Below are 71,837 nucleotides of genomic sequence, written 5' to 3'. Positions count from 1 at the left end.
GTGCTCGGATCTGAGAGTGTCTTCCCTGTGCAAAACTGGGTTCCCTCAGGGCTAGAGGACACAAATTCTGCATGGCTGATGTAGCTGCACCTCCTCAAAGGTGTTGCTTGATCTGCCCATCCCCAGCAGAGCTCATTCCATGGGTGGATCTCTGCTGAGGACAGGGGTGTGCTGTGGACAGAGGGGGTGCTCTGCATCCATAGAATGCTACTCAAAATCGGGAGGTAATTACCCTTAACTCAATTTTAAAAATATATAACCTTCACTTGGGGAGGATTTATAGCTTTGTGGTGTTGTCTGGTTTGTCTGTAGCTTGTGAAATATGGGACAGCATCATGAAATAGATCAAATTGATCATCTCTCCATGGCCCTGCAATAGCCTGCAGGGGCTGTCGGATTTAACTGTAACAACAGGCGCTCATTGTGGGTGCAGCAACTGCTGGGTAGGGTGGGTGAACTTCAACAGCCATAAATTTGCTGACAGTCTGTCTTGCTTTCTGTCTGTAGTCGGTCCAGGTCATCTGCCTGTAAATCCTTGGAGATGGGCATGTTTGGAGAGCAAAGGACTACATTTGTTGTGATACTTTGCACGGAGCTAATCAACTATTTTGGATAAAGGTTACAAATAGATACTCTTATAGTGCTTGCAGTAGTTGTAATTGCATTTCTTGTAAATTAACTCAGTTATTTATATTATTATCTGTTATCTGTTTCACTTTGTAGAGTCACTGCCTTTGATGGTGATCAGAACACTTCCTTACAATGAGTTACTGGAATCTGGATAAGAAAAACTGTATGCAGTACTGCAGACATTTCCTAGCGGACAACGGCATATTCCACGGTAAGGTACAGCTTATCCTGGATTTTTGGCTGCTTGTGTTTCCTGCTGTCAGATGCAACTGGAAGTTGTGTATTTCGGAGAGGGTGCAAGCAAAAGCTGGGCTGGCCATAGCGGAGGGGGCACGGGTGCAGACACAGACACGGGCGGCTGCCGGCGGTGCGGCGCGGGGGGCGCCAGGGGGCGCTCCGGGATCGCAGCCCCTCGGTGCTGCAGGTGCTCGGCCCCACTGGGGCGGTCGCAGGAGTCTCCTCTTCCAAGGGGGTCCCCTCCTCCGCTCACACCGGGGGCCGCAGGGTCCCCACTCTAATGAAAGCATCAAAGCCTGGGGAAGAGAAGAGTGGCAGCTGGAGCACAAGCAGTAGTGAAGTTGCTTTGAGTTTAGGTAGCGATTGCATTTTGCAGTGAAATGAATTGTGTTCACATGGTCTGGCACTGCCTTACACTTAAGTGATTCCTCCTGAGGCACTTTAAGAACTGCTTCAGCTCCTGCTCTGCAGGTGTGCATCCTTTGTGCTCCTAGCGAGGAGGAACTGAAAGTGTCAGGAAGAACTTTACTTCCAAGCGTTGATCAGAAGTTTGTGCAAAATATATGCCTAAAGATGATCTGTAATTACTCCCCTATTGACTCCGTCTCTTGCCATTACATATTACGTGCCGTGATCACTCAGTTGTTGAAGTAGCCTTCCAATAACAAAGTCAGGGAAATACTCTTATGACATTTTGGTATAAAATACTTCCTTTTCAGGACCTATTTTTGAGAGCGTGTGCATGTGTTCCGCATGCAGGTTTCTCTCCCCTTGCTGGGTAGCTTTACACTTGGGCATGGGGTAAGAAGCAGTGCTGAGCCCAGCCTGTGCTCCTGCAGTGGGTGAGGGACCACCAGGATTTGGGAGCCGTCCCTGCCTGGAATAGGCTCCTGTAGGTTCAGTCTGACAATACAGCTGGACCCCAAACTAGCGGGGGAGTGATTTCCTAATGCTGTTTGAGAGGCCCAGGTTTTGTATTCCTTACTCCCGTTGTGCTCAGTGATTAAAAATGTCACTTTAGGGCAGATTTATGGCGCTATTAATAACAGCAGGATGGAATGCCTATAAATTAAAGACAGAAATACTCATGTTTTTCAAAAGCAAAGGTTGTTTTTTTTTCCTAGTGAACATACGTCTCCACTGTCACTGTGTTTGTCAGGATGCTGGGCAGTTTACAGCACACAGAACCATGATGCAACCTGCTATAAGCTGTGTCGGCATTTTTGTCACTGAGGTTATGTCACCACTGATGCAGCTAATGGGAGAATTAATAATTTGTCCATTTGTGCATCTTCTTAACGAAAGCCTATCCAGATGTAACCTCACTTTATTATGTAGTGCTTTTTTCTTACCCATGGGCACTGCTAGTTCTATTTGGAGCACCAGAAGAATGTTAAAAACTTCTTCTGACAGTGACATTGTCATATTAATTCATCTGTGTGTTACATTTGGAACATGCATTACAGGGAAAATGGTTCACAAATTTGTCATTGGTGACCCTGTCATCTCCAGGCACAACTGGAGATTCATTCCTGAGATTTATCAGACCACTTGTGTAGTCTCACTGATTTTGGTGGATTTGTGTTCCTTCTGAGTTCACTCTGATGTTGTGAAAGGAGAGGGTTGTGTCCGAGATGTCTTCCCCCAGGTCTCCTTTAGCTGAGTCAGGCCACTCTTGCAGTGTTTTGGTGAACGCTCGCTGATCACACTTCTCTCTAGGCAATTATCTGCTCTCTAGCATGAGTGTATAACTGGAGCAGCTACATTTTGGATATGTATTTGCAGTTTTGCTATTCCAGATCAAGTGAAAGGAAAATCTGGTCCATGCTCTCTGACTGGAAGTAGTGCTTTATCGTACAGAGCTTGATGTTGTTATCCTGCTGATGGCACGAAGACTGGATAATGATCCGTTAGCACAAAGTCCAGTAATCCATGAGCAGCAAATGAGTGATGAGTCTGCAAAGTGGTAATTGTCTAAGGCAGAAGAAATAATTAGCAGGAATCCTAGACCAGAAAGATTCTGTGGCATAATTTATTTGTCTTTCATTCATGACCAGACAGGTTTAATTCTTTTTCCCTGACAGAATCCTTCAGGGCTTCCCATTTGTCTCTTCAACCTCAGCAAGACTCTGCATTGACAGTAACTTTCACTCTGATTACATGGAGGGAGCTGAAGTCCCCACTGGCCAGTGACGGAGGTGGCAGTTCTCAGCAGTGTGATGTGAGGAGACGTGTTCGTGTCCCAGGGGATGAGCACGTTGCTCCTGACACTTGAGGGAAGTTTGTTTCCCATGGGACTGTGCTGATATGGATAAAAGGGGTGATGGAGCATTGATGTGGTGGTGGAGCAAAAGGGGTGATGTCTATCCTGTAGGTCCTGACAATGGGCAGTGGGATGGCTGAGGATGAGTGGGCCAGGTGCTCACCCCTGTTCCTGATGGCAGCCTCGCGGTTAGGATTGACCCACGTCAATCTTACCTCTATCTGAGACCATATTTTCCCCTGCAGATTTAAGGAAATTGTGCTTGTTTAAAACTTTTTACATCACTGGGAAATTAGGAAATAAAAGCTAATGTGAACTCTGTGGCAAGGGTGCTGTCTGTTAGCAGGGCATGTACTGTGATCCAGCCCTTTCTGATTTGCTGACATTTCCGTGTGTGGGCTGTATGTTTCCAGCTCTAGTGTCTATTAATTTGAATTTACCCAGTGTTTTCATTATTTTTTGGTAGTTATTACTATTATAGTTTCATATTCTAATGTTGAGAGCATGGCTCTTCAGGGAGCAAGCACACAGAGCTGCTGATTAGCTTATTTTTCTACATTTTATGAATGCTAATATTGTGTAGTTGTTAAGCAAAAAGAAGCTGTGACATGTTTAGCAAATAGCTGATTTTGTCTTACAATTCTCAAAGTAGCTGTTCATATTTATCTTATTAGTTAGTTACTTATGCCATTTATATTTTCTTCTTAACTTCTCTCAGAAATATGGTGTTCATGACTGAGTTGTATCAGGCTGGTCTGGAAGGTGACATCACAGAGGCATGTGACAGGAACTTTGCTGCTCAACTGTGTTCATCTCTGGTGTTTCCTTCATACCCCTCTGGGACCTGCATTGCTTTAAGAACCTGAATAGAGGATAGTCCATTTATTCCCCTCCAGCTGAGGTGTTTAAATGCAAGAAACTTTTGTGGACTGCATAAATGAGATTGCTGAAGCTCTGTGTTTATCTGGAGTAGTTCAAGCATCTTAAGATGAAGGTGTTTGTGCTGCAAGGCCTGGCCTAATGCAGTTCTGGGCAGCAGTATTTGAGCAAGGAAGGCTCAGGAACAGGCAGAGAAAAGGATGACAGAAATGGGGATGAGATGAGTCTGGTTTGTTTGGCTTGAAAAATCGGAGGTTGAGAGGGGATGTGACTGCAGACCATAAATGCATTGCGAAGGGAAAGCTCAGGGAGGAAAAGGCTTATTTGAGCTAATGGGGAAAGTTGGGAGAAGAGCAAATTGAAAATTGTCCATGAGTATAAAAACACAGGAAAAAACCTACTTTGAGGTGGGGATAAGTTTTGGAAAAATTCTTAGAGCATCCTATCTGTGCTCTTGCTCTGAAGTTGTAAATGTAATTGGTAGCAAGCAAGATGCTGACTAATGTGAATATAAGGCTGGAGAACTGTTTAAGTGGTCCCAGTTCAATTCCTGTGTGCAGTGACCAGCAAATACCAGCAGCAGTGTTTCCATTCCATTCTGGAAAAGGCTGCTGTCCACAGCTTGGGCTGCTCTCTGCTGTATTAAAATGATTCTGTGAGACGCATGTTGTTAGCCAAGAAAAGGTATTGATACACAACTGTGTACCTTTCCACAGGGCTTTCACATTTTGTCTTTGAGTAATGACCGAACATTCATACATGTAATACTGAAGTACTGTATGCATCAAAATTACCTACGGAGTTTTCATAATTGTATAATTTTATTAGGAAAAGCTGCTAAAAGCTGCATTTGCAGGATATTAAAATTTTTATCTGTTTGTCTGAAATTTTTAGTTACAGAAGTGGAGGTTGCTGCTGTGTCTTGCACTCTGGGGAGTCGTATCTGCCTAGAAGCAAAAATGTCAGTTTTCTTCAGTAACAGTGAGATAGAGCACTGTGTCTGCACACAGAGAATAACAAACTGAAGACAGGGCTGGATTTAAGCTATTTGAGCAGTTTCTGTAGAACAGAGCAGATAAGCAATTATAATGTTCAGAATAGCCTTGAGGACTTGATGAACCTACTTTCTTTTCCTTCCTGTTGCAAACAGTGCCAAAATACGAAGTACATCATGCTCTGGGTTTGGAGGAAGAGGTTTATTCCTTTTATTTTCTTGGAGTTTTCAAGCTGTAAAAGTATATCGTATTTTGTTTGTTTGCTGGCAATAACAATATGGGAATGGCTGTATTGTCAGACCAAACATCCATCTACTTTGCTAGCAGATGTTTGGGGCTTAAAGTATAAAGGGATGGGAAAAATAATAACCCTTCGTGTGGTACACACTCCCAACTCCTGCTGGTCAGCACTGCAAGTACTTCCCCAGCCAGAAGCTGCATCAAATCATTGCATTTATTAAGTTTATCTGAAATGCTTTTGGAATTCGCCCACACTTTTGACCATCTGTGGGTATTAACCCCCAAATTTGTGTTGGTTGGTGTAAAACTTGGAGAGAGTCCATCATAGGGCTACAAAGATGATTAAGGGAGTGGAGCATCTCTCTCATGTGGAAAGGCTGAGGGAGCTGGGTCTCTTTAGTTTGCAGAAGAGGAGACTGAGGGGGGACCTCATTAATGTTTATAAATATATGAAGGGTGAGTGTCACAAGGATGGAGCCAGGCTCTTCTTGGTGACAATGATAAGACAAGAGGTAACGGACACAAACTGGAACACAGGAGGTTCCACTTAAATTTGAGAAGAAACTTCTTCTCAGTGAGAGTAACAGAGCACTGGAACAGGCTGCCCAGAGAGGTTGTGGAGTCTCCTTCTCTGCAGACATTCAAAACCCGGCTGGACGCCTTCCTGTGTAACCTCATCGAGGTGTTCCTGCTCCGGCAGGGGGACTGGACTGGATGATCTTTTGAGGTCCCTTCCATTCCCTAACCTTCTGTGATTCTGTGAAAACTGCTTGAAGGGAAACAGTCGTTTCCTGCAGCCTTGCCAGATTCAGAGCACAGTGGATGGAACAGGGTTGGTTGCTCAATGACTTCACCTTTGAGAGACCATTTGACTGGGTGTGCTGAGCGCAGAGTCAAGCCTATAAGGTAGATGGGTGTTTTAGTCATGTTTGGCATTTCGGTAGCTTTGAATGTCTGCATTCTGACATCTTATTGAGGAAACGGCTGGCGAACGTGGTGTTGATAATGCCTGGGATGTCCCTGGGGAAGGGAAAGCAGCAAGATTGCGAACTTCATTCTGGACTTCAACATTGCGGTCCTGGGCCACTGCAGTGCAGCTTTGGTATGGGGCTGCCTTGGATATTGGTACTTCTACTTACTTCACATAGCGCTTTGGGGTAGGCCACTCAAGCACTTGCTTTGTGCTGGCACTAAGAGAATGATATTTTTCAGTGATTATTTTGCCATCTGACAACGTACAGTGAGTGAGTTGTCTGTCCCAGCTGCCGGTGAACTTGCAGGGGAAAATGCTGAGCGCTGATCTGGGTTCCTGCATGAGCTCCTGGTCCCTTGTTTGGGGAGTATCCAGCTCATCCTTCAAAAGGTGCTTCTAAATGGCCTACTCGTCTACATCCTAAGTTGAGGAGGGGGAGAGAAAGACTTCATTAAAGGCAATTGCTTATTTTGAGACATCATCTCAAAGATTTCCCAAACAGAATGGATACAGTTGTGCTCCGCCTTTATCAGATGAACACCTTCTGCTGTCACACAACCAGTCTTGGACAGTGTCACCACAGATTGCTTCTGGCAGGCGTTACCGCAGTGGTTTTCCATTTGTTTCAGTCTGAGAAGCTGAGCTTTTGTGCAGGTTCTCCTAGAATTTTTTTTTCTTCAGTGATCTTGAACTGTTGTGCCCAATGAGGGGCAACATAAAATGCATTGTGTTTTACTTTTTATACAGTAAAAGGGTCTATTTTGGTTATTAGAGCACAAGAATTTTTGGGGAACAATACTAAATATTTGCTGAATTATGCATATATGTTAGGTTTGATGTTTGCTGATGGGCAATGGTTTATAATTAGCTCTGCTGAAGTCTCATGCAAGCCTGATGCTTCAGGCTACAGCACTAAGGATGCCAGATGTAGACTGCAGAATTCTGGCTTATATCTTAATAGGCAGCTTCAGTGTAAGTTTTATAATGGTGCTTGGGAAAGCAGGACAAGTTAAGAGTGCAGTAATTTATATTTTGGGTTATATTTGGATTTATATAGCCAAATATCTACAATTCATTCCTTGAGATAACCAGACGTAATAGAAAATGTATATTCAAGTAGTGCACTAAAAATTTGTTTCTTCAAGTTCACGTAGATTTTAAAAAGTACCTGAAGAGTTTAATACGTGGGATCTGTCTCGAGCCACTGTATCGAGCTGTGGAGTTCCAATGCCAAGTGTTTTTCCCCTTTCATCCTTGTATATTTGTCGGCTTTCCAAAGAACTGTCTTTCTTAATGACAAATGAGTAGAGTTGATGAAAGCTTTAATCTGATGAAAATAACAAGTTTTCTGAGCAGCTAATATAAAGTTTTATTCATTGCTAGCTGGCTTTTCACAAGGAGGTTGTATTACACTTTAGGTCTAAGATTAAATTTGGATGATGAAAATGAGGATGTTGTTATCTCCTTATTTCATTATCTATTTGCTTTAAGAGGTAGAAGTTCTCTAATCAGCTTTTCTTGCTCTTTTGTTCCAGTTTCCAGCTGTTTTGACAGCGAGAAAGGAAAAACTGATAAGCCAGAAAATTAATATTCTTCTGATGCTGTAATTCCAAAACTATTAGTTAAATCTTACTTTCATTTATTGGAAAATGAATTTTTTGCAGTAGAACTTGCACTGTCATGTCTCTGTCTAGTAATCTCGTGTGGGTACAGCCCCTCTGCACCCCGTCCACCCTATAACAGCAAGCACGGGGCAGGTTTTTTTACCCTGACATTACTGGTTTAGGTTGATGTGGTGTACAGGTGCCTGCTGTGTTTTTCCAGGGAGTTTTTAGCTGGTTTTGCAGCCCTGCAAACCTGAGGTGCCTGGACAGGAGAGGCGCAGAACAGGCCAAGTTTCCCTCATTGCAGCCAGCAGCTGTGAGCTGAACTACAGTGTATCTTAAAGGAAAACATATCTGTAGCCATGTGCAACAGTTGTTATATGTATTACAAGAAAGCTTTAAATCCCCTTTTTTAAATGAAATTACAGGGGTAGTGCTTTGACACCGCTGCTTTGTACCTGGAGGTACTTGCTGCCTTATCTCAAAATAATTCCAGTGGTTTAATGACAGAACTTTGTTTTTTTTGAACAGCAAATGAAGAAGGCTGGAAAATAGTATTAGGAAAATAGTATTAATAAATTTAGACTTAGTAAAAGTCTGGAAAAAACAGACTTTTAAGCATGCAAGGCATTGGCAAAGGTCTCCCAGGGCTTATAGGGCAGAAAACATCAGTAGGAAAAACAGGCAGAGAAGCAAATCTGTTACCTTTCCTGCCAAAGCTTATCTTGCTGGGTTGTGATCCCTATGAAACAGTAGTGGATGCTGAAAATATGTAGTGTAGCCTATGGTGACCACTGTTATTAAGTTACCTGTATTGGATGAACAGTTTTGTACTCTTGCTTGTCACCATCACCCCTGAGACTGCTCAGACTTTGTGTGCTCTGACTCCGCAGAGCATTCACTGCAGGAGCGTTGTGATCCCCCTGAGATTAGGGATGTGCATGAAAGCAAAATAAACTGGAGAGGTGTGAGGGATACTCAGCCACCGCTTAAATAAGATGTAGCGGCAGTGTCAGGTGGCATAAAGCGAATTCGTTGCCTTTTGACTTTTCTCTTTGCAGACAGTCAAACTCTAACACGGAGTTCTCAAGGATGCAGCGGTTTCAGACCTGGCTCTGATAGACAGGGCCAGGGGTTGGGTGCAAAACCTGCTCTGTCAGTGAGGAGTTGTCATGGTGATTTTTTTTCTTTTCTTTTCTTTTTGGAAGTTGAATAAACCTACAGGTATTTTTGTACCATTTGGCATATGTCCCCTGAACTACAGAGAAGTATTCATTTGTTTGCTGCGATGTTCTTGCTAACCCATGTAGCATGTTCTAATTTCTAAAGCTGTAGAGCATTGAAGCACTTCTGTTTTTAAAATGAACTTTATTTTGAAGACAGAATAATATGGACTATATTAATTTTTGGGCAAGCTTTCTTACAGAGCAGCTTTGGTGTTAAAGGTGCTTGTGTGTAGCTCCCCTCATAATTAATAGGATGATAGGAGTGTGGAGTAATTTGCACCTAACACATTATCAGGTGCAATCTGATATATGAAGAATTAAACTACAGAGCAGTGACAGTTTATTTTTTGTTGTCATTGAACTGCAACTGTAACATAAATTCACTGGGATGTAAATGGATTGATAACTCTGCAGGCTTCATTAATGTTGGGAACTGAGGTGTGAATCTATGGGGGGTGGTGTGTGTAACGAAATAATGATTTCTCATTAAGTGAAACGTGTCAGCTCCACTTGTATCGTGTCTGCCATCTCACTCTAGTTCTACATTTTTCTTGTCTTTTTTCTTTCTCCTCCTCCCAGTCACACTCTGTTGTGTAACTTTATGCTAGCGTGCATTAGACAAATTCTGTCCTCTTTTCTTGCTGTCACAATCTTTGAGCATGCAGCTGGGGACTCCTTTGGTGCACTGATGTAAAGGTCACTGTAAAGGGCAGTAGAATAGGGAAACAATTAGAGAATGCAGTAAATCAAAGATGCAAAGCATTATATGTGGAGCTGGCTTTATTCTTGCCGTGCTTTCCAGCACTGTGTCCCCTTGGGCTCTGTCATAAGTGAGTGTCATTTGTGCAAGTCTGAATGTTTCTGCTCATTGTGCCACACTGCCTATAAACCTCCTGATTTCAGTAGCATTGAGTTGGCTTAAACAAGCACAGCATTTAGCCAGTAGCATCGTAATTTTGTACAGCTACTGGGAGTCAGTGCTCAGCATCTCGCAGGAGACCACTTGTTCTTACGAAGTCAAATGCTCAGTGATGCACAGCCTGAACCATTTGCATGCGCTGTGCTCCAGCTGGCCCCGTTCTGCAGAAAGACTGTTCCCCTTCAAGTCAGAGACAGAAACAGGAGAAGGGGCCTCAAATCCTGGGCAACAGGAGAAGGGGTCTCAAATCCTGGGCAAAAGGAGCGTGGTTCACCGCGGTTGTGTCTTTCTGCCTCACGGGATCCTGTGGCGGCAGATGCTGGGAGTTACTCTGGAGTGAGGGTGGATTTTCTCCTCTGTATTCAGCCTGCGTCACTCCCCTGTTGTTTCGCTGAAGTGTGGTAATTCAGTTTCTTTGGCTGAAGTGTGGTAATCTGCTCCCCAGCTGCCTCCCTGGATGCCAGACGAATTACCCTGTGCTCACTGTGCTGCCCAGGCGTTACACGCAGTAATGCCTGAAGCATCCTCATTGCTGCACTGTGCATGCACCTTTCAGACCAAAAGTAGTCGCTGCTCTGCGTTCCCACAGCAGCAGCACAGAGCAGAGCAGATGCTTCCAGCTTCCCTCGCAGGCTCTGCTTTTCCGTTTTGGAGAAAGTTGCCTGGTGTTGCCTCTGGATTTGGGTTTTTTCTGTCTTATAGATCACAAGGATTTTGTCATTCCTGATAAAGGGCAGTGCTGGCAGTGTCCTCCTGTACTGTGAAGGATTGCTTTCTAAATGTTTTAGCTCTGGAGAAAGGATTGCTTTCTAAATGTTTTAGCTCTGGAGATGTGAAGATTAAATTGAGGCTTTCCTGCAGTGCGAATTTCCGTTCTGCTTGCCAGTAATGCACGAGTTACAAATTTAATGGCAGACCTTGAAGTATATAAAAATTTAAGTCCAGAAAAAGGTAAGGATGTTTGAGTTTGGGGTTACTGAAGGAAGGGCTCATAATGTTTCTAGAAGTGCCTATAGAAAAATCAGATATCTTTATCCTTATGATTGGTAAGTTACATACGCTATTTATGGGGGATGCAGCTGTGTGTGTATATATATATATATATATACATATGTACACTAATTATAGATATATAGATATATGTCAGATATATTATAATATATCAGATATATTCCTGCATATTTAAGAGGAAAACTTGGTATTTTTGTATTGACTTGAAAGTACATTTCTTCATGAAAACATGTGGATTGTACATGAGATACTGCTCCTATAATATAGACAAACTACTCTTGTGTGTTATCTGAAATTACTACAAATGTATTTGTCTTTTGAAAAAAACCATTCTTGACCTTTTCATCTATTGGTCATTTTGTCTGGCACGGCTTTCCATGGAAAAAGAGCTTCTGGTTTGTATTTTTCTAGTAGCAGTTACAACTAGTATAACACATATGCAAATTATATGTCAAATTCAGATCAAACAGCATTGAATGTGAAAGATGTGGGGTTTTTCAGGAATTGCAGGAGGATGATACAAAAAGAAGACATCTTGAATAACTTTCTTCAGTAACGTGTGGTTTATGATGCCTGGTTGTGTTTGATTTCAGTCAGTGCTGGATGGAAAGCGGCAATTAGTTTAAGCCTCTAGGTGGATGTAGAGTAAATGCTGTAGAGAGAAGGAGAAGTCATGGTAGATACAGTTTATTTTTGTATTTTGGTCTTCGTTAATAACGTTGGGTTATATGCTTTTAAAGAAGAAAACTTACAGAATACATTTAGCAAAGAGCTGGCTTGTGAAAATTGAGTTGTTCAGGAGACATTTTCTAACAAGAGTATTCTAGATGTAATTTAAAAGCAAACGAATTAATCTAAAATTAAGCCACTAGAAGTCAGAAATTGTACTTTGAAATACTTTGACCACTAGGAAGCATGTTAAAAAATTTAAAGGCAGTGTTGGAGGTTGATATATGCTGATTTTTTTCTTTGTATTTAGCATGGATAATTTTATTTGATAAATATTTTTTTAAATAGTGAAAGTTACTGAAAATAGACACAGCTGTTGTATAAGAAACTGAGACTGTTTTAAGAAAAAGTCAGTTATTTGTGTATCCTCTCAGGAAAGAATGTCCTATGTTGGAGTTGGTGTGCTAAAGCTCCAAATGCTGGATTTTTATTTTGTAGGTTGCAGTTACGCAAAACTCTCCATTAAGCTTTGATGCATATGGTTAGGTAAGGAGACCAGGTGTCACTCCATCTGCTTTCTGAGCCACAGAAGGAAATGGATACGGCCCCATTTAATAATTTACAAGAACTAGCTTATTTGAAGGAGGTTTTTGGAACAGACCTAGAAGAAAAGCATCAGGTTTAATTTTCGTAGCTCGTGTAAATATGTGTGTATGTGTAATTAAATGCATTTCATACGAAAGTACTCAGCTGATGGTAAAATTCTGCTTGAGGTCATTTTTTAGTCCCTTTTCCTTAGCCAGATATGGTAGCAACTGCCAAATTCCTGTTAATCTGTGTCAGTCAGCACCGCCATTTCCCTGTTGAGGTGGTCAAGGGATGAGGAAGTTACCAGTACCACGCAGTGTCCCTGCGGTCAGGTTTGGTTGCCCTGGTGACATTGCAGCCGTGTGCCTGGGGTGACAACGAGGATCTGGGGGTGCCTCTGCACCCAGGAGGGGTGACACAGTGCTGCGCAAGCGCAGGATTTGGATGTTGTGTTTTGGAGACATGAATATATTCACGTGCTTGGGCGGTGGCAGAAGGCAGTGCCTCGTCTCCCTGTTATTCAGGCTGGTGGTGACTGTGGCCTGCCAGCACCGATGCTGGTGGCAGTGGGATCATGCCCCTTGCACAAGTTACACATGTAAGAGTGCTCCTGTGATAGTGCCTGAGAAAGGAGTGATTGCACAAGTGGGTGCCATCGCTGGTGACTGTCTGATTCGGCTCCGCAATGAGTGCTTGCAGGAGACAGTGGCTCCGCACCTGCTGGTGGTTTGGCCGTAAGTTCCTATGTGACTGTGACTGGTAATGTGCGTGCGCTCAGAGAGGTATCGGCAGCGGGATGTTACTGGGCCTGGTGCAGGAGGAGCGGTACCAGCTTCCCATAGTTATGGGTTTGCTTTCTTGGCTGATGTGAGCAGTACTGGCTTCCCGTAGTTATGGGTTTGCTTCCTTGACTGATGTGTGGTGGTACTTTCTGGTTACCTTTTTGTTACTGCAGTAGCACAGCTCCAGGGTTGCAGTTGGTGCAGCTAAGAGAGAAACAGCAGTGACTACATCACGTTCCATTCACAGTGACCATTGCAGCAGTCTTTAAGGTTGGTATTAGTGCTTCTTTGGGACTGTGGTATCATTACATCTATCCAAGCACCTGTAAAGCAAGTATTAAGTGTTGACTTTAAAATAGTGAGTGGTATCTAAAGGAATGAGCTCAGAATGGCTGAATGGATATTGAAGACATCAACGTTCTCCTGTGAAGAATGTGGTCTTCCACAGGTTTAATTCCAATAATAGCTTAAATCTTATATGCACTCAAAATAAATCAGTAAATGCACTTGGCAGCTTTGAGAGATTTAAAGGCACGGGGTGGTTTGGTTCTGAGGATGTTACCCTGCATGATGTGAAACGCCTCCCTGCCAGCCTGAAAGGAGAGTGGCTGTGGTGTGGCACCAGAAGGGCTTCAGAGGATGCTGGAGCTGGATGCCGCGGACTCTGTGAGAGATACCTAATCAACTTCTGGGGTAGACCAACTAGTAACCAGGCTATATGCTCGTTTAACTACTTTGTATTTTTTTTTGTGCTTATGAATGAAATATGGTCTTGTTCCAGTAAGTCTACAGAACACTGTCACCGTGTGAACCTGAAAAGGTTCTTGGAGTTTCCTGAAGAGCTGTGCCTTTCGGAAACGATGTGACATAAACTTAAAACTGTTAAAATAACTCTTTCACTGCTTTGATGAAGACAAATGGCCAAGTGCTGTATTGGGATGGATGTTCATGGTGTTGGGGTTGTGGCATACAGTAGCTTGGTGAAACAGGGGGTTGGTGGAGAAGGCTTGTGGAAAGAAAAGCTCACGGCTTTTTCCAGCACTGAGCTTACCTGTGAGAGGAAATGTGTGTGCTTATTTTTCCTCTTTACCATACATTTTGAAGTAAGAAGCTCATGTCTCAGAGGACAGCCTGCAAGTGTGCAGGCAGCATTTTGTGCTGGGATGTGTGTGCTTCTTGGGTGACTGGAATTAAAGTTATAGGAAACCATAAGCTGGCTTTTTTTATACAAGTGACAGGAAACCCAGCTGTAGGTGAGGAGGTTTGTGCCTGTTCTACGTCAGGTTATAACAGGTAACTCATTTGGAGACATTTTCACATGTTACCAATAGAAACATTGATCAGCATGAAGCTCAGATACACAAACCATAATTATTTTCAGTAATGGAATTGTTTTGGAGTTTGAGGCTGTCAGTTCGTTGTTTATCCACAAATGACTCGCCGTCAGTGAGTTGCACTGAGGTAATTCGAGAACAGAATAGAAAAACACATTTCTGTAGCAAAATGACTGTTTTTGAGGAATATGAATACATTAGTTCATATCATCAATTCCATTGTAGCCTTCATTCAATACTTCTAAAGGTTAATGAGCTCCACCTTCAGTTCTGCTCTGCATTTTCCCCTCCTACTCTCCAGTCGAGCCCCAGATGTGGGGGGAGCAATGCTCCCTACAGCCAATGTGATAAGCATATCCCAGGTTATGGACTCACAGACAGGTGTGGGTGGGAAGAGACCTTAAAGCTCATCTGGTCCAACCCCTGCTGTGGGCAGGGATGCCTCACACCAGCCCAGGCTGCTGGCATATTTTTGGGGGGTGGGTGAGGACATCTCGCCCAACTCAGTATGTTGCAATGGGAATTGTATTTCATTGAAGTTTTGGGTATGGCCAACTGCCAGAACACATTGTCACATCCATTTATGGATCGAGGATCAGTATGACATTTAATGTTGTACAACAGAGCCAGGCTTAAAATGAGACGTGCTTGGTTTTCAGGTGTGTGATCCTTCTTTAAGTATTTACTGCTTTTTTGAGGACACATGTGGGATTCTGGAGGGTAAAGAGCTTGTGGCTTACTGTTTTCCACTGTGACCTCTGCATCCAGAGGCTGGGATGCCTTTCAGGCCGCTCTCTGTGGTTTGCTGTGAGGCCTCAGAGGAGCAGCTCCTGTCTTAGCACTGCTGAGGAGAACACACAGGTGACTCTGCTGAGTTATTGCTGTGCTTTCTGTGACCTGAGCAAGAGCTGGTCTAGCTGAGAGGAGACCTTTGGGTTTCCTTTGGAGATGACCACAGACCCACACAACACTGTCTTGTACTCCTTATGAATGGCTATGGCAGTGTGAAAATGCTGCCCAGGAAGCCAAATGCCTCTTGCTTGTCCTGAGACCGGCAGCTAAGGCTGTCGCAGCAGCGCATACAGACCCATCCACTCGTTCTCCTCCTTGGCAGACGTGGAAACTCTCCTCCTGCATTTCTTCCTGACTGCTGCTGCTTCCTCTCACTCTGTAGTGTTGTAATCAATTGCTGTGCCCTCCATGTGGAGGAATCCTCGCGCAATAATGAGGACAGGGGTGTGCAAACTTGTTAACTGTGTTTGCTTCGTAAATCTGTGTTTCTTATTCACTCTAATGATGTGACAATGTGTTTTGGCAGTTGGCCATGTCTGTGGTTAAATGCTTGTGCTTTTCAGTGTTGATAAAGAACTAATTCTGCAGCCTTAATGGAAAACTTACATTGCCCAGTCATGCTGGGCTGCAGTTGCACCGGAGCTCTCGAAATGAACAGGTTTGCAATCTGTTTCTGAAGGAAGAAGAGGAGATCCTGGGGATATTTATTGTATTTCAGGAACCAGAAGCAATAACATTCCCCTGTAAGCTGTCACACAGTCGATCTCTTGGCTTGGCAGGCAGTGGCTTGGCGCAAGTGGTGCCTCATGAATGAGCCCCAGAGCTGGGGTCCCAAAGCCTTGGGACTGCTCAGGCCCTCGGGATGCTCCAGCAGCAACAGTGTCCAGCATCTGGTCATCAACTGCTTTCCAAAATGCTCCTTGAATGAAACTTGGGCTGGTTTCTTGAAGATAACAACTGGAAGTCCACTGAGCTGAGCAGAGGTGGAAAATTTGCATTATTCATTGTATCTGGGGGCTGCTCTCTAGAATTTCAGTTGCTGTACTGATGTGTAGATCTCAAAAAGGGGATCATAGGCCCTGTAAATAAGGCACTGTCCTAGCGAGTGATTTTGTGCATTGCACGGTGCTCTGTAAAAGCTAGACTTGCTGTAGGAGCAAAACTTACAATTAAGGATCATTGAAAGTCTTTGGGGTTTATATTGTAGTGCCAGGTCTGTTTTCAGACCTACAGAAAACGAAAACTGTGCTGATAGATTTTGGTTATGGGGTTTGGTTTGGTTTGGTTTCGTTTGTTCCCTTCTAGGTAGTAGATACTTTTGTTCTTAAGCTTCACCCCTTTTTTGTTTCCATGGATTTACAAGCATGAGTTGTTTTTCAGCTTTTATGTTTGTCTTTGGTTGTAAGCCATTCACAGTTGTTTTGAGTAGCCCCAGTTTGGCTGGTTACTCTACTTGTTTTGATTCTCCGCCTTTTGAGGGCTGAAATGAAATACCTGCACACTTTTCAGCGGGGCCCTGCAAAGACTGGACCAGCCCTGGGTGTTTGCTGGTACCTGTGGCTTCCTGAAGGATTTCTTGAGATCTGCAGAAGTGGCCGAAATTGTCCATCTCATGGCTGTGGCCTTCACAGGAATCATGATTAAATCCACTGTAAGAAGCTTAATGCAAAACCCCATGAGGATGGAAGAGTTGCTGCAAAGCAAATTAAAATGTGGCATAAAATGTGAGATGTGGCTATTAAAAGTGGTGGATTCCCTCTGCGCTCTCTGCTCTTCTGGACTTTTTGGCTGTTGCGTAATGAGGCAGCGGTCAGAATGGGATGATACTAGTGGTAAGCTGTGGTATGCTGAATATTAATGCTGTTCTATGGGATTTAAATAAAATGTGCTCTCTGGGGGTAGAGTAAGTGACTTTTAATGCTAGTAGCATAAAGGTGAACATGCAACATAGTTGTGATGAATAAATTATGCAAAATAAAGTGATGAGAAGAGTTTGGAAGACTGAGAATGTTGGGGTTTTTTGGTGTTTGGATTCTGTGTGTGTGTGATTGCACCCAAAGTATCTTCACTACTGGGATGATGATGGTTTAATTGCACACTGATCTCTAGTTCAGGGATGCATGTGCTTTTCCCTTTGCTCATTTCTTCAGTGCCTGCTTCTGGTAATGTGCAGGTAAAAACCAGACCCCATGCTGGATCCAGGTACACGATCCCAGTGATGGGAGCACACTGTGCCTCCTTTAACCACCAACCAGCTGGGTTTGTGTAAAAGCCTCACTTAAGAGTTCAGCTTTTGGAATTTGGGGGGTTTAAAATCTCTAAAAACTTGAGAAAATTACTACAGTGGTGGTTGGAGGTGAAATAAAGATAAGCTGTGCTTTCCATAGAGTAAGAGCAGTTACTCCAGAGTGGAGGGCTGAGTTTTGGGATACAGCAAGTCACAGATGTCTGCAGAGGTCCTGACAGATGCGTGGGTGGGAACAGCCCTTGGTGGTGATGGTACAGGGAAGTCTTCTGGGTCTTCTGAAGAGAGAACAAAAAATAAACCTGCAAAGTAGACAGTAAATCCAAAAATACTGAATGTAGGGGAGAAGAGCTGATGCTGCAGCTGGAAAAAGGAACTTCTGCATTTTATTGGTTTATTTTATCTCTTCAAGCTTTAATGTTGGCTTAATGCAGCTTGCTGCATACAATTAGAAACATGGTTTAGATCCTCTTTCATAATTATACTTCTCATTGTTTGGTAATGCTATTTATGCCTTATTTAATCTTTTTGTTTGTCAGACAGCTGCAACATTAAGTCCATAAAAGCAAGACCTGAGACCAAACCTTTTTTCTTTTGATTGGACTTTGAAATAGTAATTACTGAACATATAGTAATATAATGATGAAAAATAGGAAAGAACTGGTTTTGTGGACAGCAGGAAAATAATTGTTTTGATCTTACATTTTTTTTTTAAGTCTGTCTCAACTGCAGTGGTATAATCTTAATACTCAGTTGTAGGACACTGTTCCTAAGGCTGTTAAATATATTCACATTTTACTGTATTTGTTGTGTTTAATGGCCAAATGTATTAATTTACTAAGGGCTTGCTTGAACTGTTGGCATTTAGGGGTTGCACACACTACCCCTGGCAAGAATAGTGGCCCTGAGTGTCACTGTGGCAATAGGCTGCTGTGAGTAAATTGAGGACAAGGATGGAAGTTACTTACTTGAAACTTTGCACATACCTGTAACTTGCTGCACAGGACCCACGGAGTAAAGTGTTTGGGGCCTTGGGCTTGTTTTTTCTTTTTTGTTCACAAAGTTCACTTCGCCTCTTTGCAAGCCATGGTTCTTTGAAGGCAGTGGTGGAAAAAGATTGATTTAAGGTGAAATCCCATTGAAACTGGCTAAAAAAAAGTAAAATAAACCCCTATTCACCCTAAATCTGTATTCTATCAAGATGCTGCTGTAGTCTTGTGGCAATAGAGTTGTGCTACTACCAGCTAGCTAACAGTATTTTCTTGAATAACTAAAACCCAAAATATAGCAGCAAAAAAAATCTCAAATATTTTTGTGTGGTTGCTGCCTTTCAGGGTTACGTGACTGTACCTGAGGGATTGGGAAAGCTGAGGGCAAAGGGCACAGCAAGACCAGGTCAGGAGCTGCGCAGGACCCTGGCAAACCCTGGAACAGCATTGGGTGTTGCCCGTGGGCGCTAAGGGCAGCCAGGGCACCCCGAGCATTCCCACCAGCATAATTTGGTGCACCCGAACATCACTGATGTCATTCAGTGCAGCCCAAGCATCCCTACTGGCATCATTCAGGTGCCCCTGCCCAGCGCCTGTCCCTTGGCTCTGAGTGTTAAATGATCAGCACATTTCTTTAATCTTGCATGGACATCTTTCATGGGAAGTGGGTGTTTGCTTCACTGCTGAGGTGTGCACTGTGTATCAGAAAGTGTATTTTTATTTTTCTGCAAGTGCTGCCAGGGATAATGTTTTAATTCCCTAAATATTTTCATTCCAGTATCAACTAAAGAGTCTTGCATGCCTTAAGGCTTTGTGGTAAAGCACGACAGCAAGCAGATGTGCATGTCATAGCTATGACTGTTGAGAATTAAACCAAATTAATTGCAAAAGATTGAAAAACGGGGCTCGTCCAGGGAATGGCTGTTAAACCTGTGAGCAGAGCTGTCACGTTTTGTGAGGGATCTCACAGGTTGTGGTGCTCTGCTGTTCTCCAGTTATTAAAAACCTGATTGCACGTGGGGATGGATTAGCATGGAGTTGGATGGCAGGTAGCATTGCCTGATTTGGGGCTGATTAAAGTGCTTTTCGAATGGTCAGTGGTGAGAGTTCCAGCTTAGTGTTCCCAGGCAGCAGCTTGATTTATTCAGCAGCGTGGAGCGCTGTTAGGTAGAATGAACAGCATTGCCTAACGTGCAAGATTTCGGGTAACATCTGGATGCAGCAGGGGCTCGCATGCCTTTCTTCCTGGCTTCAGACGTCTACCATGTGCTGGGCAGCGTGGCCACATCCAAAAAGGTCCAGCTGGCGCAGATGGGTCTGTATCTGCTGTATCCAGTCAGTAGGATCAGCTCCTTCTGGAAAGAAGGTGTGGGTACTGCTAAGAGTTATCGTCGCTTGAACTAAAAATGTGAAAATGCTTTTTGTATTCAAGTGTGTTTTGCTTTAAATGGTTCTTTTGGGAGGGAAAACTAGATGGATATTTCAATATTATTTAAACCTATTAAATTACAGGTTGTGCGTTAGGATGATTTTTAGACTGTCAAGAATAAGTTTGCTTAACCCTCGAAACAGATTGACTGTCGCTTTCAGATATCTTTTATTTGAAAGTAAAGCTTTAAATTTGCAGTGCATGAGCATAATACTTTATTTGACTTTCCAGATTAACTTACTTTGTTCTTGTAACATGTAAACTACATTGTATTCTAGTTTAACTTAATTCATTTTCAGACTTTGATCATGTCGTGGTTTAGACCCAGTGCATAACTGAGCACCACAATGCCCCAAAAAAGGGCCAGTCAAAATAAGGACTGGGAGGGCTTCTCACTGCTTAAACAGGTCACAGGCAAAAGACAGACTCATCATAAGCAATAAAAAAATAAAACAATTTTAATTTGTTACCAACATCAGAGTAGAACAATGGGAGATACAACCAGATCTTAAAGTCAAAACACCTTCCCCCCACCCCTCCCTTCTTCCCGGGCTCAGCTTTTGTTCCCAGTTCCTTCACCTTCCCCCTCCCCCTTTGCCTTGAGGCACAGGGGGATGGGGGTGGGTCTTCCCGCCACACTTAGCCCAGTCTCTCTCACTCTGCTTTCATGTGGCCCTCTTTCCATAGGGGAAAAAAAAAGTCCTCAGAAGTCTAAAATGGGTCTGCCCACAGCTGCAGTTTCCCTCACACACAAAACTGCTTCAGCCCAAGTCCACAAAACTCCAAATCCGAGTCTGCCCATGGTCACAGTTCCCTCACACACGACCAGTCGACCCGGCTCTCATCGGGGGTTGCAACGGGGAAACCTGGGTTCTGCGTCCTTCTCCTCCTCCCTGTGAGAAATGAGACTCGCTTCATAATGTCAATCATAATTTTGGTTTATTATAAAGCAAAGGCAAAACAGCGCTGGGTGTGAGGGGGAGTCGCCTCACCGCAAGACTCGCACATCCATAAAAATTCATGAAGGCTTTTTATTGTACTGGGGTATACACATTCATTATTATTTCCTAGAAAAGGCAGGCTTATACAAATGATTTTTACAGAATTAGTTTACATACTCATTATTTTCTAGAAAAAGGCAGGCAAATGATTTCACAAAATTAGTGTACATATTCATTATCTTACATGTGCATATTCTCGTTGACTTTTTGCTTGTGGTCTAGCCCTTATCTGTCAAGTCTCAGCTCCTGTTCAGAAATGCTGCTAAGCATATCTATCCAACACGAGTCATGATTTCTGTTTCTTACATCGCTCTCTTTTCTTTCCTTCAAACTGACCTTGGTGTTCTTCAGAGTTGTTCTCCTTGGGTCCCACTCCTTTCTCCGCTGCAGGTCTCCTCCGATGGTTATAGAGTTCCTGGCTCGCTCTCTCTTTTTTCTGCGATGAGCTGCAGCAGGTCTTAAGCTTAAGTTGCGGTTGGGGCCAGCCAAGCCCAGCTGGGCAAGGCCAGGGCCATGCCACCCGCACCTCGGGCCGCACTGGTCAGGACCGGTGCCAGAGAGAGAGGCATGCCCTGCACCCCCTTTAAATACATGAATTTGCAGGGGCACTGATTGTCTTGGCCCTGGTCAGAGGTGGGTCTGACAAGAGGCAAAGGGGGAGCTTCTCAGGTAGCTTCTTAAAGGGCCATCTCCATAGCCCTTCCACCGTTACCAAAGACACAACCAAAAAACCCCTCACAGAAAAACACAATACAGAGCAACAAGTGCACAGTCAGTCCTAGTGTTAGAAAAATATCATACAATGGAAGTCATGTCTTGCTTTCTCAAATTTTAATACACATCTGCACCGAGGAGTTGCTTCATTTACTCAGTATCTGTGGTTTCTATAGAGGATTAAATGTTTTTCTGGAGCCAGTTTTTCTATTCTTTAGGGAGGGTATCCTTGAATTGCTCTTCTGGAGCATTATTCTGAGCTGTCTCTGCTCAATAGCTTCACCTTATTCAGATGCAAATGCGCGATGTCTGTTTGGAGGCTGCCATTAGCATATTAGGAATAGGTTTGGAAAAGACTTTGTGTGCTTTTATTTGATAAATAGCTTGAAGGAGAGGATGTGTGTTTTGTAAATGGTTTACAGAGTTGAAATCTACTAGGCCTACAAATGGTGTGGCATTTCTGTCACTGTAGTTCATTAAGTAAAGTGGATTCTTGCTGTTATTAACACCGTGGTGAGGATTGTACAGTGAACTCCCTTACACATTTATTATTCTTCCAATGTTTGTGTTCTGATAGTGTTTTCCTGGAACTGGAAAAGTGCAAGCAGAAAAGATGGTGCATCCTTGGGCACTGGAGTTACTGCAGGTAGCGTCTGAGAAATCGGCGATGTTGAGATGTTTGGCAGGAACCAGATTTTTTCCACTCTTCTCTATTTGTGAAAAAAGTGTTTTAAAATCCATTCCATATTACTTTTATTCTGAAGTCTATCTGGAAATGTGGATGTGAAATGCATCTATAACAATTACAAATGTGATGCAGAAATATTTAGGCAATAGAAACAGTGAAGAAGAAACTGCATTGCTTTTTACGATTCCTCTTTTTCCCCATGGTTTTGTTGGCTGTAATTATCTGAGCATGGCCTGCTTGTCTTACATTAGAGAAATGTAGTCCTCTTCTGCCTTTTGCTAGCTGTCCTCATCATCTTAGTGAAACCATTTCTTTTCTATGACAACTAAGCTGATGATAATAAAGACTTATGTGAGAATTAGTTGGTTTTATAAGACTTTATTAATGACAGACAGGCTTAGGTGCAAAGAAGCAGTTTTTCTATGTTGCTGTTCTGCTCATTGCTAAGCCTCTTCCTGAGCTAAAACCCTGTTGCAATCTATCACTCTAATAGGGAAATAAAAATGTGCCTGCAGTTTGTGTGCCAGGCTAATGTAATAGTTCACATTTGCGTATCCACTCAACCTTTTCTTGTGGAGAGCCTTATTTCTGTGGTGGAGGATGATTCCTGTTTGTTAGGTATGAATCCAGGGCAAACTTCATCTAAACTTGGTTGCAAAGTGAAAGGCTCAGTGCCAAGAGAGGATGTTCATGTATGTACCTAGGCAGGAAGTTCTAGAGGCTTCTTAATTTTATTTTTTTTCTTCTTTAAGGTTCTGAGTTTTCCATCCCTCTGTCTTCCTGGTAGTTTGTGCATCTTCAGATAGAGGTTAAAACTGCCACAATCAACATGTGGGTGCTCTGTAACATCTATTTCTGGTTTGATGTCACTTTTCTTAAAGCACTTCCAAACCCACCTATTCATTTGCAGGGAAGGCCATACATTTATGGCCATGATAAAGGACAAATTCATTGCACTCATGCACATATATGATGCTTTCAGAAGAGTTTGATTCTGTTCAGCTCCACCTGAGTCCTCCCATTCCTCCAAGACAGACACCAACTCGGCAAAACCATTGTTTCTGATGCAGATATTTGATGTAGGGTTTGAATTGCTAACAAAAAGGCCTTTGTGTGAGGGAGCTGGGGAAGTTGGGCTGCTTGTCCTGTGTTTGACCAGTGTTTAAGATGCTGCTCTGACTGCGTCTGACCCGGAGGCGCTTTGGGAGGAGTAGCAGGGCTTGTTCCCTCTCATGGATGGCCTGAGGGTTGTGCAGCTCTGTTGGAAGCAGTGTTCTGGCACAAGGGAGCACCGTGGGGTTTCAGCTGGTGCCGAGGCGGCTGCTGCTTGTGCTGCTTGGCCACTCACTGTGGGAGCCAAGGAGATGTCAGGAGCTGAGGAAATGAAATACATTCCAGCTCTGGCCCAGAGGAGTGGGAGGGTGTTTTAGTCTTTGCTGTGATAACAGAGGAGTGCTGCGGAGAGGAGTGATGATGAGGAGGAGGATGATAAGAAATAAAGGCAGAGCCAGGTGGTATATGGGAGCCAGCCAGTGCGTAAACACATCACCTGGGAGGAGGATTTGAAGTGGTATCATGTGAGGAGAGGCTGTGAATGGTTAAAAATGGGAGACAGTAACTTAAGAGCATGGATATACACTGAGATCAAGAGGAAATGTTATCTTGAGCCTAGTGTTTGGAAAACTATAGGACAGAAGATGAGAGATGAAATGGAAGACATGGGTGTATTTTAGTCAAGACATAGAGAAACAAAGCCTTATCCCGGATGGGATGGGTGGATAAAGGAAGTCATCACAGTATGTGATTGAAATGTGGTAGCAGGATGGAGAGGGTGTAAATGTGTGTAGTAGGGAGGAGGGATCGTGTATTTATAATTCTGTTAACAGTTCTAACAGTGTCAGAAGCATCAGATATAAACTAAAAGATTACAAGCCCAAAGGAATGCAGAGATTGAGTGAGTCTTACCATTCAAAATTTACAGAGTATTGGTTTAAAATTACAGTGCTACGTATAATAATATAAAAATATCTAAAGGAAGTAGGCATGGAATAACTATAAAACATTTTCCTTCAATATATAGTTACGTTTTCTTTGCTTCCTTTGTCATGAAGGTGTTTTGACAGATGATTTTTTCCTCTATGTGGAGAAGAAGTAGTGTCTCTTACACAGCAATTAAAGGTGTCAGGAAAAAAAATAGATATGCCTGGCAGATGCTGGAATGCCAGTAAGTCATTTTATTAGTGGAATTGGATGTCTGTTTACTTGAATTTATTCTGCTCTGCTTTGCAGTTGAAAGATGCATGAGTGTTATGCAGTCTGGGACCCAGATGGTTAAGCTGAAGAGTGGAACCAAGGGGCTGGTTCGTCTCTTCTACCTGGATGAGCACAGGACCTGCATCCGATGGAGACCGTCCAGGAAAAGCGAAAAGGCAAAAAGTAAACTCTTAATATTGCTTTTAGTTTCTTGGGCAGTTCAGTATTAGAATGTGAATTACAGAGGGAAAAACTGAACAATATTTCTCTTGGATCAATTGAATAAATGCTCTTTGATGCTTATTTTAAATGTGATGTGTTACTTACATGAAAGTTTTTGAGAGTGTGAGTAGAGTTTGACCACCTGCTGAAAGTCCAGGACTGTGAAAGGAAGGGGAGTGTACTTCAGTCAGATGTCAGTGTTTTCCACAGGTCTATATGAATTACGAGCAAACTGCAGAGTGACTCGGTAATAAACTATGCTGAGCTCTTTTCCATGTATACATCACAAATTTAAATAAGAAACCTAGATAAGTTTAGATTGGGGTTTCTTAATCTTAACTGTGATCATTTTCTTTAGGTATTTCATTATTGTGTAACAGTATTTCTCATTGAAACTGTTCCTACTGCACTGTTTTAAATTGGAAATTCAAATTAATGGTTTATTGATTAAAACAAGGACTATAAATTCACAGAACTGCCACGGACGCTTGAGATGAAAAGAGCAGTTGGGAAGGCAACTAGTGATAGTGACAGTTGATTATTTTGGGATGGTGTGTGGTGGCTCAGAGCTGCTGTGTTGAACTGTGTCACTGTTACATGCTGTGGCACTGGGAGCCATGTTACCCTGACACAGCCATGGGAATCCCTCTCAAAGCATGGTCATGGTGTGAACAGTCCCTTTGGAGCTGTGCAGTGTTGCTCTGATTGATGGCAAACACTTGGTGTCTGTCTCCTCCTTCTCCCTTTTGAGTCACCTACAGTCCAAAATGGAGCAGGGAGCACTCAGAGCTTTGCTGTAACCTGGCTGTGCCTGCACTGCTCTGCCTTTGGGGCAACTGCACCACGTATATGGCATGGCCAAAGCAAGAATAAATCTAGAAATCAAAACCCACTTCTGGATGTGAAGCTGTAAAATTGAAAAACCTTTAATGACTCTCAGCCAAAATAATTCATACTTGCTAAAACTGAAAGAGGTTGGGTGGATATCCAAGCATGTCAATTTTGGTTTCCCTTTTCCTACAGTTGTCATCGATTCCATTTACAAAGTCACCGAAGGCCGGCAGTCAGAAATCTTCCACCGCCATGCTGAGGGGAACTTCAGCCCAAGCTGTTGCTTCACCATCTACCACGGCAGCCACATGGAGTCACTGGATCTCATTACCTCTAACCCCGAGGAGGCTCGCACCTGGATAACAGGGCTGAAGTACTTGATGGCTGGGATAAGCGATGAGGACTCGCTTGCTAAGCGCCAGAGAACACATGATCAGTATCCTTGCAGGAGCCTGAGCTGCACCTTCTGAGTCAAGAGCTCTGAGTTTCTTTTTTTTAGTGACTTCAGCATAGGGTCCCTTCACCTCCTGTTAAGTGACCAAAATGGAACCTCAAGTAATGGGTTTGACATGGACACTTATCTGGGCAATAAAACGGCAGCTGTGCCTTAGGGACTGGATTAAATTGCATTGAAGTCAGGCGATAGTCTTGCATTTTGTTAGGGAAATTCTTATTGAAGGGTCAAAACAGTCATTTCCAGTTACCTCGATAAATACAAACCCTAGCATGAATTCAGGATTTCTGTCATCTTCTGTTTGCCTGACTGCGTTTTTATTCTTCCGCTGTAAAATGCAAGGTCCATTAGAAGACACTGTTTCCGAGATAATACTAATTGAAAACTTGAATTTGTTCGCCTCTGCACAGGTAAAATCCTCATGTTTTCAGGAGTCTTTCAGTAAGCTGATGAGTAACTCCTGACCATCTCTTGGTTGGTGTATGCCAGATATCTGTCTGTACTTCTCAGCCTCCATTGATTGTCAGGAACACAAATCTTTAAAGCTCCTTAAATGTGTGTAGCCTAGTAACCAAATGAACTTCTGGTAAAGATCAGATCTATTGAACATTTTCTTGATGTGTTTTCTTTCACAACAGTGTGGGCTAGTATGTTAGATATGAAAAACGGGGAAAAAGGTCCCCAACAAAACCCCAGCCAAACCAAGCCCATCCTGATTAAAATTGTAATCTGTTTCTTCTGTCATATGGAAACGTACAGTGGTCACTTGTAAGTACTCCTTCTAGAGAATGTACGTGGCTCAGGTATTTTTTATTTATATTTTCAGTGTTTAATTACTGTTTAATATCTGCCAAGATAGACACAGATCTATTTGGGGGATATATTGCATGCTCTGTTCCACACATAGCTTGCTGTATTTATCCATGACTCTTCCAAACTGCACGTATCTGCTGTATGTTCTCTACTGGTGAGACATCACTTCAAGTCTTGCTTGTGTTATCAAATGTGGCAGGTGGGAGACTGCAGACAAAATGATCCTGTACCACTTCCAGGTAGAATGAGAGCTTAGCAAAAGGCGCAAAGGGATAGATGTGCAAAAAGTGAGTAAAAGTTATGGTTAGAACATGGAGAAGGTGAAGCAGAATGGAGGGAGAAGTGCACGAAGATATCAGAGCAAGGCCAGCAGTATCTCAGAACTTAGGCTCCTGGGCTCGTAACAGCGTACGTGGTACCCTCTTGTGCCTTTCCTTGACATGCTTGTAGCTGGGTCAAACAGACCTTCGAGGAGGCTGACAAGAATGGCGATGGCCTCCTGAACATTGAGGAGATCCACCAGCTGATGCACAAACTGAATGTGAACTTGCCCCGCAGGAAGGTCCGGCAGATGTTTCAGGTTGGTGCCTCTTGCACAGCATTGTTGTGGTGTGGTAGTGCCACTTAAGGTCCATTTCTGCACAAATCCAGAATAAGATCTGTGAGTTGGACTTAAAGCTCTGTCCTTTCCAGCACCTCAGGCTTTTCCAAGACTTAGCTTTTTGTGGACAACGATGTATCAGAACATAGGTTTAATGATGAAAACCACACAGAAGACAACTTATTAATACTGCTTTTTTAAATGCATGGTTGTTTTCATCTCTGTGAACTGAATTGTTCTGTGCTGGCACTGCTGGGCGATGAAATGACTCTGTTTCTGTTGAAACACTTTGTTTCCTTTATCAAACTTAGCTTCCCTGAAGTTCTTTTTTCATGGAGACCTACATAATGTTTGACAGCAGTTCTCCAGAATATATTCTTTGTCTTGAAAATCCAAAGCAATCCTCTTAGGCAGATGTTCACAGTAAAAAGCTTGTATTAACATGCATTAAGTACTGTTTTCTTCTCTTCCTACCTCTGAGGATAAACAAAAACTGCCATCAAGACTGGGGCTATTGAGCATAGGTTTTGATGTGGAGTCATTGCTGCTGCAATTGTCCCCCCTGCACAGTGCTGACAGGGGGCTGAGAGTGTTGCAGTCTGAATTAACGTGAATTTAAGACTGTGATATTGTCCTGAGTGTTTTAAAATGTCAGGCTCTGTTGATAGAGGAAGCCACAGGGTGAAATTATTATGTTTCTTGCTATGTTTTAATCCAAGATAACTGTAGGGTATACAGGAGAGTGACAGAGATCAGAATAAAGCCCAGGGTGAGCCTCTTTACATGGGAAACAGCTCAAAACTAAAGATGGAATTGAGATTTTCACGGGGAACCTGTGGCTTTAGCATAGTAACTGTTTTCACCAAAAAAATCTAATAGATGGTATTATAATTTTGCAGTTATTTTAGCCTACTAGGATTTGAGTCTGAACAGAAACTTGCAGACCAGAATTTACTAAATTTCTCTTCACGTACGTAAGCCCATTCCCTTTTTCCCCTGAATTCACCTGTGCTTTGCATGCTTACCTGCGTGTTATTACCTCCTAGGAAGCAGACACAGATGAGAACCAAGGAACCCTAAATTTTGAAGAATTTTCAGTGTTTTACAAGATGATGTCCTTACGTCGAGATCTCTACTTACTGCTTTTAAGCTACAGCGACAAGAAGGATCACCTCACCGTGGAAGAACTTGCTCAGTTTCTGAAGGTGGAACAAAAGGTATGGGAATACCATGCAGCCATATATATACACACATATTAATACGTTAAGGATAGGGAAGGAATTTTATGGAAAAGTTTAGATTGAGGTGAGGGGGAAGGACAGATGTAATGAAAAAGAAATCTAAAGGCTTTATTGTATGTGGGATGATACATGATATGTTTTAAAGTTAGAAACACATGACAAAATAAGAAGAGCAAACTATTTCTGATTATCCACAAATAGTTCACCTGTGCATGGCTTAATTACTTAGTAGTAATTATAAGGATGCTGCTTTTATTATTAAGGCAGTAGTTTAAATATTGACAAAGAACAACCTCTTAAATGTGGCCTAAGTCTTTTTTACAATTTTAAGGGAAGATTTGGGTGATCCCGCTCTGGCAGAGGGATTGGACTGGATGATCTTTCGAGATCCCTTCCAACTCCTAATATTCTGTGATTCTGTGATTTTACTTTTGTGATCTAATGCAAAGATGGATATTGTACCAGCCTGGCCAAGGGCGAGGTGTCCAGGATTCTGTCTTCTTTTCCCCTTCTACCTTCTTTCCGCAGTTTTCTTCAGGAAAGTCTGTTTTCCAGGCTTTCTTCACAGATGTGTGAGACTTGGGCAGAGAAGATTTTGCCTCTGAAGGTGGCACTGCTATTCTCACCCTGTGTCACCCTGCAGAGAGGGTGAGAACTGCAGGAACAGATACAGGAATAAGGAGAAAGAATGTAAAAGATAAAAATGGAAAGAAGCATAAGTAACTTAAGAAGCACCGCTGGGTCAAGATCGAAGATTTTCCCCTGATGTGCTTATAAACAAACTTGCGAACAAAAAAAAAAATCTGTAGCCATTCCTACATATGTTGTTCCAGTGGAGATTTTCGTGCCCACCTTGAAAGAAACTGAATTACTACAGAAGTTGTCTGTGGACACCGTGGGGAAAACTCTGGGCAGTGAGGAGCACAGAAAGAGCCTTGTGATCTCTAGGACAACTCTTTGCTTCTGGCAATTGGCCCTGGGTTGTTTGCTCACCTCATGCGTCCTTGCAGAGTATTGCTCCAAAACAACCTCATGACGATAAATGCTGACATCCCAACCTTCATGAGTGTCCTGGGTAGAGGTGCTGTGTTTTGCCTGCAGTCATTGGATAACGTCCTGTGCCAGGGATCCTGCCTGCTATGGCTGCTTTTTCTGAGTTATCCCTAGCATAAAATATCAACAGTCTGTGCTGGTTTTTTGCTGAATTTCTCCCCGTTGGCCACTGTGGCAATTCCCTGGCATGGACCCCCCCGACTCTTCCTTCCTTCCCCTGGGAACATGGAACACTATCATGGCAGTGAGCTCGCTGTGACAGCCTCAACACAGACTCTTGCAAGCAGTCTGGTCCTGGCACTTCTGCCAATTACAACTTTAAGGCACAAAATGTTTTTATCTCTTTCCCTTTATGTTATTGCCCTAAGTCTGCTGAGCTCACTTCTTTTTGCTTTGTTTCCTTCTTAATCACTGCCTTCTGCTTGGGTGCCCTTCAGTGGAGCACCCTTGACAGCAGCAGCAGCACGATTGGCACTGATGAGAAGCAGAGAAATGCTCTGGAGGACATGGAGATGCTGAAGAGCAGTGGTATGAGAGGGCACTTGGAGACCCAGGCAGTAAGAAAAACATGTGAGAGAGGCAGAAGAGCTGTCTTTGTGAGTGCACAAGGATGTTATGAAACCACTGATGCAGCAGAAAGAACAAGTTGTCAAGCCTGGGATATTGCATCTTCTCTGTCTGCACACTGCTCAAAATGCTGGATGCAGACAGGGCTGTTGGCTACAAATGCTCTGCTCAATGTTATTCCAGAAAAAACCAATAAAAAGAGTAAAAGCGTGATCTTCGGTAGATGATCCTCTCAGCAGTGTAGTTTAGGAGCACCTTGTACTTTTTTTGCCTCTTCCCTTTGGTCTTCCCGCTTCCTGGTATTAAGAGTGTTAGAGCAGATTCACCCTTTAATGTTTTTAGGATACAAACATGGTAACAATGTCCTTGGGTAAAGCAGGATTGCCTTTAAAAGCTGATAAAGGTTCAAACCATAATGCAGCTTTCAGGTGCTTTCAACCAAGCAGCGTTTTGTTTTTGCTGTCATCTGGCTGCGTGGAAATCTGGACAGTCTGTCCTGCTCCGTCTGCTGCTCTTTTGGCAAGACTTTTAAATATTCTGCAGCCTGAGGGTAGAACAAAAGGGTTTGGGGTTTTTGTTAACTTGCTAAGCTGGTTGCTTTTTTTTAGATCTCCCTGTTACCTTCCCTCCAGAGCTTGCGAATCAGATTATTTTCACTTAGGTGCAGTTAAACTCAGCTTATTGCTATTGAAATAGCAATTATATGGCTTCAAAAGTCAGAAGAGCAGAAATTAGGCTGGTTTCCTGGGATGCCTCCTGGTCCTGCAGTCCTCTTAGCACGAGTGGCTGGGAGAGAGGAACACCCCTGGATGTACAGACATGTCTGTGTGCCCAAGTGTTGTCCCTTTGGGAGCGTCCTTTCTTAATAAACCAGTATCATTGAGTTGGTCTTCATCAAAATCTGATCTCCTGTTGTATGCCAGCCTGCTTCCACAGCAGACACTTCTTCACTTCTGCTGATGGTTTTACCTGCTTACAAGGCTGCTTTGGTGTTACAAACCTGAAATGTTTGGTTTTGTTATTCTGAGGGTGAGGTTTCCCATGTGCCTGCTTGCCACCTGCTGCCTTGCCATGGATCAGTTACTTTGCAATACACTTTTATGTGTCCTGAGGTAAAGGACAACCTGCTGAGATCTCACCTCCAGCAGCTTCTCTGCCTGCTCCAGGAAAGTGCTGCATATTTATGGTGTGCCCTGTCAATTTTTATGATTGTATGGCATGTCCTGTCGATATTTATGATTGTCTGGTGTGCCCTGTTGAGCTCCCAAGTGATGGGAAGCAGATGGAAATGTTAATATTATTACCCCATCGTGTTGGTACCAAACCAGTGTCTTCTAAAAAACAGCAGCTGCCGTGTGCAGCCCAGATGAAACTGGTGGCAAAAAATAATGCCCCTGCTCATTTTAATTGTACTGAAGTGAAAGTAAATTTATAACAATTACACCCTCAGAACATGTACATATAATTATGTAAAGTTTTTCCTTAATTATTCAATATGGGGTAGTGTATTTTGAGTTAAGCCTGCTTCAGAGAGTAAGTTTGCTCCTACTGCTTGTCTACACTAATTCTACAGCATCACAGGAATAATGAGTGATGTGGTGAATAGTGAAAATATGGCAAAGTGGTATTAAGTGGGGATTAGGTACAGTTTTAGAAAATTAATGTTTTGAAACAACTACACTTGCTCTCTTGGAAGAAGTTTTAAAGGAATATAACGAGACAGTAAATGCCAGGGCACGCCTATGTGTTAGGCTGTGATCTGAATCAGTGTGTCCTGTTAAAAAGCACGAATGCAGGGACTGTTTCCCTAGATTAGACATTTTTGTTCCTCAAGCACACAAGTACCGTGCCACTCAGCCGCCAAGGAGCCGTCGGGGATAATGAAAAAGTTGATTCTAGGCAGCTTGTGCTAGAGAAGGGGCTGCTATGAATAGTGTTTGCAATCAAACAGCAACATCTACTTGAGCTGGGATAATCGGTTATTTTCTCTACTGAATTGTTCTCATTCCTGTTATCCTCTGTGATTCATGCAGGCGTCTCATATTGTTGTCTTAGCCAAGAGATATAAATACAATGTTTGACAAAGGAGATAGGCTCTCCTTGTGCAAGAGAGAAAGCTGAGGGACGGGAAAGCTGCCCAGAGAGGTTGTGGAGTCTCCTTCTCTGGAGACATTCAAAACCCGCCTGGACGCCTTCCTGTGTAACCTCATCTAGGTGTTCCTGCTCTGGCAGGGGGATTGGACTGGATGATCTTTTGGGGTCCTTTCCAATCCCTAACGTTCTGTGATTCTGTGAAAGGGGAGAAAGGCTGGAAAATACCTCCCATTTCTCACCTTGAGTCACTTCAGGAGTTGAACTGCTCACTTGCCCTCTGTTCCTATACTTCTATTGTTGACATGTCTTGGGTTGCTTTTTTTTTTTTGAGTTAGCAGGTTAATGGTTCAAATAAGCTGCCAAAAGTTTTAGTGGCATCATTGTCATCCTGTGGTATTATTAGTGGAGGAATTGAAATATACCCAATTATAGTTCTTTACAAATTAATGGGGGCAAGCGTAAGAAAAGATGAGTGAGTGACAGAAGCCACTTTTTTAATTTTAAAGGAAATATAAGTGTATGGTGATGCTCTGGCCCTGCTCGTTGGTCAGGACTTCAGTTGTGGGCTCGTTGAAGCTGATGCCAAAACTCTTATTTGTTTCAGCAGAACTGCTGCTTTTCATTTCAGAGTCAAATTATTTATCTCATAGCCTGTATATTACAGTGAGCTCTCTGGGAAGTAATGAAATCACAGAAGTGGAAAAGACATGAAAATGAAATCAAACCCTGCCAAATCTTTTTGCATGTTTAAGTAGATTATATTAAAGAATATAACTTCATAGTTCTCATCTCAGCAGTATTGCCCAGTACAATAATTAAGTGTGCTTAACGGCTAATTTTCATCTTTAAACTAAAATGACGCAGCTTTTAGGTGACTGTTACATCTCACTTCTGTTTTTCTCCTCCAAGGTAAGAGCCATAAGGTATGTGCAGCACTGACAAAATAAAAACTTAAAGTCCTTTTACAGTAGTGTTACTGTCTGTCCTATTCATATTTGACTGAAACTAATGTTTGATCATAAGAGTTTTCAGCTGGGCCTAGAAGCCTAAAGTAGATTTTGGCACAGTGGTGACATGGTATTAAAAATAAGCGCACCAACACTGTTGTTTCTATGCAGATGAATAATGTGACGCCAGAGTATTGCCTTGACATCATACAGAAGTTTGAAGTGTCGGAAGACAACAAGAAGCAAAATGTTCTTGGGATTGAAGGTAAAGTTTTTGATTTTGAAATTAGTTTTGTCTTGATGTACTGTAGTGGAATAGAAAAGCTTTAACAGTGTTTTGGTGTAGCTTATAATATTTTACCGCAATAGTTATATAGATCATCGGCGTAGCCTAGGTGCATTTTTGTGAAACATGGGAGAGATGAGAGTGAATTAGCAGAGTGTTTTACAGCCATACATCACAGCCATCATACAGTAATGTGAATGCCTTGGGCTTGCATGAATTTATTGCTAACTGTGTATTTGCCCAGAAGATAACTTCCATGAAGAAGCATAATTGACATGGGGATTTTAGGGGAGAAATGTTCCTCTGCGTGGTACTTAAATCCTGGGTACAGCCTCCCAGATCTTAAACAAGCTGCTGGTATCACCCAGGGCACTGCACTTAAACTGAAATAAGGAAAGCCTAATGAACAAGCTATGACACTTAAAAAAATATATATATATTTCTGAAGGCGTTTCTGCTCCTCTTAACCTTACTGCTGCTGCTTTTATGTTTGAGTTGCTTTCAGGGTTGGTATTGTTTGCACTTTCCTTTGGAAATATTTTATGTTTCTCATTCTCAAAGGACATATTTTTGAAACTTCAATGCTGATGTGATTTACATAGCTATAAACCGAGTACCACCTTCTCACATAAACTTGCAGCATTGAGAAAATGAAACTAGAATGAGTTGTGTGGATTGGTGAACTGGCTGGCACAGCCCCTGCTCCCTGTACTGCAGTGCAGCCTTTTGGGTGGCTGCTGCCCTGTCCACACAGTGTCTGCAGTGGGAACAGTGCTTGTGTGCAGCAAAGAGGGTCCCTGGGATGGAGCCTGAGTGACAGCGATAACATCAAAAAAACCCAAAAACCTTTGCTCCCAAGCCAGGATATCAGTTTGGCTCCCATTTCTGTCCTATGATCTGTTTAAATTGTCAGGTCTTTACTTTGGTAGGAGTGTGTTCTTTTGTTTTGTTCTTGTTGCTGTTGGTACGCCTTCCTGTGCAACCTCATCTAGGTGTTCCTGCTCCGGCAGGGGGATTGGACTGGATGATCTTTTGAGGTCCCTTCCAATCCCTAACGTTCTGTGATTCTGTGATTCTGTACCTTCTGAAGATTACATCTCCACTTGGGACCTCTGGGGCATTAACAGCAGCACAAGTCCTGACGGATCTGCAGAACACCAAGCCTTTATTCTTGCAGGTGTCATATCCTGCATCTCTTCTGCTGCCCAATATTTGAGGGTTTTCCTCAGCTTCCTCTTATTTACAAGACATCACACTTGAGGTGGAGCAGAACAGGACAGCTCTTGCCTGTTACCATCACAAGGGTCCATGGTGCACAGCTCAGATCCTTTGTGTCCTCTGACTCTGAGGTCCCCTCCTTTCCACCAGCTCTGTTCCTCTAAGCAGATCACTCACCCTCCAAGGCACAATTCAGCATCCCAGGAAATGCGGCCTGATGCTGCCTAAGCATTTGATCCGATTTCTCAGTTATCCTGATGCTTTAACAAGAATCAAGAGAGGATAGGGAATACCAGTTTGAGAAGGAGAAGACTGTTTTTATAACAGTAATGACTCATGGTTTAGCTGTGTACTGTCTGTTTGCAGTAGCATCTGGATGAACAAATCATTTTATCTCACTGAATAATTGTGAGGGAGGATATATTCTTCCACCAGTTCTAACAGAAGTAGTAGCATCATCTTCTGTTCCAGTTATTAGCAGAGTGGTTTTGTCTGAGCTGCAGCAGGCAGCTGCAGCACACAGGCTTGTCTCTGTGCACTGGATTTGGTGTGGGGAGGTTCTCCAAGGTTTCAGAGAATTTTTTCCCCTGCTTTTTTGTCATCTGCCCCTTTTGAGGGTCTGAATGAAACTTCTGATCTGAAAATAGGTTGGGCAGTGGCTATATTGATCTGTGGAGTTTTTCGGTCTTCTCTGATAGCTGCTATTTGTTAGTTTTACGCTTCTCTTAGAATCCTACTTTTATTACTATTGGTTGTTTATTAATTTCTGAAGAGGCTTAGCTTAATGCCATGCTTTGCCAATGCTTGTTGTTTGGTTGGGGATTTTTTGGGCAGTCCTAAATGTCTTTCTAGATTATATTTGCTTTTCCATTTCAAAGCTCTTTGATAATTGTCTGAGGACAAGGGTTGGATCCTGGGAATGTGTCCTTCTCAAAGGCATCAGAACTTCCATAGGCTTCACACACTTATGTGTGTGCCAGCTGTGGACCGAGTCTGTGCAGCCTCTTCAGTGTGCACTGACAGCAGTTAATATACTGAAAACGTGGGGTACAGGAGGATTAATCCCTGCTATGTGATTCAGTAGTTTTGGAGACTGACAAGTGCAAACAGAAAAAAAGCAAATGTTAGATTGCAAATTATTCACCTGGTAAAATGTACTGCATCCGTGGAAAAACCCTTTCTCTTTGTTCAAAGGTTTCACCAACTTCATGCGCAGTCCTGTGTGTGATGTATTTAACCCTCTGCATTGCGAAGTGCATCAGGACATGGATCAGCCCCTTTGTAACTACTTCATTGCTTCCTCTCACAACACGTACCTGACAGGAGACCAGCTGCTGTCCCAGTCCAGGGCAGAGATGTACGCACGCGTGCTGCAGGATGGATGTCGATGCATTGAAGGTGTGATTTAGTGTAACGTGATGGTTGTGAGAGTGGGATGGATATTTCTTTTAAGTACAAACTCAGTGACAAACTTAAAGCATGTCTGATTAACTTCAGTAGTAAACTCCTGGCAACATCAGTGGTAAATTTGGTGTAAGTCCAAGATACAGTAATTCATTAGGAAAATATTACTGTCCTGGTTTTACTGTCATCAGTTATAAACTTGAAAGTTTAATGGGGAGTGGAAAAAGACTACATTGTTTTTTAATAGTTTGTCTTCAGAAGCAGAAGCTGCTTTCCCAAGAGATAGCTGTAAACATTATTTGACCTTTGTAGTTTTATGTAGGGGGAAAAAACCCTCAGTTTAATGTAAGGGGAAAAACCAGTTTGAGGTTGCAGATTTCTTATTTGAGGTGAGAAAAGACTGTCTTGTTAGTCTTAACTCAGCTGGTATATCAGCCTGCATGGTTGAGCAGTGTACATGAGTTCTGCTGGCAAGCAAGATCATGGGCATCTCTTAATACACAGCTTTTCTTTTCTTAATAGTGGATTGCTGGGATGGTCCAGATGGAGAGCCAGTAGTGCACCATGGCTATACTCTTACCTCTAAAATACTCTTCCGTGATGTGGCAGAAACCATCAATAAATACGCCTTCATCAAAAATGAGTAAGTGTAGAGTCAGTTTTGAATCTACACCTGTCTGTTTGGGGTGGTTAATCCCGTGCCAAAACCAACAATCAATATCAGGAACGTATATTCCTTTAAACATACTGAGAAATTATACAGATTGTTCTGTTCCTCTGTTAATTGCCTGTGTCATATTTATTGTAGAACTGCATGAGCTTTCCATCAGTCAGATTAGAAAGTTCAAACTAAGTTAGTAAGGCTTTATAAACTTTGCATTGTAAACTCATGAACAGTCTGAGACTGTTAAATATCTACAGAATATTTTGATCCTTTGAACAGAACTTCCCACTCATATCCACAGGGAAATTCTCCATAAAAATCATTATCATAATATTCTCCAAGGAAAATACTTTATTTCAGTAGGAAGATTTAAAAGCTGTCTCATATGTGGTATGAAGAAGTACTGAGATGTGAGGTAATGTTCAGATTCTATTTTGTTTGCCAGGGTGTACTATATAACGATTTATTATTAAAATAATGGAGTTTAACCATATTTATACAACAATCTCAAATCAGGAGTGGATATACAAATTTGGAGTAGTTTAGAGAGAATAAATGGAAAATGCTTACTTCTTATTAAGAAAGGGGAAAAAAGTGACACAAGAATGGGTGTGGGGGAGGGGGTGAAAAACCCACACCACAAAAAACCTGAAAGTGTGGTGTTCTTGATTAGAAATAGGAGCTGGTGAATTCAGAGCTGAAAGATGTGGTTCTTCATTCACTGTGTAGTTGGGCTGTATGGTTCCTTGTCATAGGATGCTGTGGCTTGCTGTACAAATTTGTGGTAGAAATAGGTTGTTATATACAGAAACAATGTCTTTAGCTCAAGAAACGTGGAGCATGGGAGAGCATTCTGGAAAGTATTGCCAAATATTTCCCCTTCTTCAAAGTTTAGGCATCTTCAGAGGTTTGCTGTCACTCACTGTAGCTGGACTTAAGACAAAGGCAAATGGTCCCTGTGGCTGTCGATCTGCAGAAGATGAGCAGAGAGGAATTGGCAATTCCTTTGAATCTGTTGGATTCAAAATGCTTTTCTCCAGGAGCAGTTTGCTGGTCACTTACAGCTTATCAAGACTTTGTACATGCTTATAAAGGAATAGTGTAACTTTTCTCAGCTACACAGAACAAAACAGCTTTGTGTTGCTGCTGAGCTTTATTGGAAGTTTTCCTGTGCCTCACACTTGGTGATGATAATTTTGAAATTCTGTGACCCTGTGCAGAGCAGGGATTTGGGTGCTTATGTGCACATTCTTTCCTCCCAAAATGAGTTGTTTTCAGAGTACTGACAACGCAAAAGCAAACTGCTTAAATCGGTGCATGTGGTGAGCTGTGCAGGTCTTCTCTTTTAAGACGCAGTTATGGCAATGTCTGGTTTTTGTTGTTTTTTTTCTAGGTTTCCAGTGATATTGTCTATTGAAAACCATTGCAGTATTCAGCAGCAAAAGAAGATTGCTCAGTACCTGAAGGAGATATTCGATGACAAACTGGACTTGTCACCTGTAACCACTGGAGATTCCAGGCAGCTGCCCAGCCCTCAAAATTTGAAAGGGAAAATCCTAGTGAAGGTAACGTGTGTTTGCAAAACACAACAAGAGTCAGCATGTGATATCTGTCATAGATTTTTCTTTGGCTTTGGAGAGCTGATTCAGCAGTGCCATGTGGAACAGTACAGATGCACCGAGTGGGTTAGAATTCTGAGCTTTGCAGAGGCATTGAAACAGATTTTACCTTGGACTTGACAAGTGTCCCAGAGCACTTCTGTTTCAACAGGGAGGTGATAGCAACAGCAGTGGAAAGAAAATTCTATTACTTAAGCATCTTATATGAGAGTGTTAAAATCAGAGGTGTTTATTTTTAAACCTTAGCATCAAGTCAGCAGAGCAAAAAAATCGATAAAATCCATTGTTATGAATAGAAAGAACTGTGACACAGTTACCTGAACCTGGTATGTTCTTTTTTCTTTTTTTTCCCCCCTTTTTTTTTTTATTTAGACAATTTGTTATTAGTGGATATTTGTATGGTTCATATCCGTCTAGTATCTCAACATTATCCTCCTTGGACAAAGTATTCTGCAGTAATATAAAAGCATCTGAGAATTTCTTGCGTTTTCTTGTGTTTCCCCCTTGCCCTGCTCTGAGCAGTAGTTCCTAAATGAGACTTCACGGTTCACCACCTGTGGCTATGGAGGAAGAGCACTTCAGTCCTGCAAGGCCTCCTCCCTCACTGCTCCTTACAGCCACTGTCTGAAGTTGGTGTTGGATGCAAGATTAATTGTGTGGGCCTCTCTGTGTAAACTATTTGCTCTGAAAGGATTTCAGAGACCAAGATGGATATAATAAGAAAGAAATCAAGGCAGAACCTTTGAGAGAGTGATTAGTAGAGCTGTGGCTTATTAGATTGTCTAATTTACATGGGGGCAATTACTTCACTGTGAACTCTTGAAATACTCTTTTTTTTTCCCCCCTTTATCCTCTGTATCAAGCTGGCTACAGGGATCCACAATTTTGGTTTGGTGTTGGTTTGAACATATTCTAGTGTATAGTACAGAGCTGCCTCTGAATTAGGGAACCTTTGTTTCTCAACTGTGATTTTGAATTTCACTGAATCAGTTTTCTTATGTGACTGCCAGTTAATGAGCTATGCAAGCACGTGGAGAACAAACAAAACAGTATATAATGTCAGTACTGTCACAAAACCCAGCAAACCTGGTTTGAAATACTACATCAGCTCACCAAAAGGCAAGAGGTTTGGTACTGTGATGTTCTCACATGAACTTTTGAGCTAGTTTTCCGAGCACACTTGAGTTTGTAACTTAGTTTGATTCTTCAGGTGTCAGTGCTGAAACCCTGTGAGCAGTTACAGAATGGTGTGGAGCTGAACTAACGTTTTCAGAAAGAAGAATATTATTTTAAGCATCACAGTATCTTTTCCCAAAGCCCTGTCTCCCATCTTCTGCTTAGTGTAAGCAGCCCTGTTGGAAAATGGTAATAGTTATATTCATATTTAGCAACCACTGTCTTGCTGAGAAGTAAGCCAATTTCTCATATTTTTGCTATTATTTTGCACCATTTTATACATTTTCCTTTGCAACAGAGTATTGATTCATTAGCAAAACCATTTCGAGTAATGGCGTAGTTGTCATCTTGCTAGTGTATATAGAGAGTATTTCTAATAGTACTTATGGATTTAAGCCAGCGTGAAGTGAATTTGACCCACACGTTACCAGGGCAGCATTATTAATTTCAAAATGGAGTCTGTAAATCAATCCTCTTAATTTCTGCAGAAATATGAGTGCGATTCTTATCTACCTCCATCACTGCTGAAACAGGTAGATGGCAAGCGTTTCTGCAATCAGTGAGGAAAATGCAAAAGTAATAATGCAAGTTTAGTAGAGGATTTATTAAGGAGCAGATGGTAAAGCAAGAGGCAAGGGTTTGCAAAACTCCTCAAAGCAGAGCTCGTCTGGAGCTGCTGAGGTTCCTCCTTTGGTGCGAGATTGAACCAGAGACCTTCAGAGGCCCCATAACCAGCATTTTGAAGGTACCCATGGCTGGGCTTTGCTATAAGGAGAATTAAAGATGAATGCTCTAAAAAGAGTAATTAATCTGTTGGAGCCTCTTATTTTTTTAATGGTTTTTTTTTTTTTTTTTTTACCAGAAGTAGCCAGTTGCCCCTGTTTGATGCTCACCATTAATCAGATGTTGGAAACTAGACATGGAACTAAAGTAGTTCCTTTCTGATGTAGGTATATGGCATTCGCAGTACAGATTAGCAACTAATTCTCAGTTGCTGGCTACACTCTTGCATGAGCATGCAATATAAAAATAGGCTTTGCTGCTTCCTTCATGTTGAAGACTGCTTGCAGCAAGTTCTTTTGTGTCTGCATTTGCCATTCTGATGAAGAGCCTTTAACAAAATCTCAGCTTCTGATTTGTATACTGAAAATAAAACTCTAAAACAGTCTGCTTGCTAAGGGTAAGCCTGAAGTAGCTGGGAGACAATTAAAAAATGTCTTTTGGACACTTGCTGGCTTGCTACAGAGGTGGGAGATGGTTTGCTTTTTATGAAAGAGCTTGCGGTAACAAACTCTTCCAGAAATAGTTAAATTATCACCTGTGATAATCTGAAGCCAGTTTGCATGAGACTCTGAAAACAAATTCTAAGCTCTGGTCACAATTTACATAAGGAATAGCTGAGGAATGGGCTATTTTGGTCTTTGCGCTACATAACATGGACTACATGGGCATTTATTTTTCCTCATTTTAGGGTAAAAAGCTGCCATACAGTCTTGGAGCAGATGCTGAAGAAGGAGAAGTTTCAGATGAGGACAGCGCTGATGAGATTGAAGATGACTGCAAGTTAAAGCCTTGCTATGTACGTGGACATACACAGCTCCCAGAACTGTTACATCTCTACACTTTACACACATGCTCTGTAATCCTGTTCATAGTTGTTAGCAGATTGGAGTTTTTAACTTTGATTTTTTTAAGTCAAGTCCTTAAGATACAGAAATTATATAATTCCACAGGTAGATATGGAATGACATTGTTGGGAAATGTACACTTTGTCATTGGAATAATATAAATAACAGATTGAAGTATTTTAGGTACACTGGACTGAAAATATTGATGCCAGCACTGTTAGCATGCTGGGATTTTTTCACATACAGATGTGTAGTAGTCAGAGCAATGGCATGATGGAATTGCTGTGCAGTTTTTAGATTAAAATTATGAAAGGAAACGTAGAAATGAAAAAAAGGTGTAAAACATGATTATTTTCAGTCCTTCTGTTCCTTTGACACTGAAGATTGCCTTCTGTTCCTTTATTTCTTAATTTCTCATTTGTTTTTTGGCTGTTAATTTTATTAATACATTTTTTTTTGTTTTGCAAAAAAATTGAAGCTCATGTGCAATGCTAATACACCTTATCTAGCAGGTGCTTTTTTCTAGTCAAGAGGCAGCCTTGCTTCACCAGTTAAAACTTCTGAACCCAATAAATACTAAGGAGATGCAGAAAGAATAGACTAAATTCAATTACTATGTAACAAGTATCATGTTTATCTCTACTTTTGAATGTAGCCCAGTGAGCCTGCCTTGTTGCCACACATACACCTACTGTAGTTCTCACTAACTGCTTTTGTTTTGCATATTGAGTTTTTAAATTGTCTGTATCATTTCTGCCTGCTATTGACAATTAAAGGTTTTTCGGAACAGCTTGAGATTTGCTTTACATGGCACAGAAGTCCCCAACTGAACTTTTTCAGAGGAAACATCTGTGTATGCTGGTTATGCCCCTGTGCTGCTGTGAAAAAACTTGTCAGAAACAGCTTTTTGGAGATTCAAGTATACCACACAGAGGGACTGATTTGATAAACCCCCTTTATGCTACTGGACAGAATCACGATTAATTAATTTCTTAATTATTTAGAGGTTAGATTGCACTTGGGTTTCTTTCAACCGCTGTGTTCCACAGCACAGCCTCATACAGAACTACAGCCTTGTAGTAAATGCTTGAGGCATGGGATAAAATTAGCTTGCTCAATGACTCAGAATGTTATATTTCTGTTACTATTTGCTACAGAACTGGAAATATTTGGCATCATCTAATTTATGAGGAAACTTAAAGACCCCCAATCCCATAGATCTCTAGGGGTGTGGTTGTTTTAATTACAGGTCCCAACTTCAACAGGTGTAAGTTCAGGGGAAAAAGCATGTATTAAATAAATTTAACTAATGATGGGTATAGTAAGAGGAGATAAGATTGCTCCAGCAGTTCTGAACCCACATAGTGTCTAATTTGTAGTTGCACACTGTTCAATTGGAGCATCTGGGTAATCCACGTGTGCTTTGCTAATGTGGCTTGAGCACTTCTGATAAGGGGATACTTTTTTCAACATGAAGGCCTAAGACAATATTTGGCAGTCCTTCAAGACAGAATGTCCTTGGGCTAGAAGGGGAACGTGCTAGGACAGAGGAGTCGGATTTTCTCTCCTGTTTCAGGTGAGGTCTCACACTCCATGGACAGAGGAACGCCAGGGCAAACTGTTGTTCTGTAGCATCCACTTTTATTTTAAACACCTTATGTAAGAGACTTTTTTCTGTCTGTGTAGTCCATACGCCTGTTGTTAACAGTAATTGCTTTCTCTGTCTTGCTGTTTGGAGCAGAAATCTAACGATGCTTAGGTGATGTAGTATTCTGGGGGAAGTGTGGCAGTTCATTAACTGAGGATTCGTATTGTCTTCTGAAAAAGGAGGTCAGCCTTGTGACTGAGAAACAGAGCCTAACCTCAGGCCCATGTTCTGGGGTGATCTGCATGCTGGACTGTGCTTTGGTGAGGCAGGGTAAATTGTGTATTGTGAGGACTGAAGGGAAAAAATGAAAACAGAAATGGCAGTAAAAGCCCCCACTAGAAAGGCCAAAGCTGGATTATGCAAGAAGCTTTTTCTTGCCCAGAGAAAGGAGATGTTGGGAGTGCTGCATGGCCTGAAGTGTGTGTAATGCTCCCTTGGGCTGTCCCAGAAGTAATGGATGTAATGATCTACTTTAACAGGATTTCTTCATGTCTTTCAGAGTAATGGTGCAACTGAGCACCAGGTGGAATCTTTTATAAGAACAAAACTGGAGTCTCTGATAAAAGAATCCCAAATCAGGGACAAAGAAGATCCCGACAGCTTCACTGTGAGAGCTCTGTTGAGGGCCACTCACGAGGGTTTAAATGTTAACCTGAAACAGGTATGTGGAGTATTTTCCTTTTGCATGCTCTGTTCAGTGTTAGACAATGCAGTATATATTGCACATAACCCAAAGTGGTGGTGTGCACAGCATTAAAACATGGGATTTTGTTTGTACTGCCCTAAGCAAGGTTCTGATTTTTGTGCCCAGACTGTTTTATATCAAGAATTGTATGTTTGTTTTCCCTTTTGACATCAAACTATTTTTGTAAAACAGCTGAATATATTGGAATTTTTATTACCTCAATAAAGAGTATTGGTATTTGGAAAATGATTGGCCCCTAAATAGCATTTGAGGGGGCAGGGAGTTATTTTTTTAAAGAATGCAAATGTCCATAAGGTGGTTGTGTTGGATATGATGCCTAAGATTACTCAGTGTATGTCACTGACGCGACCAGGATACTGGAAATCCTTCAGTCATTCAAGTGCGTTATTCAAACATCTGTCGGGTAATATTACAAAGTGATAGACATTTCTAATTGCCTTATTTTAGATTATTAAGGGACATTTAGAGATCTCTTTCCTTGTCACAACAGTCCTTTGTGAAGCCTGATTGTATGTGACTTGTTTTCAAAGGTCTTAAAGCAATACAGAGCTGAACAATTAGTAATAATAATTTAAAACAACTGGAAAATTAATTTGTTGACCTAGATACAAGGAAACTAAAAAGTTAAATGTTGGGGTGGTTTGGTAATTCTGTAAATCTTTAGCTAGCTTTGTTTGGTGGTGTTGTAAAGCTCTTTTTCTGGTAGTTACTGGGTAATTGATGTACCAGAACGGGATCTGTTGGGAAATTTTTCTGCTTTTTTGCTGGTCAAACCTCATTTTCCTTTACTTCGTTACTGATGTGCCTTTCATTTTCCCAAAGACTCGCTATTTAAAAAGAAGAACATTCACAATGCAGGTTTATGCAGTAATCTTCAGTAGTTGCCAAGTAAGTTTTTTGAGGCGTGAGGGAGGAAGATGATGTGTTCAGCACTGTCAGTCAGGCCTGATGCTGGTTTGGATTTGCTGCTGAAACTGTCAGCTCTCACTCTTATCTGAGGAAGAAAAAGTGCTTTATCTGCTAAGGTTTCCTTCTACAATTTACAGAACCTTTCAGCCTGAGCTAGGACCAAATCTCTGAGCGTAGGTGCAGAGGTTATTGACATTTTTGTGCCAAAAGAGCCCATTTGGTGCCCTTACCATTGTGAGTGTCAGAAGTGAACTCCAGCTCAGCACTGAACAGGGAAAAGCTGGAGTTCACTGAACTTGCTGAAATGCTGGGGGAAGATTTTTCAGCACCTTTAGGTCTCTGTTTTGCTCTTTAGGAGATAAAGGGATGTGTTTTCCTGACAGAAGAAGCTAGATGCTGCCAGGAATTCTCAGACTGGTGTGTAGGGGCATGGCTGTTAATGTGAAACTTGGACTTGAGGCTGCCTGTGGGAAGTCCACATTTGTCTGTTAGGAAGACCATACCCCCACCACCATACCTCTTCCTTTGTGGCTGTTTTCAAGTGCACTTTCAGATGCTGTTTTGTTGCTTGTTGCCTATTTTTGCTAGGCTGTTCTTTCTACATGTTGGTTGTTGTCTTGAGTGTTAATGTCAGTATTTTTCCTTACCGTTAGAGGAGTGCTAAGCTATCAAGGATATAAAGAAATGAGAAAAGTCCTGTAGTGAGATCTTGGCTTTCAGTTGGTGTTCACAGATCAGTATGCTCTGTTTAGACTTTAACTCACTTTTATTCTCACTTGCAATCACTGTACCTTTCTAATAGTGAATCTAAAAGAACTTACGTTAGGTTGAAACTATGTCTTTTAGAGACTGCAGCAGACTCTTTAAAGATACTTCTGAAGGTCTCTAGTTACACTTTTTATTGCACTTTTTCTGCACAGAATCTGGACACAAAAGAAGGTGGAAAAAAGTCTCATAGCCGATCATTAATGGGCAACTTCGGTAAACACAGAGTAAGTAAAATGACTCAGTTTGCTGCTCTAGGTCTGACAGCATTGTAGACATGCTGGGTTTATGTTGCTGCTCAGTGTGTCTGGGGCAGCGAGGAAAGTCTACGTGGTTACACTTGGTATATTTACTACTGTGAAAATGTGTTCTGATCTCTTCATGGTTTCATATGTAGCATTTATATGTTTATGTAGCTGGTAGGACTAATTGTCTGCTTCACTGGGTCTTACTGTGGCGGCTCTATTGAACCAAGCAAGAGCTGATATAATTCAAACGAATGGTGAGGTTTCACTTCACAGCTGGACAGACAGCAGCCACCAAAAGGGACAGCACACCCACGTTTCCTCCCATTCCCACATCCTGACAAATGTGTTCCTGTTACCCCCTGCCCTGTTCCCACACTCCCTTGGATGTATTGAATGTGGAGCCTCAGCATGAGCTGATTTAACTGATTCTTCCTTCTTCCCAGAGTCAATTAGCAGATGAGTAAGTAAACAAGCAATAAGCTCATCATGAGAGGCATGTGGCAAGTTGCAGCTGAGTCACGGTGCCACCAGTGGCTCCCTCTGCCCCCAGCTGCTGGCCGCCTGTATCTGCTTCAGTACTAGCCATCGTGAAAGCTGCAGCTGGGCATGGAGCACACTCTGTAACTGATAATCTGAACAGCAGTTTAGGAAAAATGGCAATTTAATACTTCATAGGAGTTCATCAGTCACCGGCTTATCTGTCCTGAAGCCAGCTAGGAGCCATCAAAAATACCAGGACTCATATTTACACTTCCATTATATGCTTACATATGTTCAAAGTGGTCATATTTCTTTCAGCAGCTTTAGCTAAGTGCACATTATTCCCTCAGTGCATGGTGAAATCTGCAGGTACCTGTTGTGCATGATAGTGGACACTTCATGTTGTAACTTGTGGTCACCTATGGGAAAGCAAATGCTGTGGAATGAAATGGCACAGACAAAAGTCAGCCACTAAAAACTGCTGCTTACACTGAGGACTGGAAAGTATGTCGATAATTTAATTACTTCAGCTAGTTATCCTAATGGATATAGCAGGTTGGAAAACCCATTTGTTTCATCTCTGCTGAAAAAAATAAGACAGAGTATATATATAGATTTTATTTTAAAATAGTGATTGAATTGTAGACTGAGGCAACAGAGATGTCCAATAAGTTCCCCCTTGTGCCTTTCCAGCTAAAAAGATACCTGGGAAGGGTGGTTACTATTGGTACTTTTGCAGGTACAGAATTAACCACACAGGGATATTGACCAGTGATGTGTTTGTCTGGCTGTTGTGCCAACTACATCCATATATAAAGTCTTTAAAAACTGCCAAAGAAGGACAAAGATGCTAGGGTTCACAATTCCTGCAAGTTAACAGCAGGAAACATCCACAGTCTGGACCTTTGGATACAGAACTGAACCATGCCAGTGATTTCCAGTAGAGTCAACTTTATTGCAGCACTGAACACAGCAAACTAAATTATGTGCATTATTGGTGCACAGCGGGAGAAAAGAAATCTGTGTCCAATTAGCCATATAAGCAAAAGGATAAGGAGCTCTCAGTTACGTTAATTACCTCTTGATGAGAAGGGAATGAAAAACTCTCACTTGAAGCTGTAGTTAGTGTTACAAAAGATGTAATGTTGTTGAAATTGGAAACTGTATTAAATAATAGGTGCTTATGAAAAAACTGCTTTTGAGAGTTTAATATTTTTATTATAGCTATTTTCTGTACTGTATACTGTAATGATTTAGAATAATTTGAATGCTTGTATGTGTGGCTCAAAAAGCCAGAAAGATGATGTTTGAAATTTTTGCCTAGACTCTGTTCTCACCTTCACAAATGAATGTGTTAAATTTTCTTAACTCGGAGGAGGGGGGGGGGAAGCATAGGTAGGTGTAAGCAATGCACTGTACCTATAGATGTTTGTTAAACATGATATGAGCTATTAGTTTTTCCCCCCCAGCCATAGTGGAGCAATGTTGTCCTCACGTCAGGAGGCAGCAGGGGAGGGAAGCTGTAGAAGACGCAGTGGCCTGCAATGGACTGGCCAGCTTGCAGACATAATTTGTCTGGTAGCCCGCAGGTAAACCTGCTCCACAGCTGCAGGCTTGCATCCTTGGAGTCAAAGTGACAGCAGATGCTTTGTGTAGGATTTCCTTCTCCACATGGATGGAAACATTGATGTACCACCCAGGGTTTGCTGCTGTCACACCCCCAGGGGTCATCCTGCGTCCTTGTAGGACACTGCTCCTCTTCTGCAAACCTGCTGCAGCTCACCCACCCGCCTGGTGTTAATGACAGTAATGTGAATTTGTAGAAACAAGCCATAACCTGACACAGCTCTGCTTTCTTCTTCCCCAGCAGAAAGCTGTGAAGGCAGCAGCCAAATACCATAGCACATCAGATGATGAAGAAAGCCAGCAAAACCCTTCAGGAAAGGAAACGGGGCAGCTCCACAGGTGTGCTGTGAATCACCAGAGTTTTACAGCTCAGTTAAAGCCAGAGGCGTGTTACTGCCGTCAGGATCTGCCTGTCGCTGCCTCAGGGAACTCTGTGTAGGAGTAGGTTGTGTATGACGCTGCTGTTGGGGTGTATTTTGCTGGGACTGCTGCAGCCCGATATGTTGATTGTGTAGGTTTTCACAGTCTGAAATCACAGTTACTCTTAAACTGAACAGAAATGTGGTAGTAATGCTCTTCTAATGGGAAAATGCCAATCTGCATTTCGCCTGCTGTAAACAGTGCTCAAAGAAAAGTGTTTAGGCTAAATAAGGATACATCACAGTCCAGACAACTTTATTACATTTGAGAATGCAAAGAAAAGCAATCAGAAAGTGCCATTGAGAATGTATTTGTTGTCTCTGAAACATTCTGTTTTCAGACAGCTCAAAACTGCCTGCCTTGTTTTTGTTGAGAAACGCCATGGTGCAGCTATTTAATTGTGTTTTAAATGAAAAATGTTTAGTGTACTGTGACTATAGAGGTACAAGGGGAGCAGTCATCTTGGAGCCCTCTATAAGGGAGTCTGCCACATACAGTTCCCTGTTCACAGCTGTTTATTTCCTTATTGGTGAAAAGAACAGAAAAGGTGGTTGAAATATGCTTTAAATATTGAAAATTCTCGCTTTGTTTTATATATTATATATATTTCAGCAGACTGGGTCGTCGAAGAAAAACAGTGAAGCTGTGCCGAGCCCTGTCTGACCTCGTGGTGTACACAAACTCAGTGGCAGCCCAGGATCTGGTAGATGACGGTAAGGCTGCAGGCACAAGGCTTGGACCTTCCTCACTCCTCTGTTTGGATAGGAAGCATGTCTGTGCTTTCAACGTTGCACTAATTTTGAAAGATGTTTTAAAAGCAGAGTGGTTGCCTCTTCCTTTTACTTAACTATGGAGAAAGAGTAAAACACCACCTTTTTCCTTCACTAGGAAATATCCTTTCCCTTGGCTTCTTAGGACATTCATGATTTAGTAGCAATTTTTAAAATTAGGCTTTTTTCAGGAGAACCCTTTCCTTTTCACAGTCTTATAGAATTTGATGTCTTCTTTTAACTGTATCAGTTTTAAGTACAATTTAGTAATGTGATAGATTTTAATTGTGATAAATATGATCCCTGTTCAGAAAGAGTGCAGTTGTTTCACCAAACATGTTAAAAGCAAAATGGAAATTGTGAAAGTTGCAGAGGAATTTGTGGGAAAGGCCATCAAATGTACATGAACAAACTGTGTGTGAAATTCTGTAATTACTATAAAATTAATTCCTAATTTAATAGAATTTAATGAGAGAAATTAAGGAGCCTGAAAGCACTGTGGAGAAACAGAGTCCAAAATATCCTGCAGGAACACGGTACCGTGGAGTTTCAGTCTTGTTGTACTGAGCTGAGACAGCTCAGGTTTTTCCGCAGGTCTGGCTGTGGTTAGTGGTACAGGTGAACCATCTGATAACTCATGGCCCTCTGGAGAGAAGGGTCTGCTCTTCAGAACACAGTTCTGCAGCTGCCTTTCCTCTGGATGTTGTGCTTTCCTGAAGAGATGGGCATGGAAAGATGGTACAGTTGGGTTGGTCCAACTGATCCCCCAAAGTTGAGCACTGTTGCCTAGGGAAACTCTTTTGGTCAGTCTGTTTTTCAGAGATGGTCAAATAGAGTCTGCTTAAGAGGATAAAATGCTCAGAGGGAAGACATTGGAAAAGATTGCTTGGATTATTTAGAGAAAGGATGAGTGTGCAGAAACCTCAGAGAGAGAAATGGGTTGAGTGCAGCTTTGAATGTGTTACAAGGACAAGAGCAAAATCTGAGCCCTCCTGGTCTTTCCCCACACTGCTATCTCTTCAGTACGATGGTTTTGATCACGCTGCCATTAATAGCAATCGTGTCTGGTGATCTGCAGGAGAAAAGGCCCTGGCAATTAGCATAAGGTCTTGCTTGGCTTTCCTTGTAAGTCTGGAAACTTGAAGGTAGCCCAAAAGACCCTCCTGGAAGGGGAAACCAGTGCCCTTCAGTTGTGCCATGTATGTGATTTGCATGTGACAAAGACAATCCGTCCTTGTGGCTTTGGACTAAATCTGATGTTCCCTTTGATCAGTACTGGTCCAACTGAAGTCTGAGTTCAGGCCTCATCTCCTGGGATCACTTTGTAACTTGTTTGTTGGTTTAACAACACACACAGGCTCAACAGGGAATGTGCTGTCGTTCAGTGAAACAAGAGCCCACCAAGCCGTTCAGCAGAAGGCCGAGCAGTTTATGCTTTACAACCAGAGGCAGCTTACAAGGGTCTACCCATCAGCCTACCGGATCGACTCCAGCAACTTCAATCCTCTACCTTACTGGAACGTTGGTTGCCAGTTAGGTAGGTGTTGCATGGATAGCTTAATTCCCATTTCTTTTGTGTGTGCTAAGTAAATATTTTACACCTGAGTCTTCTCTTTCAACAGTGGCACTGAACTACCAATCTGAGGGCCGCGTGATGCAATTAAATGATGCAAAATTTAGGGTAAATGGCAACTGTGGTTATGTCCTGAAACCTCAGCAGATGTGCAAAGGTAATGTCCAGCTATGCATCTACTACTGTAAGTCTCAAGCCTTTCAGAAATATGTCTTTATGATGAAGTTGTCAAGACAAAAGAAAGAAAAATAAGAACATATGTAGAATCTGTCATATTTCCATAATTTATAAGCTTATTTTACTTCAGAATTCCATGTATTTTTGGTCCTCAAAAAATGGTGTCTCACCCTCAGACTGTGTAAGTAGCAGCATACAATCTCTTGCTGTTATTTTAGATACATTTTGAGGGCTTCATCTTAATATGTGTTTTAAAAAAGAAAAGGGCATCCTAGGCTAGCCAACTGCAAGCAAGAAGAGCACGGTATGCAGTGACCCAGGACCAAGTGTCCAGGACTTAATCCAGCTCTTGAGCAAGTCAGTGGGATTTTGTTCTCTTTGAAAGGAATTGGTTCAGTCCCAAAAACACAATTACAGCTGTGGTTTTCAGTGTTATGTCATGGCAGTTTTTCCATGTTTTGAGGACTTGGGATCTGATGGTGCCCCTGTATCTCTTAACTCATTTTCTTAATGTGGCCAAGAGGAGATGCTGATCTTTAAGGTCCCTTCCAACCCAAACCATTCTAAGTAGTGGCACAGATTGAAAGGTACTTGAGAAATAAGAGGGAGTTTGAGTACTTGAAGCAGGCACTGCTGCTGCAGAAGGCAGCTTACTCAGCCCCAGTTGCTTGTTCTCATTAACATCTGGGCAGCTGTGAAAGAAACATGATCAGAGTGCTGATCTGGGTTATTATTATTGATATGTCTTGAAGCTACTACTTTACAGAAGAAAGGTTTTGGGTTTTCTTTTCAAATGAGTCTTAATCTTGCAAAACCCTGCTATTAGAGGAGTACTTTCTGCCTTGTCATCATGTAAACAAGGGCTGCTCAGCTCAGAAGAGGTTGTAGAAAGTGAAATGGGATTTTAAAATTCATTAACAGCTGCTCCATACTCTACAAGGTACTTTATTATGGCTAAATTTTGGCTATATGTCTGCATCTTGGGGGTGATATTTACTCTGTGTTGCTTTTTCCTGACACTTCTAATTCCTTGCCATCTTTTAGGTACGTTCAACCCCTACTCTGCTGATCCACTTCCTGCCAGTCCTAAAAAACAGCTTATTCTGAAAATCATCAGTGGACAGCAGCTCCCTAAGCCTCCTGACTCAATGTTAGGAGACAGAGGAGAGGTAAGATATGTTGAATTTAAGTCTGTATCCTACACATGATATTTAAGAACTAGTTTGCTTTGTATTTTGAGGATGACACAACTTTTTTGAAAATTAGTCATATCTGGCCATCGCTCTTGAGACTACAAACTGTACCTCAGCTTACAATTCATGAAGCCATTTCTCATGGTTATGCTGCTTGAAAATTCATGTGAATTAAATATTTTTGAATTCTCATGTGAATTTGAATTAACTCTCTGCATTAATTTCCTTAAAACTTGACCATTACTTGTATCTTTGGCTTGCTTTTAAAATACATTGTTTTTAAAAAAAACAGATAATAGATCCTTTTGTTGAGGTGGAAATTATTGGGTTACCTGTTGACTGCTGCAAAGACCAAACCAGGGTGGTTGACGACAATGGTAAGATAATATAGCTGATTTCTTCTTCTTAGAGTCAAATACCAAGTCATTATAAGTGATTCAGTATCTGTTATTACTTTCTAAATTGCAAAGCTTTTTACCTGATGAAATCAAATGATTGTATTTTACCAAATAAATTCTGCTTTCTAGACAGAATTTCTGGTATAGGGAGACAGAAGAGCAAGAGGTGAAGGACAAGAACTTTTCAACACAGTGTCTTGCTCCTGGATCATTCCTGAATCTCCTTTATGCAGAAGTTCCAAATATGTTTTTGGTGTTATTTATATAAAATACATGTATAACTTCAGATGAATTGAAAGCAAATTATGTCCTAGGCAGTTTCAGTGCTACCTCAGCCTTCATGGGAAGGAGATGGATGACAGAGTGGGACAGTCTGGTGCAGCAGGCGAGGTGCCCATCAGTTCCTGTGGGCAGTGGGCAACAACTTGGGGTGAAAAAGGAGCAGTTCCTGTTTGTTTTGGTCCATCTTTAGCAGAGGGAGCAGTTCTTTGTTTTGGTCCATCTTTTACCTACCATAGTCCTGCAGAACAGCAGCTTGCTCTGATATCCCTGCCAGCTGCCCAGCCAGGACCATTGTGTTTGTAAAAGCAGTCCAAGAGATTTCTCACTTTTAATTACTTACATAATGAAGATTGAGAGTGCCTAGATCTTGATGGGCAATAAGGACTGAGTGTTCATCTGTGTATTTGGTCTGCTTGTTTGTTGTGCCTCTTGCTGTGCGTCATGAAAATAGAGGCTAGTGCTTACTATGGACTATTTTTCCCAAAATTTCTCTTTGTTTTACAGGGTTTAATCCTGTGTGGGAGGAAACACTGACTTTTACCATCCACATGCCTGAAATAGCCTTGGTGCGATTTCTTGTCTGGGACCATGACCCTATTGGGCGAGACTTTGTTGGACAGAGAACTCTGGCCTTTAGCAGCCTTGTGCCTGGTCAGTCCTGCTTGTTTGCTTGGCTTAGACATTTTGCTGGAGAGCAAACAGCTTTGAACTCAGGGTTGAGGATGAGGTTATCTATGCAGGATGTATATGCCTGTGTCTGAGACTTTCTGTACAAGCTTGGACAATTTTCCTGGTATCTTAGAGTGGTTTATTCACCATTTCTAGGAGTTTGAGTGTCTGTGCTTCTGGAAATTGCTACTGATATCTTATTTATAACTTGGAGGCAATTTGTGCTGGGAGGTTTAGAAAACCTGTAGGGACATAAGATAAGTTCTACTAAAGACATAAGGTGACTTAATGAATATATTTCATTTTTGTAGATGGTCATTGCTAGTTGTGCACAAAATGCAAACAGTTGCTTATTTGTGGTGTGATATTATTGTTTTATTAGGTTATCGTCATGTGTATTTAGAAGGACTGACAGAAGCATCCATATTTGTTCATATAACCATTAATGAGATCTATGGAAAGGTAGGTATATCTGGTAATTTACATCTCTTATGACGTCTTTTTGTTTTAATTCTTCTGATAAAAATGGATCTAAATGTACCACAGAACCTCACAGGATTCGTGTGGTTTCTAAATCATTCTTACAGCTTAGTTTTGTGATGTTCTGAATGCCGCATTGGATTAGCAGTACCTGGCTCTCTGGCACTGATCAGTAATAAAGTTGAAACAAATTAGTAACATACTGTTGCTCCAGTCTTAGTATGCATGTACTTATGAATGTCCTTACTGTTAGCACCTAATAATTATCACCTCTAGATACAGTAAGTACATTTCTTCAGTGTGTTGAACTGATTTTGGTTTAGAAGTAAATGTTGAGAACTTTAACTGCACCACAAGATAGTATTTGATAAGTTATTTTTAGCAGCTAATTTTTAAAAAGAAAAGCAGGAACAAACACCTTGGAATGCATCTACAATACATACCCAGATCTGCACACATCTGGGTGTGAAAACACATCATTTTGGTGACAGTCTGTAGGGGAGCCTGTCTGGGGATTGCTCTTGGCTCTGTGCTCTTCAGTGAAATCCACTCAAGAAAAATAGTAGAGAGTAACTCACAGGGAAGACAAACGGAGGAGGAGGAGTAGGGAACACCCATTGAGATTTGATCTCTATATTGTGGTTTAGTCTATTCATCTAATGCTTGCCTTAATCATGAGCTGTATTGTTGCTTCTAATGAATAAAAAAAGGCTGAATGCACATTTGCATCCTTATAAGTGGGGATATCTGGTCAAGTTTCTAAAAGGGATTAATAAAGAGTTTTAAGTGGTTTGCTGTAGAGTGGTTATATTTACAGCTGGTGTACTGTTACCTTATTTGCTTGTTGAAAACATTAGCCAAATGTATTTGCATTTTTTTGCCTTTCAGTGGAGCCCTTTAATCCTCAATCCCAGTTACACAATATTGCACTTTTTAGGAGCCACCAAGGTAGACTTCATTAGCATGCACTTTGCATTTGCTGAGCACAGATTTCTCGAATGGTTCCTAATTGCATGATCTGCTACTGCCAAACTCGCATCATTCTTCATTCAGACTCTGAAACATTTGAATATTGCTTGGATGAAGCCCATGCATAAAACTCCAAGTTAATGTGGAGCCTTGTCGCTGCAGCACACTTCTTGCAGTCTTGTCATCTCTGATTAGGAGACTTTGGGCAAACCTTTCTTGTAATTGTGGCAGGCTGCCATCCTAATGAGGAGAAACACAGACATGCATGAATTCATGGGGACCTATGATGATAGCTCCTCGGTCGGAGTCAATGTGACTTGCTTGGTGTGAATTTTTGTTTTACTGCATTTTTAACTTTGTCTTCATCATTCATAAAAAACTGCTCTTTTCATTGTACTCATTATGTAATAGCGTAAATTCACTCAAACCTGTGGTTATTCTTACTCTTTCAGAATAAGCAGCTGATAGGACTCCGAGGGTTGTTTAACAAGAACCCTAAGCACAGCTCTGCCGAAACCAGCGGGCACTATGTACGGAAGCGATCAATTGGCGATCGAATTCTCCGGCGCACAGCCAGTGCACCAGCAAAAGGCAGAAAGAAAAGTAAGATGGGATTTCTGGAAGCTACTGAAATTAAAGACAGTGCATCTGAACCAGTAGACCTGAAAGACAAAGGAGTTGTCAGGCTTACGAGCCAGAGTTTGCAGGCACGTCCTGTGTCTATGCCTGTGGACAAATACCTTCTCGTAGGACTGCCCTGCCCAGAAGATGAAGCTGCACAAGATGCCAAAGGAAAAGAAAACGCATCTGGTAGGATCCTTCCAAAATTACTTCTGGTGTAGTAAGTTGAAGTGGTCTATTAAAAGGCTGAGGTTTGCAGTCCCCGTGCAAGTAGTTCTGTTCAACTCAAATAAGAGTTACGGGGCAATATTACATATGCTTAAGTTTGTAGCATTTAAGAGCTCCCTAAAATCTTTGATAAATGATGTCCTGGAAAGCTGTCTACTCTCCAAACTAGGCAAATTAATTCCAAGAATTGCTTTTAAAAGGAGACTTGCCAGATTTCTTTTTTGTAATTTAAGAACCAGCCTTCAGTTATGCTTCAGCAGTTTCTGGTTTGCTTCTGTTTGTTGCCATGGTGGGTCTTCTCTCTCTCTGTTTTCAAGGAGGAAAAACAGCACACAGCATATGTTTTGGGGAATAGTGTGTGTAAAGGCTGATGCAGACTTCCAAATAGATGCAAAGGGTAAAAGTAGGTGAAACTTTGTATCCATCAGTCTTGATCTTCTCCTAAGTTAATGAAATTAAGTAACCTAGGTTATATGGAAAGCATGTGTTAGGATAAAATCTTGGCCTTAAGTTATTGATACATGATACAATTTAATTCTTAAAATAGCTTTTATGTCAGTGTCTTCAGCAATAATAGTCCTGGGTTTGAAATCCAGTTACTCCCATGACTACAGGAAAGTTCGTGTGTTTGACCTGCCTAATACTTGATTTCCTGGAGTACTGGAATAAGTAGGGAGCTTCGAATAGAGGGGCTGTAATTCATTAGATTGGCTCTCTCCACTCTGAGCAGCAGTGTCCAGCAACCCCAGGAGCCACCCTAGAACAGGAGAGCTACCAGTTGCAGATGAAGACATGCTTTTGGAGCCACCTCTGTGTCACTCGCCCACATGAGTGGCTATGAAGGAACAGATAATCTGGACGCGGCCTTGTAAAAAAGTTACTAAGGAGAAACAGCAAGCAAAATGAAACCAAATTGTTTTTCCTGCCACTCTGAGAATAAACATCGGACAGGAAATAAGATATTCCCAATAAAGGAAGTAAACTCTGAAATGCTGTATTTTAAATTGAAACATTCTCTAGATAAGCCTGTGAAGATGATACAGCTCAGCAATTTTTCATGGCAGATGTAATCATTAGATATTTCTTCCTAAAGATGCTACAGACAGAGACACAAAATCCTTTTAGAAGAAACTTCCACATCTTTCAGAGGTCACCAGTGTTCACTTATATCAAAATTACCTAAAAAGCTGTCACAGGGAATGAGTCCTGCCCCTTCTAACTGAGAGAGGAGTAGGATCCTGTCCGTTGGAGTCTCTATAAGGCTTGGTCTGCTCCTGTGGAGGAGGACTGGCCACCTTAGACATAAAGAAGTGACACACTAAGATGATGGAGTCTTCTGTCCCCAAGGGACCTTCTTGTGTCCCTGTCTTGCAGGGGCAGCCAAGGCATAGTGGTGGATGTAGAGAAAAGCAACTTGGGCCCTTGGTTTTGTGAAAGCATTTAGCCTGAATCCTGGTGAGGCAAGGTGCAACACAGGCTCATGCACAGACAGGAACAGGCTTGAGTACGCTCAGGAATTAAGGTCCATTAAGGCCCTGTTCTTAGGAAAAAAATCTACAAATCAAAGATATGTACATTTCTTCCATCTTTACCTAGGAGCGCTGGAAAGCTTGGGGAACTTTTCAGATTTTGGAGATCAGCCTTTTAATATCATGTTCATTAAATATAGCTCTTACTCTATGGGGAGGGAGTGGGCCGGTCAGTCATTGTTAATGAATGCTCAGGACTTCTCTTGTTTCTTCCTAGGGTACCTGATTTCTAGCAAATGTTAGAAACAGTATCTATTATGCCAAGCTTACTTCTGTAGTCCTTGTTTAATTAAAAGCTCCAAAGGAATGAGGCATGGAGCTCAGATTTGGCATATAAAGACAAGTAAGAAGATTTGGTGGAGAAAATATCTAATGCTGGTAGAAGATCAAAAAAGAAATCCTTAAATTGTAACATTTTACAATAACTACATGTAAAATACAGTCTGGAGTCCATCTACTTGATGCTTGTTACTCAGCTCTTTTAAGCATGCATCTTGTTTCAAAGTATTATGGTTTTTAACAGAGCTGTTCTGTTCTGTCTTTATTGCCATGCTTCTTTATAGTACAAATCTGAATAGGAACACAGCTGAAGGTAATGCCATGTGCAAGCTATGATATGGTACCTCATTAACATTATTTGCAACAAATATTACATCATGTGCTTGATGTAATAGACATTCAAAGGAAGTCTCAATGAAGTGCCTGCAGTTGTATTTTTCCATTTATTCATGTCACTCAGATAATTTGTACTAAACCTGCACAACCCCATAATTGAGTTCTGTCACAACTGTACCTAATTTTGCGTTCTCCATTTGTCTGTCTAAGGACAAAATAGCTGTTAATAAACAGAACACAATATTGTATGCAGCTAATGTGTTTCTTATTTAATTTAGCCAACAATGATGACAATACAAATGAGGAGGAAGCAGACTTGAAAGAATCTGATTTTCCATGTTCTGAGAAAACAACAAATACTTCAAATTTGACATCTGCATTTAAGGTGAATGACCAGAAGGAGACGACAGTTGACTCTTTAGTACCTCCTCTACAGGAACCTCAAAATTGCATTTTTGCAAGTGGTGTAGCTGAAATAAATCATCTTGTAGGTGATCAGGAAAACAATATTTCTTATGAAACTGTCTCTCTACTGCAGGACTCTGATTTTGAACTTTCCACAGAAAAAACACATGACAAAAACTGTGCAGATAATAAAAATGAAAATGACACAAAAGTGTCAGAGGAGGAGAAAAGAACTCTTGTAGGGACTTCCCTTTTTCAAAGAGTAGAGATGGAAAATCACCAATGTGGCACCATCAAGAAAAGCACTGCAGCACCTCTTTCTTTGGCAGATACATCTTCTACCATTTGCTCTGATGGTCCTGATTTGCACTCCACTATAACCATGCAAGATGGTGACATTTCTCACCTTATAGATGAAGTTTCTTTGGCGAATGAGAGTGAGATGGACAGTGCTGTCTCGGCTCTGATCGGACAGCTCGATGTCATGGATGAGCAAACTGACCTTGCTGTGGCCTCAAGCCTCCATGGCTCCAGCAGCCAGACCTGCGGTGTGACGGCCACACACCCACACGTGCTCACCGCAGATCTTAAAAGTCCTTGTAAGCACAACTTGACTATCACAAAATCCATCAAATCCTCTTTATGCTCAACGCCAGATACCACCACATTCTCCAGCCCTGAGACTGCAGAATTTTCTGTGTACACAGTTATCCACGAGGCAACTCCTACACCAGCTACTGAATGTAAGACCCATGGAGAATTAGTTTGCAAAAAAAGTGTAAACAGTATAGAAAAGAGCTTGCCTGACTGTTCTTCTCCCTCACCTCTCTCTTTGCTAAATGCAAATCTCAAAAGAAAATGTGGAACAAGCAGGGAAGCCCCCAGGTCTGCCAGTTCTTTTGCTTGCAGTAGCCTCATCTTTGAGGAGACGCTTGTTGACCCTCCCACCAGTGAGGATTCAGAAAACAGCAGTCTGGTGGAAGTGGATGGGGATTCTCAAGATCTCTTGGTAACCGCGTGTGAGTACAGACGGGAAGACATGAGCCAGTTGGCTTCCCCTTTGAAACTGCGGCAAAAGCAGGACACTGGGCATGGAGGGGAGAGGACCTCTGGGGACAGCGCAACCACTGAGTTCTGTGCTGCTGCCCTGGGCTGCTTGGATGTCTCCAGGACTGCAGGGAGCCAGTTCCCTTTGCCATTGTGTGCCAACATTGGCTTCTTATATCATCATCATTCAGATAAGCAGATCTCAGAGAGATCCCAGCTCAACATACACTCACCGGAGCTCAAAAGTGCTTTGGCTTTCCCATCTCCTTCAGGCATCAAGCAGACCAGCCCTTGCAAATCCAAGAGCCTCGGTGACTTGACATCAGAGGATATTTCCTGCAATTTTGAAAGTAAGTATCAGTACATAAGTAGGAGCTTTATCTCATCGGGCATGAGAGACAAGAAACTTGCTGCTATGAAGAACATGAGACCACATTCGACAGATGCTCTGACGGAGCAGCTGAGGAAGCTGGTGTCCTTGGACCACGAGGACGGCAGTGAAACGCTGTACTCCAGGCAGATTGATGACGACTGCCCAAAGGCACTGGTCAGAAAACTCTCGTCCAGAAGCCAGAGCCGAGTGCGGAACATAGCCAGCCGGGCCAAGGAGAGACAGGAGGCTGCCAGCAAGCAAAAATCCTCTAACACGAGTAGTGTAGCGGGAGTCGTCCTCCGGAACAAGCCTTCAGCATCTCCTCACGTTGTCAACAGGCACTCAACGGGGTCGTACATAGCCCAGTACCTGAACGGCTTCCCCGGGGAGGCCATGGAGGGCCGAGGGATCCCAGAGGGTGCATGTGCAGCTTTGCGCTACAGCTGTAATGACCACTTGTACACACGTGACTCTGTTCTGCAGCTGGAACCCAACAGCGATGATAAACCTGAATTGCTGAGACTGTAGATTGTATAAATATACATCTCCAATGTTTACAAACTTATTTCATTGAAATGAAGGATTTTTAGCAAGAAATACTGTTTTGAGGGTTTAAATTATTTAGAAATGCATTTTCATGCTAGTGATTCAGTCATTATTTAATGTGCCCTTTTCTGTCAAAGCTACTGTAAATAGAAACTGTGTTCATCCTTATGTATGTATTACTTTTGATTTAGAAATGATAAAGTGAAGTAATCTGGGGACTATTTGCATGCAGTAAGCATTTGTAGCGTTTTGTATTTGTAACGCGTGTCGTTTCTAAGTGAGCACGTCTGTGCTCAAAAGCCTAATATTGCAATGAATACCAGAGTATTCTGCTTTCCTGATGTCCTATCCTGCTCTTCGGAAAAACATTTTTAGTGATCATCGTTTTAGTGATCAGTTTTGGCCCTTTGTGCTAATTCTGCTGAGCGTACTACATTCTGTTACTGTAATGTCCTTGGGGTCAGACTGCCCAACCAGGGCTCGTTCTGCCCCAAAGGCAGCAGTCTCAGGATGAGACCTTTTGTTAGCATCACTGTCTTCACTCTGACTTGTACTGAATTGTTAATTTTACATATTTCCATGGATGAACTAGGATTCCGCAGCAAACAATTTGTAGAATCAGTGTTAATCCAGATTTGTGAGTAATGTGTGCATTTGTCTTCTGCCCTCTCTGTGAAGTATAATGACAGTGGTCTTGCTTTTTGGTCACTGTGAGGAGTGCTCATTTCAGGACAGAGTGGAATGTGGGAGTGATTCCCATTGCTGAATGGAAAACACTTGATTTCTGTATATTTTGTATTTTCTGTGTGTGGCTTTGGTACAGTAGCAGATATTTACTGTATATTTTTAATTTTATTGCTAAATTGTTGAAAGTAGAATATTTAAAGCTGACCTGGTAGAGTAACTATTTTGACTGTCCATCCTTGTCTTTTTCTATGAATGCCGCAGTGAACTGAGTGAGTAATCTCAAACACCCGAAGCTTCCCTGTAGAGAACAACATAGCTTTATTTTGGTTTGAAGATATTCTTTGCCTTTGTTGTAAGTTTTTTCTTACATGTAAAAGACGTACCTTTTACCTCTTTCTTTTGTAATGCAGAGTATTATTATTCTTGTAAACATCATTAAAATAGATTTTTAAGCACTTGGTTACGTGTTTACTGAAACTGTAGTGAATACAATTATGTTTAAACTAACAGAAGTTAGTGATTGCAGACATCTGTCTTGTCAGGACCTTGCACTAAGATTTCAGAAACCTAATTTCACATGATGGTCATGGTTCTTAGCTAGAAATTGGCACCTGAGCTCTTTCTCTGTTCTGGGTAGGAAGCCGTGTTTGAGGATGTCTGACTGCCTGCATATTCCCACTTTGATCCATTAAGGGTCTGACACACGCAACTGGCTGCTATTTTGATCACTGGGGAGAGAACAGTGTATTTTCTAAATAAAAAAGCATTTTTCCATGGAGGAACAGAATCAGCTACTGGATTAATTCCTTAAGCTTTGGAGCTGAATTTCTATCTCTGTACCTGTGATACAATTTGGAAGGTGCGATTGAAGCCATCTCTACCTTCAGGGGAGCTTTGGAGCTCTGTGCCTCGCAGTGTCCAATGGTTTCAGCTTCTGCCTGTAGCTTCCTGGCCATGGTGGTTCAGAGACTGTTTCCCAGTGAAGGGGTAGTTGTGGGCAGACTGTGATCCACTTCTTTGTGTTGAAGTAAAATTTGAATGGTAAAATGGGGCAGGATTTCTATGATGTAGACTCAAGTGAAAGGAAGGCCGACCTGGCTCTGGTTTTTCTTGTTTCAACTGAGCTCAGTGTTGGTGTTTGTGTCTCTTCAGGGCTCTGAGCCCTGAAGGCTGTTCATTTCTGTTCTGGAGTAACGTGGAGGGTGCTCTGTGGGCCTGAACATGGAAAACTGGTAAGAAAGATTATGTCTGTTTGCAAAGGTGATGCTGTAAGAGAGAAGTTTTCAGCCTGCAGAATGTTAATTTTGATAGGTTATGTTCAGAAATGGATTTGGTCCTTAAATGCATGAAGAATGCATGAAATCACAAACATGAATATAGGAGTGGGAAGATACTGGTGTTACCAGCGACCTCTGCACAGAGACACTTGGTGATGTGATGAAGTATTTTGAATATTGGAGGCATTTGCTTCCATATAATACATTTGCATTAAATTTACTATTTTGTATTAAAGTAACTGCAGTAGATACCTTTACAGGATAACCATTTGACTATCTCTCTCAATTTACTAGAAATTAATGTTCACTCTGGAAGGAAGAAGTTGAGATCCAGAGGAGCTGAGTCCATGCTACCTTTGCAGAATAGGCAGGTGAAGAATGAATTCTCTCCCAGGATGTTAAAGACAACATTTATCTGATAAACTGTAAGCTGATAGTTTTTTGTGTGCTAAGTGGGAGGTTAAGATGAACTGGAGATGGACAGACATCATCTCCAGTGAAGCCACTTGGTATAAGCCCATTATTTTAAAGGGCACTGCATTCTGTACCAGGTTATATTCTCACTTCCAGTGGATTTTATATCTATTTCTATATCTAGAAATATCTATTATTTCTATTATATCTTCAGTTTTTAATTTAACTGAGGCAGTTTAATTTTTTTTCATGGTCTGGAAGTCATATAAGCAAAAGTGCAGTCCTATGGTGATGAGCACTGTAATTAATGAATAATCCCAGTCTGTTGCAGGCAGTGTCTCATTTCTAAGCACTGGGCCAATGGCATCTCTGGTATAACTAAAAGGTATATTCAGGGGAGCTACACCAGGGATAAATTTACCTTATTAGATATAAACATCTTGGCATGTTAAAGCAGTGTGTTTTGTTTAAATACCACTCGCTTATTCTGTGCAATTCTGATCCTTGGTATAAACGTGAAAATGCTCTTGTGGGCCTGGAAGCGTCCTACCAATCCTGGCACATCTGAAAACTGCTGATCCTCCCAAAACTTGAGGATGGTGTGGTCTCACTGGGGGTTATCAGTAAGACAAGCCCAGCAGTGGGAATGGGACAGTTGTGGAAAACAGAGTGGTTGCTGCAGTAGCCTTGTGTGCTGAATAATAAAATGAAGGAGCACAGCATCAAGAAATGAAGCACTTCCTGAACTCATCTGGATCCTTAAACCTCTGTGAGCATCTGGATTACAAGAAGGCAGGATTTTTAGATATATGGATAGAGCAGACCAGCAATCTGCAATCTAGACATTCATAAGGCCATTCATTTTTTAGTCCTTTCCCAGAATTAATTATACTGTGTATGAACAAGGCTGCAGCTCTTTGAAATTTCATCTAGTGAAGACTTTTTTGGTGCAGAATCTGTTGCCAACCTCAGCTTATTCCAATGCTGATTACATTCAGTGCTTAAAAACTGATATTTCTGGTTGATGTTTGCCTAGCTTCACTTTCCAGCATACTGTTGTTTTATGTGACTGCTCAGTTGAAAGGGCTTTCACCACACGGATTTCTCCTCATAAACATGAAGTTGCAGCCTTCTCTTTGACATCCTAAATGGGTCAAACCCCTCAAGTCTTTCTCTTTAAAATATTGTATTCGTTCCTGGAGGAACCACACAAAGTAATTACTCAGTTCAAATTCTTCCTCTTGAAAGAGAAAAAAACCAAAGAGCTTTTTAACAGCTTCCTACCTTTAATAGCAATTTAAAATGTATTATTTTTCTCTAAAACTTCCTTTTCAAGCTGTCTTTCACTCCAACTGCATGTAGGTATAAATTAGCTGGAATAAACAATTTTTCTTCACTAAGGATCTGCGTTATTCTGGTATGTCTTCCTAAGTATTTTTAAAAGCAAAAATATGTTACGAATGCTGAATGTGTTTTTACCCTTTCTCATCTAATGCATACATTTATTGTCTAGCAGGAAAAGTCAGGAGAGGGGGAATAAGCAATTATTTTTGCCTGGTAAAGGCTAGTGGTTCTCATCCTAGGTTAGCCAGGCCTAAATTACTTTTCTTGTTTATGAAAGAATGCATTAATTAATTCATTCAGGAATCTGCAGAGAACAGTTAACAGCAGCAAAAATGAGATCGGAATGTTACTTCTAAGAAATTCTGGGGTTTTTTTAATTCAAAAGTAAAAAGAGTCCCTGGTTACCTTTATGTGGTTGTTTGCTGGAATATCAACTGTCCCTCTTGTAACAGCCATACAAAACACTGCTGGCATCAGGGATCCAGTGCAAAATACTGGTGTCAAATATGAAAGGAAGCGCTGCTCAGAGGAATGATTTGTGTGTGGGCAGTGGGGTGGGAAAGATGTTTGCTTTGGGCACTAAAATGTGTGGGAAACAGAAGTCAGTATCTTCAGCAACACCTTGGAACGCATCTGTTTCATTTTGGCCAGTCACACTGCATTTTGGCAGTGCTGAGGGGGTGTGACATGATCGATGGGGTCAATCAGATTAGTAGTTCAGGAGTAACATTTTAATTCTGTATTTTCAAGATAATGTTTAGTGAGTTCCCCCTGTACAGCTTGTGAGAGTATGGCAGGGGTGAAATGGCCAATCAGGTCCCTGGCCTTTGGTACCTGCTGCATCCTTCCCAAAAACACACCCTGAGTCTCTCTGATCTGGCTGTGAACAGGCAGCTATGCAAATTACTGCTTACAGGATCATAAATCCTCCTAGTAAGAAACATATTTCGTATACTAAAATGTTTTGGTCAGAGACCTTTCTTCATTAGTTTCCCGTTCTCATCCTTAAATAAGATTCAGTTGTAAAAGAATAAAACATTTCATTAAAAAAAAAAGAAGTGGAAGCCATAGAAAGAATGGCCAGAATTTCCCCCAAAAGCATGTTGGGTCAGTTTTGTTCTTGGACTGATGCTGATTGGAATTAATTTTGATAAGATTTTAATGCTGTTTCCGTTTGCAACAGGGAAAACAATGTTCAGTACTGTCAGTCCACACGTATGAGACAGTGTGGCAAAGTGATTACACTGATTACAGCTCTGCTTAGACATGTAGAAGGAGAAATTGAAATTGAATTTCTATCAGAGATTATCTTTTAGAGTCTTGTGTTGACTGAGACAGTAATAAATGAAAATAGGCAGTGCCTGTGCTGGCCTAGTTGGGCATGGAAATTTGTGTGTTCATAAGAAGACATGGATGTTGAAGCGTGTTCTTTAGGATGTGAATTTAGTATCTGGTACAGCCGTGGGCCAAACAGGAGAATTTTCAGTCCAGGTACAGCTTATGGCTGAATTACCTCACTTTGCGTGGGGAACAGTTGTTTTTTTATGTGTAAACCCTGTGCAGCAGAGACTTGCCTTTACACATTATTTGACTCAATCGCTGCTGCAGTCCTAATGGTGATTGTAGGGCCCGGTCCAGCCTGAGGAGCACACTCAGTCTGTGCTGCCAGTGGATTTAATGCTGCCTTTGCTGCATTACATGAGTACAGCAGAAACATGGGTAAGGAATGGTAAAAACGGTCAAAGGGAGTTTGAGATTCTGAATTGAGTAAACATTTACAAGTTGCCTTGCCGAGCCCTTACAAAGATAAATCCTGTTTTTCCTGGTGGGTGCACTTCAAAGCAATATGAACTCCTGTTACAGAGCTTATAACAACATGGAAATAGTTCCTCCATATTCCAAACAATAAGATCTAATTACAGCATGCAGGGAATGTGGCTATGCACAAAGTGACACCACGAGTGGGAACTGGTGTCTAACAGCCCCAAAATTTGAGTCTAGGTCAGCGGAGAGGTCTGGAGCAGCTCTGTACTCTGGTATGACAGTGGTGGAGATAGAGCACTGAATTAGCTCCACTCCATCGCCTTGCTGTGACACTTCGTTCCCTGAAGCTCTGCTCTTCCTGATTTGTGTGATACCCTGCAATGGTGTTAGTTGGATGGTTAATTTAAGTACATCTGGATATGGACTTAAGTTTGACAGTAAGTCAGACAGTATTTATGTGATCCCATTTTAAGGAATAATAGTCTTAAGGAAGCACATTTCTAAGGGAAACAGATGTCTCAAAGCAGATTATTAATTCATGCGTAGTTTTCAAATGCTCATTTGACTTAGAGGGTTTTAAAAGTGGATTCTTTTATTTTTATTTAGTGCTTCACATCTTAAACACTTATAGCTGAAATCTTATTTCAGTTGAAGATTTATTAGTCTGAAGTGACACTTTTAAAAATCAGTGGGGCAGTTCTGAAAATTAACACTGCTGAGAGAACAGAATCAGAGAGTTGCAGATTGTCTGCAATTGATATTAATTTGACTTTTTATTTTCAGCATTACTAATATTTTTTCAGTAAAATAAAAATTTAGTTACATCTGAGTGGATCCTCTTGCAGGACAGAGCTCAGCAGAATGAAGGAACACAACCAAGTGCTAAGTTTGGGTTAAGTCAGGGTCCAGGGTATAGCTGCTTAAGTTGATGGAGTTTCCCCAGATGGATGCTAGGATGGGAGTCTATTTCTTGACTCCTTATCCACAGTCCGTCCATTTAAAGTCATTCAAAAGGATAGCACTGGAGATGGAAGTTTGATTTTAAATGTATTTGAGGTTTCTTGTACTTTTCCATATCTGATCTTCAAATAGAGGCAATGCTGAGTAAGGGAGGAGGTAATTAATACCCTTGTATTTACTTTGTCTTGGGACTTGGATGTTAAATATTTAAAACATATGCCTAACCCTCTTAAGGGTGAGGATGCATGTGCTGATTTGAATTAATTTAAAGAAATAGCAGCTATATTGACCTGCAATCTCATTTTTTCCCCTATAGCTTGAGTGAGAACCTAGCTGTGCATAAAATGATGCTTTCCTATTAATCAGCTCCAGCAAAGCTGAAAGCAGTTTGGGATGAGGCTGCAGCATTCTTCAAGGCATAAAGAGAACAAAGACAGAAAAATCTTGGGGCCATGTAAGTAAATGCAGGCGATGGCAAGTTAAAGCTGCTGCACTGATTTACCCATGGTTGAGTTGTGGGAACACTGGGGCTGTGAGACCGCTGCAGCAGTGGGATCCTTCCCCATCCACCAGTGAGAGGGAATTCATCTCTCTGGGTTTCTCTGAAGCTAATATGTGCTTTCATGAGCTAAAACAAGATTTACTCATTAATATAGTTTTTTAATTTGGAAGATGAATCCTCAGCAGCCTCCTTTGCCTGTGGTCTCCATGCTCAGTCTTGGTGCCAAGCACAGCGCTGAGACAGCTTTGCCGCAGGAATTGCTAGACTTGACAGCAGGGGTGAAGGGAAAGACCTGATGCACACACGTTCAGTAAATTGTCCCTTTTATTTCCTTGCTGAAAAGCACTTCCTTTTTTCACTCAAAAGATGTGAAACTGTGTGTTTCTTTTGCCAGTGATTCAAGTTCATGCATTATGCAAGCCCTTCTCTGCTGTAGGTCTTTGCTAGGCATCATGCAGAGGGATTCAGGCCAGTGCCAAGTGAAATGGCTTTTTTCTCTTCAAGAGTTTTGGCAGCACCTTCTGTTGCTTTTAATAGAGATGCTAAAGGCTTAGCAGGATGAACAAATACAAGCAATGGCCGACTTCTGCTTCTGAATGCAGAGCTTTAACAAGAAATTCCTTTTAACAAGGAGTAACTTTATGTATTTTGTTTGAGCTATATAACAGCATAAATTAGACCTGAATTCTTAGTTATTAGTCATACACATCAAGTATATTTTCAGTTATTTTAGAGTGAGAGAATTGTGGAGAAAGTGCTGGTATGTCTCGTAGAAAATAGTGCTGTAAGCACAGCAGATTTGGGTTTCCTTGCTAGGCTCAACATCCAGTCAAGAGCCTGCAGTTGCCAAATAGTTTTATGTCCTAGAAAGATTTATAAGTTCTGCCAAATGAACCTTTGCTGTGTAATTCCGAGTAGGTCAGTAGCTCGGGAGCTGTGTGTATGGAAAATCCTTTGAGAAGGGGCTCAGTTTCCTTTCAGCCTCCAAGGCTTCTCATGGTGTTCTGGATAAGTGTTGGTGAGGTCTCCAACAATCTCTTCCTCCCTTACAACTGTAGAAGGGGGCCACAGGAGGTGTTGGTTCCTGTCAGGTGAATAAAATGAGACTATTCTTTCATTTAGGAAAAGGAATCCATCCAATCACCTACACAGCTGGAATAAGACCAGGCAAATCCTATATTTTTGCCATCCAGAGCCAAGGCACCCAAACCAGTGCAGTGGTACATGGTCAGGATGTTGGTAATACAAGCTAATATCACATAATTCTGAACAATGTCAATTTTGCTCCAGGTATTGCTAAAGGTGGAAAGGGAGGGTGTTGTGCTCTTGCTGCACAGGGAGTTTAGGGCTGGTTCTTACCAAAGCAGGATGTGCTGAAAGGTAATGCCTGAAAAAGGAATTTCCAAAAAGAAAGTCTGTAGGTAATTATCCCTATAAAGGAGAAGGGCATGATAGTTACCCTGTTCCAGTAGAAGACTGGGGAGAATAATCCAAGATGTTTTAAAAGTCCTGGATCAGCTTGAACACAATTCCTCTGAACAACAGAGAAAGCCTAGGTCAGGAGGAACACCTTCAGCTGTGGTGTTATAAAATCCCTCTATTTTTGGACATGGCATTGCTACTCTTTTTTTAAATAGAAGTCTGGTCTCCCATTGAAAACAAATGCATACTAAAGCAGTTATGCTTGTCTTCCTAAGAAAAAAAATAAGCTGTTTTATTCACTTGTAAGGGATTGTTTGGTCTTCTATGTATTCGATTCCAAATGGTGATCAATGACAGATGAAATATCTTAGAAAAAAATTTTAAAAAGCCCAAGTCCTGTTGTTCCTTTTTTCTTTATTTTTTTTAAGCCTAAGAACAAGCAGCTGCCAATATATCCAGTGGCTGGCATGTAAAGCGCTGTCAGTAAGTCTGATTTGCTGTGAAATATTAGTAAACAAGCAGCTACGTTAACAGTAGCCAAGTTTAACAAGATTTCCACTTATTATCCTGTCATTTTTTGTGGAAGAATATGCCATTGCTGTCAGATCCATCTGTTCAAGTGCACAGCCTGTGCATACAAATTGCTCAGTCTGACACATGGGGAAAGATTTTGGAAAAATTTGAAACTGAGAATGAAAGATGAATAGAAGATCTGTTAATAAATAGTTAGAACTCAATTTAGATAATTCACTGGCTGAGAGCAGCCAGGTTTTGTGATGTTGTGTGTAGGGGTGAAAAGTCTGGCTATCTGGCCTAATAGAAACATGATTTGTTGTAGTCTGCACAGATCAAGTGTTATCTGCAGTGTGGTCCATCACAAAATGATACAGAGAGGAGGCAGGAGAGAGCGCATTGCTGGGAAAAGCCATGAAAGAAAAACGTGAGAAGGTACAAATTAAACTCATTTCTTTCAAAGATAGACAAATTAACCTGATCGCTTGCTGTAAAAACCACTGCTGGTGTAGTTGGAATACCTTTATTTGAAGCAGCAGTACAGAAAAATTAACAAATGCTAGAGAATCTTGAAGGAATAGATATATATCCCTAATAATATTTTGTGATGGTTTATCCTATCCCATCTAAGAGGCTGAAGAAAAGTTGACTGAATGGTCTGTTCAGCAAAACTACAGGGTCACCATTGGATTTGGCTGGGGTGGTGTGAAAATCATGAGCTGGTGGGAGGTCGGTTGTCTTCCTGTTCCTTCTGCAGAGGGGAGACCTCCTTTGGAAAAATAATGGGGAAATCCAAACTGGTTATCATGTTTCAGTCATTGTCAATCAATACATAAATAATAATTTAACTAATTCTAAGCCCAGTTCAGTAAAGAGTGAATCCTATTGCTGGTGTCTTCTGTAGCGATGAAGCCGTCTCCCATCACTGTCCAACAACTGCATTGCCATTCTGGTGCCTTTTGCAGGTTGGGATTTTCACTTGACTGTTGGTGCACGTCTGAATAAAGCTCTTAACGAGTCTAAACTGAAACATGGATCCTTTCATTCCCATGGGACTGTTTCAAACCTCAACGTATTGAATAGATCTATTTGAAGATACTTAGGGGTGTCAGGTTTGGAAGATTTAGTGAAGTCACATATTCTCTGGTTTCAAATTTTTTTTTGTATTTCTCCTCTGACTTCTATGTCATGGTTTTTCTCCCTTTTGCTATTCCACATGGTAGAGGAAACGTTGTAGGAAGTGTTTTGTAATGCTTTTATTGTGAAACAGGCCACTCAACTAAAAAAAAACAAACAAAAAACCCAAAAAACTCCCCAACAAACAAACAAAAACAGCCCCAAAAAACCACATACCAAAAAAAACCATACAAAAAAACCCCAAACAAAACAAAAAAAACCAACAAGAAAAAACAACCAAAAACCAGTTACTGAGAAAATTCTTTTGGATTTTAGAGGCCTAATACAGCAAGTTGTTTTCCAGTCGATTTCCCCTGCAGCCAGCAAACCTCCTGCTAGAAAAGGCCCCATTTGAGGACTTGTTTCTTTGTGACACTGGGCTGTCCATATGGCCTCTCCAAGTGGCAGCCCTGGTGCATGTCACTTCTCACTGGTGAATTTATTGTCATCAAGAACTAATACACCTCTTCATCAGCAACCAGCACTGCTAGTGGGAAACCAGAAATTATCTGCCAAAGCATTTAGCTCACATCTTTGAGAGGCAGAGACCAGATGTGTTTCACGTGGTGGTCCATGTGGAGCTGCTGACTGCTGGCAGGAGATTGGGGTGGCAATTCCCCCTCCACCCTGGGTGAAGCACATCTCTCTTGCTTGTCTTCACAGCCTGAGGTGCAGGCCAAAAGAGCCGAAGGGGGATTGAACACAGGACAGGACAGGACAGAATGGATGAGCCCTGTGTTGAACGCATGTGCATCTGCCCTTGGGAGTTATGGTCCATCTGTCCTCACACTGGGAGTCTCTTCCCATCCGTGCTTCATCCCAGCTTCTGCTGCTGCTCTGGAGCACAACAGATGTGTCTTGGAAATGTTTTGGAGTTTTTGTTGTTTGGTTTGGGATCTTTTGGAGTATTTTTTTTTTAGTCTGAGTCAGAGACTTTGTTCTTGGCCTTTTTATAAGCGAAAACAAAATTTCACCTCTACTGGAGTGGTGGCTTTAGCTTTCCATGGCATGTATTTTTACCCTCTGTTTGATCAGCCTAATTAACAGATCACAGCCTCCAGTGCTGGTTTAGACGATGTTTATCAAAACCTAAACGATGGGTGTGAGCATGGAGGTGTAGTCTGTGCTATGGACATGTGGAGTCCCTAGTCTGCCCAGAGCCTGGTGGGGAGTGCCCGGAGTCACATCATCCCGAGGGGGATAGAGCAGAAAGCAGCAGAGCCATGCTCCAGCGAGCTGTCACACCGGGAGCTTCTGAGCCCTTTTAGCTTCTCATTCGGTATGGGAGCATTTAGGTTGATCATTACTTTTTCAACTTTTTTTGTAACCGTGGAGACCAGGAGCTTTCTAGGTGCAGTTGGAACTTGCTTAGACATTTCTGTCTCTTTTGGCCCCTTGTCAAATCTTTTTAACTTTCTGGAAGCTGGAAAAAAGAATCAGGGTGGCAAATGCAAAATATTATCCTTTAGATTAAAATTCATTGAAATAAACATGAATGAATCTGTGAATTTGAAAACAAAGGGTAATTTTCAAGAGCCCCTCTCCCACAGCCACTCCTCTGAAGATGAGAGGTATATGCCAATAAACCCAGCAGGTATGGCAGCTCTTTTAAAAACAAAGGCAGGAAGTCCCGTACCTGGAAATGATAGTAACTGAGGAGTGGAAAAAGATGGTAGATTATAATGTCTTGTTTGTCATATATATTTGAATCCATGAACTGCTGGATAGGCATAGAAAAGTCTGCATCCTCTAATTTCCCATTATTAAATACTGCTATTGTGATAGGATTGCAGGTTGCCAAGCCCTGTTTGAAGGCGAGAGC

General features: G+C 41.7%; 1 protein-coding gene across 1 annotated transcript; it reads left to right on the top strand.

Annotated features, from left to right (window-relative positions):
* Positions 1 to 24,508: 24,508 nt before the first annotated feature.
* PLCH1 (phospholipase C, eta 1) lies at positions 24,509 to 59,938 on the top strand. The gene is made up of 22 exons (XM_010191971.1): positions 24,509 to 24,644; positions 25,707 to 25,950; positions 27,232 to 27,361; positions 28,429 to 28,599; positions 33,456 to 33,549; positions 35,983 to 36,186; positions 36,715 to 36,835; positions 38,250 to 38,421; positions 41,123 to 41,230; positions 43,427 to 43,588; positions 45,463 to 45,534; positions 47,906 to 48,000; positions 48,697 to 48,794; positions 50,209 to 50,388; positions 50,474 to 50,581; positions 51,646 to 51,770; positions 52,087 to 52,171; positions 52,979 to 53,125; positions 53,526 to 53,605; positions 54,512 to 54,571; positions 55,045 to 55,402; positions 58,257 to 59,938. The coding sequence occupies exons 1-22, from the start codon at positions 24,509 to 24,511 to the stop codon at positions 59,936 to 59,938; spliced, it is 4,632 nt and encodes a 1,543-aa protein (XP_010190273.1).
* The last annotated feature ends 11,899 nt before the right edge of the window (positions 59,939 to 71,837 follow it).

This window comes from Mesitornis unicolor, unplaced genomic scaffold (genome assembly GCF_000695765.1).
Source record: "Mesitornis unicolor isolate BGI_N332 unplaced genomic scaffold, ASM69576v1 scaffold21499, whole genome shotgun sequence".
Classification (NCBI taxonomy): Eukaryota; Metazoa; Chordata; class Aves; order Mesitornithiformes; family Mesitornithidae; genus Mesitornis; species Mesitornis unicolor.
Note: the sequence above shows the minus strand (reverse complement) of the source record. Positions and strands in the feature narration are given on the sequence as shown.

Bases quoted from the DNA above. Each gene is read 5' to 3' on its own strand.
- PLCH1 (XM_010191971.1), top strand. From the start codon at position 24,509: ATGAGTGTTATGCAGTCTGGGACCCAGATGGTTAAGCTGAAGAGTGGA. The intron at 25,951-27,231 runs GTATCCTTGCAG...ACATGCTTGTAG, and splicing joins CGCCAGAGAACACATGATCA to CTGGGTCAAACAGACCTTCG. The intron at 51,771-52,086 runs GTAAGATATGTT...TAAAAAAAACAG, and splicing joins TGTTAGGAGACAGAGGAGAG to ATAATAGATCCTTTTGTTGA.